Source organism: Malus sylvestris, chromosome 9 (assembly GCF_916048215.2).
Source record: "Malus sylvestris chromosome 9, drMalSylv7.2, whole genome shotgun sequence".
Taxonomy (NCBI): Eukaryota; Viridiplantae; Streptophyta; class Magnoliopsida; order Rosales; family Rosaceae; genus Malus; species Malus sylvestris.
The window spans coordinates 8,857,345-8,920,808 of record NC_062268.1 but is presented as its reverse complement, the minus strand read 5'-3'; the positions used below and the strand labels follow the sequence as shown (position 1 = coordinate 8,920,808).

General features: G+C 36.8%; 3 protein-coding genes and 1 pseudogene across 3 annotated transcripts; 1 reads left to right on the top strand and 3 right to left on the bottom strand.

Moving 5' to 3' along the window:
* Nucleotides 1–15,492: 15,492 nt before the first annotated feature.
* Nucleotides 15,493–20,477, bottom strand: LOC126583914 (late embryogenesis abundant protein M17-like; annotated as a pseudogene).
* A 6,747-nt stretch (nucleotides 20,478–27,224) lies between these two features.
* Nucleotides 27,225–28,225, bottom strand: LOC126581863 (glycine-rich protein-like). Its single transcript, XM_050245794.1, has 2 exons — nucleotides 28,111–28,225; nucleotides 27,225–27,834 (listed from the first exon to the last, which is right to left on the bottom strand). Exons 1-2 carry the CDS (start codon nucleotides 28,187–28,189, stop codon nucleotides 27,572–27,574), a joined length of 342 nt encoding a protein of 113 aa, XP_050101751.1. The 5' UTR covers nucleotides 28,190–28,225; the 3' UTR covers nucleotides 27,225–27,571.
* Nucleotides 28,226–30,075: 1,850 nt separating this feature from the next.
* On the top strand, nucleotides 30,076–30,858 carry LOC126581860 (uncharacterized). The gene has a single exon (XM_050245790.1). It carries the CDS (start codon nucleotides 30,239–30,241, stop codon nucleotides 30,665–30,667), a length of 429 nt encoding a protein of 142 aa, XP_050101747.1. The 5' UTR covers nucleotides 30,076–30,238; the 3' UTR covers nucleotides 30,668–30,858.
* A 7,630-nt stretch (nucleotides 30,859–38,488) lies between these two features.
* On the bottom strand, nucleotides 38,489–39,363 carry LOC126581866 (glycine-rich protein-like). Its single transcript, XM_050245798.1, has 2 exons — nucleotides 39,238–39,363; nucleotides 38,489–38,960 (listed from the first exon to the last, which is right to left on the bottom strand). The coding sequence occupies exons 1-2, from the start codon at nucleotides 39,314–39,316 to the stop codon at nucleotides 38,800–38,802; spliced, it is 240 nt and encodes a 79-aa protein (XP_050101755.1). The 5' UTR covers nucleotides 39,317–39,363; the 3' UTR covers nucleotides 38,489–38,799.
* Between the last annotated feature and the right edge of the window lie 24,101 nt (nucleotides 39,364–63,464).

The following is a 63,464-nucleotide window of genomic DNA, read 5'->3' as shown; positions in this document are numbered from 1 at the left end:
AGAGTGTAAAAAGAGACACGTGTATAGATTGAGCTCAGCAGAGAGGGTTTGTGTTGGCATGTGGCCTCCCGAGTTCACAGAGTTTTCGAGACTTAATTTGTGTTCAGTCGGTTAGTGCAGAAGACTAGGAATATTCAAGCAATTCAACAACTTGAGTAACTTATAATTATAATAGACTTAGCTGTATTTATTGAGTAATAGACTTAGCTGAACTTATAGGATTATAATTGTATTAGGATATAGAGAACCATTATCAGATACCCTAATCGTTTCGTAGACATTGTTGGAGGGTTGCAATAGTTTACTCGTCCAAGTTTGGCCCTTGCAGTTCATAATTTCCTAGTTGTTCAACAGATGTGAGATTTATAGTCACAACAAGCATTTTTACTTCGATGAATTTTCAAACTTAATACTTGAACAATACTTTGCAAATAGAAACGTGAGGTTATTGAGCTTCACAAACAGATCACTCACCGAAGCTGAATATCGGGCTTTACATAAAACATGTGAATTGCACTACTTTTGTCAGTTGTGTGTGTTGAGGAAAAAACTTAGAATACACAACTCTAACACAAGTGTTGGAGAGACAACACAAGTAAACAAATTACTTGTATTACACACACAAAATATTACAACACTCACAAGGACACAACTTTAGAAGCAATGACACTCACTCACTTTCTAGAGACACACTCTAGATCACTCACACTCCTACTAGACTATTCTTGCTTCTCACTCACTTGGTTGCCTACTACTACTACTTGATTTCTTGATTGGTTACTTACTTGCATTACAACACACATACATGCATATTTATAGGCATGTTTGCCGACTTACTAAGTCGGTTAACATTGCTCAAATTCACCCTAGACACAAACTTAGTTATTCTAGATTATTCCAGCCTAATAAGTCGGTGGACTTGCTTTTCCACCCAAACACTAATTGCTACACTTTGTTAGAGTTTTCTAGCATATTCTTAATATGCATGCACCTTTTATACATGCACCACTGACTAAACAACTTGCTAGAATTATCTAGCAATTTCCAGCATACATCGACCCTTCAATGTTACTTGCTAGAATCTTCTAGCACAATTCCTTGCATGTTTGGACTAGAATGATTGAGTTCCTTTATACCGACTGATCTTAATGGGCTGGTGTTGATCTTTAACACTCCCCCTCAACACCAACTTATTCTTTTCTTCTCGCTGAGTCGACACTTTATCTTGAACACCCATTTGCATGATATGGGTTTCACATCTCTTGGCCTTGCCACTGGATCCCAAGTTTGATATTTCTTTAACGCAACGTCCTCTTCTCCTAGCTTTACACTACTCAGAATTATGTAATGCTTCTTTATGCATCTCAGCTTCAATTGCTTCTTCTACTATGGTTGCGTTGGCGCATTTGGGATTTGACTTCAGTATTCCTGTTGACCTCCTTAGTTGTGATCGTGGAAATGATACTTCCACTTCACTAGGTTTAACTTCTTTAGTTTGCCAATGACTCTTAGGTACTTCTTGCTTGACATCGTCACCATCAAGCAATTCCTCGAGCTCATCTAGACTCATTTGGGTTTGGGCAGCTTGGTCTCCCATTTCCTCCTGCAACGTATCCTCAATCTCTCTTGAGTCAGGGAACACCTCATTTTCTGAGAACCACCAAGAAGATGCTTCAGCGTCCCATTCTTCCTCCACAGCTAGATATGCTACGGTGTCCCAGTCATCTTCACTTTTATTCTCTGAGTTGGCAACATTACTCTCTGCGGGCTTTTTGAACCAGCAATCCTTTGCCATGTGGCCATTCTTTCCACAATTGTAACATTTTCCCTCAAACCTTTTATTGTTCTGAGACTGACCACGGTTGCCGTGATACATTGGAGCTCCCCCTCGCTGAGAACTCCCTTCATTCTGGTGACCTTTCTCCTTATCACAATTTCTTGTAGACCCACCATCAGCATGCTGCTTAAAGCTGCCTTTACTTTTGGTGTAGAGCGCTTACTCCTCACCTCTTAATGAGACCCCTCGCATTTGCTTTGTCAAAGCTTCTTGATCTGCAAGCAAATTTTCAAACTCAACAAGTGATGGTTGTGTTGGCCATCCCTGTATAGTGGCAATGAACCCTCGATATTCGGGTCTCAAACCATGGATAATTATTCTCTTCATCCTGGTTTCCCCAATAGGAGCTGTTGGATCTAACTCTGAAATTTCGCAGCATATCGACTTCACCTTGTGAAAGTACTGGGCAATCGTCATGTCGCGTTGCGCCATCGATAGCAACTCCTTCTCGAGAAGTTGCAGTCTTATATCATTCTTTTTTTAAAAGAGTGTAACGAAAGTGTCCCATGCTTCCTTTGGCGTTTTGGCATCCAGGATGTGCTCCAACATTTCTTCTTCAATTGTGGTCTTTAAAGCAAACATTGCTTTGCCTGCTTTAATTTTCTACTTTCGCAAGATGCCATTGGCATCTTCTGCCGCCGGTTGTGTAACCTCACCACCACCGACAACCTCCCAAAGGTCCAGACCTTGTAAGTAGGACTCCATACATGTTGCCCACGTATTGTAGTTTTTGTTGTTGAGCTTCTTGATTCCTCCAACTACTTGAAGGTCACCCATCGTGCTGGCAAGACTTCGGCTATACCGATCAAGCTTGACTAACAAACTTGCAGAGTACCAAACTCCTCATGACTCAAGATAGCTCCACCAAGAACGATCCCTGACCGTCCCGCTCTGATACCAATTGTTGAGGAAAAAACTTAGAGTACACAATTCTAACATAAGTGTTGGAGAGACAACACAAGTAAACAAACTACTTGTATTACACACACAAAATATTACAACACTCACAAGGACACAACTTTAGAAGCAATGACACTCACTCACTTTCTAGAGACACACTCTAGAACACTCACACTCCTACAAGACTATTCTTGCTTCTCACTCTCACTTGGTTGCCTACTACTACTACTTGATTTCTTGATTGGTTACTTACTTGCATTACAACACACATACATACATATTTATAGGCATGTTTGCCGACTTACTAAGTCGGTTAACATTGCTCAAATTCATCCTAGACACAAACTTAGTTATTCTAGATTATTCCAGCCTAATAAGTCGGTGGACTTGTTTTTCCACCCAAACACTAATTACTACACTTTGTTAGAGTTTTCTAGCATATTCTTAATATGCATGCACCTTTTATACATGCACCACTGACTAAACAACTTGCTAGAATTATCTAGCAATTTCCAGCATACATCGGCCCTTCAATGTTACTTGCTAGAATCTTCTAGCACAATTCCATGCATGTTTGGACTAGAATGATTTAGTTGCTTTATACTGACTGATCTTAATGGGCTGGTGTTGATCTTTAACAGTGTGATCTACTTTTGTATCTTGACATGCCACCTATTTTGTAGTGTGATAACATCTCCACAATTTGACTTGCTCACAACCGTCTTTCATGGCAGGACCAAACACGCAGAGGTTGATCTCCATTTTAGGGTTTAAGTGTTGGACATGTGTGATAAATTATATATTGTCAGCTGTGGATACTTCATAATTAGTTAACTAATTGTAATTATTAGCTATTAGTGAGCTCATTTACTAGATTCCGTTCATTCATCTTGCGTCTGCTTCATTACCGAAACTTGGCCTTTTTCATTGCAACTAAAAAGAAGAGATGAGAAAACGTAAACTTTCTTTTTTCTTTTTTTCATATATTTTTTTCCAAACCAGGTTGTCAAAAGTTGAAGCGGCGACATCATTTTATGAAGCCTAAAAATTAAAGGTGATCCATTTATTTTGTGCATGCACTGGGTCGTCTACTTTTGTTATTAGTGTACTATTGTTTTTTCATTCTTCTTTTTCCCTTAAAATGTTAAAGAACTGCAGCAATTGTAATTTCATCGTTATTTTTTAAATTTATTTGTAATGCAGTCAAGTTTCACTGCATGAATCCCATTAAACACTGAACTGATATTTCCTTTCCATGACAAGGTGTATCGCCATGAAGCCTGAAGGTGGTGGCAATTTTGAACTAATTAAGAAAATTGAATGGAAGGTGAAATTGTTTTGTACGAATTAATTTATACTCGAAAGACGTTTAATTATCAGATTCCATCAGCATATAGCACATAGAAAAGCAAAAACATTAGAAAGAGTGCTATAATGTATGTAATGCTTCATTTAACATAGAGTGTGATTTGAATTTATCTAGGTTATACGATATGGAAATAGAGAGAGAATAGAGGGATGCAAAAAAAATGGAAAAGGAATGAAAGTTCTCTCTTCTCTGCAGAAGTTGCAGAGAGGAATATATTTCTCTCTATATCAAAATTGAGCAGACACGTGCATTTCATGACCATTTTACCTTAGCTGGATCCACACACATCACACTTGATCTCAGCCACACATTTAGCTAATTTATAGGATCACTACACATGGCTATTTTAGCCTTACATCTTTTAACCTCACACTTGGCAGATATGCTCAAGTGAATACACAAATAAACTCATCTTATTTCACTGATACTAATCAGCTATAGACTTATAATTCAACACTCCCCTTTAAGTCTTGAGTTGATTTCACTCCGAGCATATTCCTGAGATAGTTGAAACGATCCTTAGCCAAAGGTTTTGTGAAAATATTTGCTAGCTGCTTTTCAGTGGGACAATACACCAAATCAATGATTCCTTCCTACAGTGCATCCTTAATAAAATGATACCTTCTATCAATGTGCTTGGTCTTTTGATAGAACACATAATTCTTTGTGATAGCAATGGCAAAAGTGTTATCACAGTAAAGAAGAGTAGCTACAGTTTGTAATTCTCCAAAATCTTCCAAAACAAACCTCAGCCATATTACTTGAGCTGTGGCTTCTGATGCACTTATATATGCAGCCTCTGCAGTTGAGAGTGCAACACAGTTTTGCTTGACCGAAGCCTAAGAAAACACCACTGCCAAATGAGAATGCATATCCTGATGTGCTTTTGCTGTCTTCCAATGAGCCACCCCAATCACTATCACATAAGCCAATTAAACAAGTTTTTCTTCCCTTCACATACTCCAGGCCATAATCCAGAGTTCCCTTGATGTATCTGAGTACTCTCTTTGCAGTTCCATAATGTCTATTGGTAGGACAATGCATAAATCTTGCTAATAAGCTTGCTGCATACATTATATCCGGCCTTGTAGCAATGAGATATAGAAGGCTTCCCACAATGCTCTTATACATTTCATCACTTGCAGATCCACTTCCATCATATTTCGATAACTTCTCAATAGCTACAAGAGGAATTGTGACAGTCTTTGCTTCATTTAATCCAAACTTACTCAGTAAAGAGCTTGCATACTTCTTCTGATGGATGAAGATGTTGGAATCAGTTTGAATCACTCCCATCCCGAGGAAGTGATGAAGAAGTCCTAAATCTGTCATCTCATACTTCATTTTCATATCTTCCTTGAACTCTTCTAGCATTGATTTGCAACTGCCAGTGGAGACTATATCATCCACATAGATAGAAACAATCAAGATATCTTTTCCCCTTGCTTTTATATACAGAGTTGGTTCACTCAAGCTTTTCTTGAAATCACACTATGAGAAATAGCTGTCAATCTCTCCATACCAGGATCTTGGGGCTTGTTTTATACCATAGAGAGCCTTATGAAGCTTGTACACCTTTTCCTCATTGCCTTTGACTACAAAACCTTCAGGCTATTCAACATAGACCTCTTCTTGTAGAATTCCATTCAAGAAAGCTGATTTTACATCTAACTGATACAGTTTCCTGCTCTTTTGTGCAGCCAAAGCAATTAAGGTTCTAATGGTATCCAACCTAGCAACCAGTGCATAAGTTTCATTGTAGTCCAAACCAGGCTGTTGTGCATAGCCTTTGCAACCAGCCTTGCTTTATTCTTCAACACTGAGCCATCAAGATTTAACTTGGTTTTGTAAACCCATTTAACCCTTATAACAGGTTTTTCAGTTGGTCTGTCAACAAACTTCCATGTGTCATTCTTTTTAATCATAAACAGCTCATCCTCCATAGCTTTTAATCAAGACTCATCTTGTTTGGCGTCCTCATACTTCTCTGGTTCCATGATACATTGATTACATTGAGCTAACACTTCATTCAAATTCCTTCACTTCAGTGATGTATGGTCAAAAGCTTGATTATTCCATTTACTTAAGTTTGACATGCTTGCAGATTCACCAGAGATAAGTGACTTAGATTAAACTTCAGAGTCTTCAATACTAAGAACTTTCCTAGATGGAGATAATATATATGATGTAGGAGACAACACCATTCTGTCACTTATTCCTATACTTATGTCTCCATGAATAAAACTTTCAGTATTAAGGAATATTGATTCTGAGTTCTCTTCCCAATTCCAGGCAGCTTTTTCATCAAATACAATGTCTCTTGACAAGAATAGTTTCTTGGATAGTGGATCAAATACCCTATACCCTTTTTCACAAGTTGCATATCCCACAAATACTACTTTAAAGCTTTTAGGCTCAAGCTTATGTCTATGTTCAACTGGGACATGAACATAGCATAGTGAACCAAATACTTTCAGATGTGCTATTCCTGGTTTTCTTCCAGAATAAGCTTCAAAAGGTGTGATGTTGTTTAAAGCCTTTGTGGGACATCTGTTTAGAATATACACTGATGTATGCACTGCTTCTGCCCAGAGAAAGTATGGCATTCTCTCCTTATGCAACATGGATTTAGCCATCTCAATCACAGTTTTGTTCTTCCTCTACACTACTCAATTTTGTTGTGGAGTATATGCAAGAGTGAATTGTCCTTGTATTCTTTCCTTTTCACAGAATAGGTTGAATTCAGATGACTTGAACTCCCCTCCTCTATCACTTCTCAGACACTTAATCTTGAGCCCACTTTGTAACTCTGCCATAGCTTTGAATTTTTTAAAACAGTTAAATGCGTCAAACTTATATATCAAGAAATAAACCCAAGTCATTATGGTGAAATAATCTATCAACAGCATGAAATACTTATTTCCAGCAATTGAATCATTCTTCATAAGTCCACACAAATCAACATGAATTAGTTCAAGTGGTGCAGTTGCTCATTGCACTTGATCTCTTGGAAACTCTTCTATGTGTTGTTTTCCAAGCTGGCAACCTTCACAGACTCCATTGTAGTCATCAAGTTGAGGCAAACCATGCACCATTTCCTTGTCTCGCAATTGTTTAAGACCACCAAAGTGTAAGTGCCCAAGTCTTCTGTGCCAAGTTTTAGTAGAGTGAGTGACACTAGCTTTTAAAACCACTTGGTTTTTAGATAATAAAGCCAATGGATAACACCTATTCTTTTTCTTCTTCACTTTCATAACTAAGCATTCCAGTGATGGACCATCATACACACTGCACATTCCACCACCAAACACCAAAAAATATCCATGCTCATCCATTTGACCAACACTTAGCAAGTTTTCTTTTAAGCCAGGCATGTACATTACTTCTCTAACATATTTGCTGCCCTTATTTGTATCAATCACCAATGAACCCATTCCTGCTACATTCACAAGATCTCCAGTTGGCATTTGAACTTTGCCAACTATGTTGGTTCTCACATCAACAAGCAATTCTACATTTCCTATCATATGGTTGCTACAACTACTATCGATGTATCACTCTCCATTCATTCTTGGTTCTGTAACTGTGCTATTTGCATAAAATAGATTCCCTGTCATCTCCAATTGATTAGCATTGTTTGCCTTTTGCACTGGTTTGCCTGCAGTACACTCCCTAGCCCAATGCCCAAATTTATCACAATTGAAGCATTTTGGTTTTCCTTTGTATCTACACTCACCAAAATGATATTTAGAACACACCTTGCACTAAGGCTTTGCAACTTCCTGACCCATTGACTGAGATGCATTCACATTCTGATAAGTGTGCATAGGAGATTTTTGTTGAAATTTGGGTTTTGATTCCCATTTCTTGCCTGTAGAGTTCCAGTTTCTCTGAAATCTAGATGAACTAGAATGAGCACCATTCTTGTTTTGTTCCTTTGGATTTATAGAGAATGAAGAGAATGCTCTCTCAGTTGCATCAACCGTATGCAAATCAAACCGTTGTTCTTGGCTCTTCAAAATTGCAACTACCTCCTGCAATTCTACAGTCTCCAAACATTTTGTATTCTCAATGACTAAACATATGGGATCATATGGTTTACTAAGGCTAATCAGAACTTTCTGCACAAGTCTTTCATTAGACAAAATTTCACCAAACGTTTTCATCTGATTAATCAACTCATTTAGCCTAGTACGATACCTAGACAGAGTTTCATCATCACGCATTCTAGCATACTCAATTTCATGTCTCAGATTTTGCAATTTCACAGATCGTACCTGATCACCACCATGATACTCTCCATACAACAAATCCCATGCTATCTTCGCTGATTCAACATTGGCGATTCGAGGGAAAATTTGATCCGAGACTACATTCTGAATGATTCCCAGAGCCTTTGCGTCTTGCATCAACACAGCGGCCATTTCTTCATCTACATCATCCTCTAATGATCATTCAGTCTTATTCTTCTTCTTCGAATCAAATGTTTTAATTCCCTTCTCTACCAGATTGCACAACCCATGTGATTTGAAAATCGTCACCATCTTGATTCTCCAGAACTCGTAGTTCTCACCGGAGAAAATTGGAGTTCTCATTTCCGAGCCTCCAGATCCAGACATTTTTGATCTGAATAGGTTGATTTCTCTGCTCAGATGATAATGGGTCTCTAGCGACTTTCACCGAGCTTCAACTCAACTCAATGAGCTCACAGATTTACGCCCAAGCTCAAATGATCGAACCTGGCTTTGAGGCCATGTTAGTGTGATTTGAATTTATCTGGGTTATACGATATGGAAATAGAGAGAGAATAGAGGGATGCAAAAAAAATGGAAAAGGAATGAAAGTTCTCTCTTCTCTGCAGAAGTTGCAGAGAGGAATATATTTCTCTCTATATCAAAATTAAGCACACACATGCATTTCATGACCATTTTACCTTAGCTGGATCCACACACATCACACTTGATCTCAGCCACACATTTAGCTAATTTATAGGATCACTACACATGGCTATTTTAGCCTTACATCTTTTAACCTCACACTTGGCAGATATGCTCAAGTGAATAATCAAAATAAACTCATCTTATTTCACTGATACTAATCAGCTATAGACTTATAATTCAACAGGATCATGAGTACAAAGTGCAGAACATTACACACGTGCGCGATCCCATGCATGCATATACATTCATATGCATGAAGCTTATTCATATATTCCTACAACGTAGTATATCTAGGCATATGGCTTCAATTTCCTCCGCCACTGCCTCGACCGTAGCCGTCACTATATCCACCACCACGACGTCCCCCACCTCCCCGGCCTCCACTACCACGACGTCCCCCACCTCCCCAGCCACCTCCGCCACCACGTCCCTTCCTCCCCTCCTCCCCAGCCTCCGCTACCATGACCACCTCCTCCCCAACCTTCTCCACGGCCTCTATATCCTTCAGGCTGCTTTGTTTCAGAATTGTCCTCTACTGCTTTTGATTATTTCCCTTCATCGGTAACTACTACTTGAGACTCTTGCCAACGTCCATATCCATGCATGGTCATGTTCATGTCCATGTCCATGTCCATATCCGTGCCAGTATCCGTGTCCCCATCCAAAGGTTTTTGTATCATCTACAGTGTTACCTCCTTTTGCCTTATCAACTGCATACGTATAGAAGTTAATATATATATATATATATATATATATATATATATATATATATGTTAGCCCTTTAGTCGAACTTGGGGAGAGTATATCGAGTATACTGGAGCCAGTACGAATACAAAATCCTAGCTATATGTTATTGAATTACGAACTGCGACACTATGACGAACTTAGTGAAAACAAAAACCAAATTCTTGTACACTTATGACAAATTTAATAATTGGGTAGCTACATGTGATTTGGTCGATTGTGCATATGTAATGGGTGAATAGGTACATCAAACGTGCAAAAGTGTAAACATATTGATGATGTTCAATTGTTTAAAACTGAGGCACATTGAGTTTGAAGGAAAAAAAAGAAGACAATTTAGCGTAAACCAATATTAACTAGCTAGCATACATAATGTAAAGAAGACTGCATGCACTAATTAATAGTTAACCTTTCTTCTCATCTTTAGATGTCTCAGCTTCAACAACGAAGGAGACGAGAACAACAAAGCCAAACAGAAGGCCTAGAAAAATCAAAACCTTGAAATCTTTCATGATTCTCTAATTAACCTTATGCTACCCAAAAATCTCACAAGAAAGAAGACTAGAAGGATGTGAATGCTATGTTTTATCACCATTGTTTTATAGTACTGGAGGTGCTATTAAACGACAAAATAAGGGGGTTTAGCAGACGAGCAGTAGACATTATGGAAGTGGTGCACATTTACTAGCTAGCGAGGAAACAGATTTTAGTTAGCAGTATGGAAAGAGTAATAGTACGTACGGGTACGTACGTTTGACTTAACTAGGATAAACACAGGTGAGCTCATCATGCATGCGAATCTGGATACCTATTTAAGAATATAAAAAGTGATTGATTTTCAGTCGGTTGATTCAAATTGGTGCATAAAAGGTTTACGGAAAGGGGATTATTTTGTCATAATTTACATGGAATTAGACTTAATTAGTATGTAAACTGGTTTTTACTACTTATAATTTGATAAGGATGCTATTTTGGTGCTCTATGTGAGTTCTAATAAGAGAACCATATAGATTGTTTGTTTATATAAATAATGGTCACTGCTTACAGAAAAAACTGGCTTATTATTAAACTTAGACCTATTATGAGTAGAGCATATTGTTTATGCAAGAGATGAGAATTTTACTATTGAAGTCAGCTATGACTTCATCTTCTTCGTTGTTTTTAAAGGTATGTTTAGTCTTACAAGTTACAACAACACACTTACTTGATGAGAACTTATGGGGTCCAGCATCTGGACCATGTGTCAAAGCAGCCTCAGACACAATAAAGCCCACATACAGTCATACTCCATCCCTCCTCACATTGAGGCCTACCATTACTCCATGTAATGACCCCAGTCCCTCTCACTCCACCCTTAAGGCCCACCATGTTCCTGTTCTAGATGAAAAGATTTCTCCACATATACAGAGCGATTTTTATTTATTATTTTAAAAAATTTAAATTCAAAAGATATTTCTATCTTAATATACACTATGGTAGATGAAAATTTTGAATCGGAGACGTAGCGAGTTACTATAAATACAATCTATCACTTTTGTAAATACATCAATTAAATAATTAATATTTGTAGTAGAGTAATGCTAGGGAGACCAAAATTTTTAAACCAAATTTGTAAACTAAATCATGTGGTTGTAGATGATTGGATTATTAATTAAGTATCGATTAACGTGCTTATTTTTTATTGGTGACACATCATTTGGTTTAAAAATTTGGTCTCCCTAGCATTACTCTTTGTAGTAGGTATTGATGCTACTAATCAGCCCCAATCTCAATGTTGATCAGACTAATTTTTTGATACGCACTCGAGACATGGTCATCTATGTTGAGATTAGACCTGGTATTCGTATCGTGTTTTATGTGTTCGTGCCGTTTTTGTGACATACTCGATATCTTAACAGGTCTTGTTGTGTGCATGTAACACCCGTTAAAGTAAACGGGTAATATGATTTGATTCAAAATCGACCCATTAATATTATCAGATAATATGACCCGAATCATCACCCGTTAAAAAAAAAAATTTTAAATCAAGAAATAATGAAAATGAAAAATATAAATTGACAAAAAAATGGAAAACACAATACTAACTTAGTATATGCATATCACATTGTTACATAAATATTACTTCAAAACATATATATAATTAATTTTTTCAAGTATTACATACCCCAAAATAAGAGCCTAATGAAAAACATTAGTACATTACTATAAAACACCAAATGTTCAAGGATATACAAACAAAGAGAGTTGTGTTTCAAGGTTGAGGATGCAATCACAAGTGTTTATATCTGCTTTCACATTTTTCAGACTTGTAAATTAATGATTATGAATTTTATTTATTTTGAACTCCCTTAAATATACCATGAGGGTTTGTATGATTCTCAAAATTTAAATGGCGATGTACCCATCCTCAAAGTGTAAAGGATGCGATCATGAGCATTTGCCCATTTTTTCACATTTTTCGCACTTGTAAATTAATTATTATATATATTTTTTTAATGTGTTTGGTATTTTTAAATTACTTGATATTTTTATTTTAATGTGTTTTGTAATTTTTCAATCTCACTCTTTGCCTATAGTATACTATAAAAATAAATAAATAAAACTTAAATTTTTTAAATTTATATAGAATAATAATATAATAAGACATATTTCATATACAATATATACATATACACTATGGCTATTGTATTTTATAGTAAGTTTTTCTATTAGTTTAAAAAATTAAAATCATCAAAATAACATTTTTCTTAACGTGTCAAAACGGGTTACCCACGTGTCACCCTCATGTAAACCTATTAAGGACTTGTTATTAACGGGTTCTTATCATGTGACCCGATTAGTTATCGTGTCGACCTGAAACCCGTTGTTTTCGTGTCATTTACATGTCGTGTTAACGGACCGTGTAAAGTGTTAGTTAAGAGTATGAATCCCAGATTGAGAAAAAAGAGACCTTACATGTGCTTACAAGTAGTTGAACTACTCACCATGTCAATTGATTTTATGGTGGAACCTCAACTTTCTTCATGGTATCAGAATAAGTTATCCAAGTGTGTAGCTTAACGACCGCACATGCTCCGCGACATCCAACTTATGTTGTCTACATGTTAGGTTTGAAAATGCACCCACATGAGGGAGCGAGTTAAGAATGTATCCCATATTGATGAAAGAAGAGAATTTTTATGGGCTTATAAGTACGTTGAGCTACTACCCATATTGCTAACTGATTTTACGGTAAAAGCTCAACTTTTTTTATGGTATCAAAGCAAGTTGTTCCTCGTGTGAACATAGGTGCACCAAGTCACTCAATTTGTGTTGTCTACGTGTTTGGCTTGAAATTCGCCACATATGAGGGGGCATGTTGAGAGTATGAATCCAAAATTGAGGAAAGAATGGATTTTTCATGTGCTTATAAGTAGTTGGGCTACTCCTCTTATTGCCAATTGGTATTATGGTTGAACTTCAACTTTCTTCATGATATTAGAGCAGTTTATTCTATGTGTGTGAAAAATGTTGAGGTTTCACTATAAAAATCAATATGGGGAGTAGCCTAATTTACTTATAAGATATATGGTCATTCCTTTTCCCGATGTGAGACACTCTTAACACATCTCCTCACATAACACGTAGACAACACGAACGAGAGTTACTTGGAGCATGTGTGGCTGTGGAAATTCACGCGTGGGACAAACTGCTCTGATACTATGAATAAAGTTGAGGTTTCACCATAAAACTAATTTCCAATATGAAGAGTAGCCTAATTTACTTATAAGCACATACAAGGTTCCTCATTTCTCCGATGTGAAATTCATTCAATAGGGTGAAACCCAACAGTAACACGTACTTCACTTGTTGGTATTGTCCAATATGATTACTGTCTCATTCAAATCATACGTGAATTTATTTTTACTAATATATTTTGAAAAGAGAGTATATTAATAATGTCGTCTGTCTTCATTATATATAACATTTATAGGATTATACATTTCTACATTTGCATGGAATAAAAACTCAACGATTGATGTTTCTGATCTGATTATTTTCATCCTTACACTTCAAGAAAGAAGCATTCATATTTTTATGGTCATATCCATTCTCAACATGCCCCTTTATGTGTGGTGAATTTTCAAGCCTAACGCGTGGACAACACAACGAGGTGACATAGAGCACGTATGACCATTTGACTTCACGCGTGGGACAACCTGGTCTAATACGTAAAGAAAGTTGAGTTCACCATAAAACTAATTGACATTTATAACCTCATACAAGGTCTATTCCCATCAATGTGAGATTCATTCTCAACAAAAATACCTTCATTGCAAAATTTCCTCGTGCTTGATCTTAATGATCACAAACAACTAAAAACACAATATAACACTTACCTGAAGATTCTTATAAGCGTTGAATAGAATTGCAGCCACCATGCATGTACATCTTTCACCGTTAATTAAACCTCAAGAAAACATTTTACACACTACGCACCCTAGATGCAACGGCTCAATGGGGAGTAGAGAACTTTGGTGCTTCGATTAGGTGTGCTGAGATCACTTGTTTTTATATTGGCACAAGTCATAGAGTTTCGCCCATAGAAGAACTCTACAACTCACGTGAAGCGCCTATTACTTGATCCTCACGCCAACTTTAGAGTTCTAGACTCTTTGAACTCCTTTAGTCTCAAGTTATATAATTCATCAACACTAATAAGAAGATCCCGGTGCTATTTAATCTAATCCCTACAGATTAGTTAGGTCTTATTATTCCACAATGACTATGAGACCCAACCCCCTACGTAGAAACATGAATAAAGATGGGCTCCAACAGGTCTGTGATTGGCTTACTTGGTACGAAATAAAAGGTTGAAGATGAATAATGTTAGGTAGACTAAATTTATGAACTAAATTTGCAAATTAAATAATATGTTACCAATAAGAAATAAACACTAGGGGCGGCCCTGAGTATTGAGAGGCCCTGTGCAAAACTTAGATGGAGGTCTTTCATTTTTTTAAGGAAAACTAATGAAAAGAGTTTAAAAAATTTGAGTTTTAACGATAAGGACAAAATAGGACTTTTCGTTAAAGTTCCATTTTTTTTAATGTCATATTTCTTTATTATTATTATTTTTTAATGTTTTCATCTATAAAACTAAAATATTACAAGTTATTGCAACAAAAATAAGTTGTTTGACCAGCCAGATGTTTTTCCTTACCTTCAAAGGTCCTGAGTTCGATACACATTGGATGCCTTTTTGTTATCTCCTATTTACAAATTTGCAAAAGCTTAAAATATAACAAAACAATATCACTGGGATTTGAACCCAGCACATGGACTATAAGAAAGAAGAGCTAAACCACTTGCACTAGAACCACATATAAGATTGTCTTTTGCATCTAATTATTTTATATGCATCTGTATACATGTAATGAAAATTTAGGGGCCCTTCCGAATCGGGGGCCCTGTGCGGTGGCACCTATTACACACCCTTAGGGCCGGCACGTTAACTAATACTTAACTAATAATCCAAACACCAAATTTATGTCATTAGTTTATACAATTGAATACACACATTAGTTTCCTAGCAATATTACCGGGGTGAGAATACCTGGACCTTACTTTTCTGTATTTTGTTGGTTTTCGTTTTCCCCTCTTTGTTATCACTAGCAATTGAGGCCCGCGCGATGCTGCGGGTTTCAAAATGATCTTAAACGTGTAAAAAGTAGGACTTATATACATGAGAAAATATGTGCCAAAGAGTAGGGTTGTATACATATATTACATGACAAAAATTGGGATGGTCGTACACCATAGCCAGAGAGTTCTATTTACATTCATATATTACATGCAAAAAGTTGAGGATGACATACTAACATCCTCTTCAATTCTGAGATTTTTGCTTAAGAGACTCTTTTAGCCAAAAAAGTGCACCGCAATAAATGCACTTTAATTCTTGTCTCCCATATCCACATATTCCACAATATTGCCTATTTAATAAAAATACATGCGGGAAATGAAGAAAAAGAAGACAAAAATACAACTTATTAGTGACAGAGTAATAAATGCATAATCGACTCAAAATAAATTGTAAGTTCAATAGACAATTACCTTGTTTGTTTTTTTTGAAAATTGGCTTGCCCTTTACTAATTTGATTTGAATTATCAAATGTAACGACAGTGGCACTTGTTTGGACTGTGTTTATACTGTTGGAACACACATTGTCAACAATTTTTTGTCTTTTGTCCTGATGTTCAAAGCTTGGTTTTTCACAAACTTGTATGCCATTGGAAGAACCAACAATATGGCATTCTTGTATTATTTGATTGTGTTTGCTAGTTCTACACCCTCTTAACATGGCATAAAAAAATTCAAACTCCAAGCAATAGATAATTCACTGAGAAATCTAAAAAATAAAAAAATAAAAAAAAAGTCGTCAATTATTAAATACTTAACAACAAGTAAACTAAAATGAAGCAAAACACATAAATCACATTTGAAAACTAACACTGAATGCAGAAACGCTTGCAATAAAGTTCCTATTCAACTGTTGATGATGACTCATATTCTTTGTCTACTCAAGTTGTATGCCTATGTTTACCCTTCATTTTAATTATTCATCTCAGTATTCATTGCACCACATAGTACTACCAAACAAATAAACATTATACAGTCTAATTTTTTTTTTAGTCATTTTTCAGGTTCCAGAAGCTGCAAGCTTTAACTCAATTCACTTTGCTATCAAAGTAAAGGACCAGTGGACATATTTCTTAGTGTTCAAGAGGCCAACGGCCAATGAGACGTTAGCCATACAAATAGGACCCAAACAATTTGATTAATTGCTATTTTTATTCCTACTGAACAAACCAATTTGAATGGCTTCAAACTCAAAAATTGCAAAATTTTATAGAAAATTTTTGGTCATACCTTATTTCAAACATGTTGCTCTGTTCTTCCTGCGGCTGCGGAACAACTCCTCCACCAACACTGATTTACAGAATCTATTTGAAGCCTAAAGATTATGAGTCAACCTGGAGATGTGATAAAAGATCTCAGAAATTAAATGAATAATACCTTTTACTGGAGACTACAAATATGTACTTCCTGAGCAATATCTTTTATCAAATCTAAATTAACCTACACTTAATTAATATAGTAGGGAAGAATAAAAATGAAGAGCTATGGAAAAAAGTGATAAGAATGCCTATATATTTAGTGTCAAGAAAAAAATCCCATTTTTTCTTATACCTAATAGAAATGTCATTACTGGACTGCAATTTAGGTACAATTTGAAAGATCAAACTCAAATATTAAAATACTCAAGCACTCATCAATTCGGATACTACTTGAAACATTAAATTTAAACACTAAATCACTCAAACACTGAAATGCTATCACATTGAACTCTACATTCCTTTCATCCTTGCAGAACTAATCCAATTTGATTAGAAACTAATTAATTGATATTTTCTCATTAAACTAAGTTGTAAAATAGCACCACATAATGGGTGGAGGACCATTGCCCCGTCATGGAGATATATGAACTCTCTTTATCTCACACATTATCAACTGACATGATGAGCAATGAGATGATCCGTAAAGGAATGTATTCATACTGTAAATTAAAGATACAATTTCTAAATACTGTAAAATTTTGTAAAAGATTATTGAGCAAAGCAATTGAGGTGTCAAATCATCGATCATACCCTTACATACATGGTTACCAGACACTCACTTCTTCTTTTCTTTGTTAACAATAAGTAAACTAAAATGAAGCAAAACACATAACAGTCACATTCTAACACCGAATGCAGAAACCAATATCAATAACGATTCAAAGAACCTCAATTTACTATCTTTTACAATTGAAACTATATTATAGGATGTTAAATCTTTAGGCTATTTTTTTTTATGACAGATAATAAAATAATTTGAAGCTAAATTGATTTAAGTGTTAAATTTTTAGGCATTACCAATGTACCATATCAACAGTCATCACTTAAAGTAACCTTTACAATTATGCTTGCATAGAAAGTTCCTATTCAGCTGTTCACGATGAGCTATACTCTTCGTCTACTCAAGTTGTATAGTGTCATAATGCAACTGCAAAACACTAGAGAATGAAACTTCTAAGAGTTTGAACCCTACCAAAAGTTGGTTAGTAATTAGTTCCTGGGAAAATTACTAATCTTTAATTAATTGGTATTTTATTCCTACTTAACAAACCAATTTGAATGACTTAAAACTCAAAAATTGCGAAATTTTATAGAAAAGTTTTGGTCAGAGCTTATTTCAAACACATTGCTCTGTTCTTCTTGAGGCTGCGAAACAACTCCTCCAGCAACACTGATTTACAGAATCTATTTCAAGCCTAAAGAGTATGAGTCAATCTGGAGATTTGATATAAGATCTCAAAAAATAAATGAATAATATTCAGATAAAATAAAATCATATCAAAAGAACCCACAACTTTAAAAGAAAAATTGTCCTAACTGGAAATTTAAACGATGAATTCTAAAAAAAAAAAAAGTAAATCGATCTGATAAAGATGTGAGTAAATTAATTTCATAAATATGAAATCATAACCATGTCATTCCAAATACCACTTTTGGTATGACGACGAACATAAGGATGCCTAATACTACCTTTCCAAAGTGCAGAAAGAGAGAGAATACAATTGGGGTAAATTTCGAAAATCCTCGTCAAAACGGTAATGAATCGGGACATGCAACATGTGTTTCTTGTTCCTGCGATTAAAGGGAGATGATTGGCAAAACATAATTAACAAAACATCAAAAACTCCCACACAGATTCATTCATCAAACCCCCCAAAAAAATAAAAAACCACAAACGTAAAAGCAAAAACGCAGAAAAACTTCATCAAAACGACGACTAAAGACGCCCAAAAAAACCAAATCGGGAAATCAAAAGGGCAAGTATCAACAAAGAACTCACCCAAATGGAATCCAGTGGAGAGAATGAACCACCGGGAGATGAGGAAAACGGCAACGCAAGGAGAGGGGCGACGTGATTTTTGGGTGATGGGTGTCAGATTTCTCGCTGAAGGGAAGAGGGAAGGGAATTTAAGCCATATTTTGATGTTGGAAGAAAATGAAGCAGGAAGAAGAGGTATTTGTGAGTGCGATTCCAGCTGTCGATATGTATTTTGATGAATGGCAAACTTAAAGTAATACAAACTTACTGGGGGCAAAATAGGAAGCACACTGTGCTTATGAACAGTGATACAGTTGATTTTGAGTTTTAGTATAGATTGAATTTGACGAAAATACCTTGCTTAATTCCAAACTTTGGAAATAGTCCGGAGATTTTTATTTACTTAATTTCCATCAACCCTTTCTACTTTGGCGTAGTACATATATAGCTTCATATAACATTACCCTTCATGAGTACAAAGGCTACAAACTACACATTTAACACATGAAAGAGCTCCATGGACTATCATCAGTCCTTGGAGCTGGCTAGGGTCAAATTTATCGGTGGTGATATTTGACACGTATGCCATGCTCTCATGCTTGTGCATATATACTACATGATCCCATTCCTATATACATGTATGCACGGAGCTTATTCATATTTTTCTACAACTCTGTACATGTGCACATGTAGACTCTTATATATATTAAGTTGTTGGTCTAGCTTCGAGCCTATACCTAGGCATATGGCTTCAGTTTCCCCCGCCGCCACCGCCACCTCGTCCCCCTCCTCCCCTGCCCCCGCTTCCACCGCCACCGCGTCCCCCTCCTCCCCTCCCCCCGCCACCGCTGCCACCGCGTCCCCCTCCTCCCCAGCTGCCGCCGCCACCCCGTCCCCCTCCTCCCCAGCCGCCATATCCATCAGGCTGCTTTGTTTCAAAATTGTCCTCGGTAACTACTACTTCGGACTGCTCAGCAGGCCAACAACACTGTCCGCCGCAAGTGTAGCTGCCATAGCGATAGCAACACCGGCCACAATATCTGCCACCTCCACCTTGGTTAACTTCCTTTGGCTCATTCTCAACCGCTTCTGATTCTTCAGGCCAACAACACTGTCCGCCGCAAGTGTAACGGCCATAGTGATAGCAACACCGGCCACAATATCTGCCACCTCCACCTTGGTTAACTTCCTTTGGCTCATCCACTGCACCATATACAAACATATATATCTCTCTCTTAGCCCTTGGTAGACCTTAGCAAGTATCGAGTACATATATCGGAGCAGTATGAATACAAAAAACCCTAGCTATGAATGTGTAATTTCGAACTACGACACTATTATGAACTTACTGAAGACATATCAAATTCTTGTACACATTTTCTTTGTTCCATAATAATTGGGTGCATATATGTGCTTTGGATCGATCGTGCAAATGTAATGGGTGCATAGGTACGTGTATTGTGTAAAGTATAAACTAGCATACCGGAGGCCTTTCAAAATCTCAATCTTGAAAATTTTCATACAGAATATGTAAACCAATATTAACTAACATACAGAAGTCCATAAATTAACCTTTCTTCTCATCTTTTGTTGAAGCTTTCTCCTCATCTTTGGTTGTCTCAGCTTCAACAGCGGAGGAGACCAGAACAACAGAGCCAAACAGGAGGCCCAGCAGAATCAAAATCCTGAAAATTTTCATGATTCTCCAACTCTTATGCTACTCAAAAATCCCACAAGAAAGACTAGAAGGATGTGAATGCCAAGACTTCGACGATCACCATTGTCAATTTATAGTGCTGGGAGGTGCTACTACACGACAGTATACATTATGGAAGTGGTGCATATCTACGAGCGAGGACGCGGATTTTTGTTAGCTGTATGGACAGAGTAGTAGTACGTACGCATGTACGTACGTTTGACTTAACTAGGATAAACAATGCATCTTCGATTCTTTTCCGCTCAATATATGAAAAAGGATAATACTAAGGAGACCAAATTTTTTAAACTAAATTGCAAATCAAATAATGTGTCACCAATAAGAAATAAGTATGTTAATTGATACTTAATTAATAATTCAATCATCTACAACCACATCATTTGGTTTGCAAATTGAGTTTAAATTTTTTTATCTTCCTAACATTATCATTTGAAAAAAGAAACACACGTTGTTCAGGCGTTCATTCAAAGACACGTGTCCAGTTTGAGCTCTGCATGCATGCATGCGAATTGGACACGTACAGACTTACCCACGTAGACACACCAAATTTCGTTTTATTATTTTGGGAGCATTTTTGCTCACCACTATAAACTATGATGTATGCTTACCATACACCTAATCAATTGACACGTGTCATTTTACTTAACTTTAGTTAACTTTCACATTAAATGTTAGTTTTTCAATTTTGAAAAAAATTAATCAAAGATTAAGTGAAATAACACATGTCAATTGATTAGATGTATGGTGAGCATACATCATAGTTTATGATGGTAAGTAAAAATGCTCCCTATTATATTTAATACGAATATCAAAAGAAGAGCTGAACACTAAACGCAGTTGGTTGAGGATTAAATTCTTAACTATCAAGGTAATTTACCCTTTATGTAGACACATCAATTTAATAATTAAAATATTAACCAGAGTTGTATTATGTAATGAGCCTCAACTCGAATGTTGATCTAACAAAAAGTTTTTGCGGTGGACTCAAAATTAATACGGTCACGTAGTATTGTTGTTTTACTTAAATTATAATACACAATATATATATATATATATATATATGATAGACAGAAGACGGAAGCTGGACACATTGAATAAAAACTCAAGAATTGATGGTCTGATTTTTTTCAGACAGAAGTTGGACTCATTGAATAAAAATTCATTGAATAAGAACTCAAATTGATGGTCTGAATTTTTTCAGACAGAAGTTGGACACATTGAATAAAAACTCAAGAATTCGCGACCTTTAGAAACAAGAATATCCATGTTTTTCTGGTCCTATTCTAGATCAGAACGTCTAACCAAATTACCTTAATTAATACCTCGGTGCAGTGTAGCTGTTTGTTGGAGGTCAAGTTGGCTACCAGTTCTTTCAATCTTATCTCACTGATTAATATATATACTACTTGGTCAAATCCAATCCGATATATACTACTTTTTTTCTTGAAGAGAGTATTGTGTGAGAGATGAGACTGAGACCCATGCATGTTATATCTGTCAGCGATTTGGCCCCAGGAAGAGCAATGCCAAAGAACCAAGCTTTACTGTACCTCTCAAGTTAGAGTTGAAATTGGATGGCAAATGGAGCAACCCCATGGAAATCAAGAGCCCAAAAAGAAACATGGATATGCTACCAGCCCAACTCTTGTTTTTGGATGATAAGGGTTCTTTATGGACCCAACTCTTTTTTGGAATACTTGTTAGGGTGCGGATCGGAAGAAATATTTTACAAAGATGGATATCGCACACACGTTAATGACGTGTTATAATAATGTTGATTTGTTATGAATTTAAGATATTTTATCATTAAATCCTCACAAAATAAATAAAAAAATTGATGTTGTACCATAAATTAATTGACATTACGGAGAGTTAACCAATTTCTTAAGCTCTAAAATGGTTTGGTCCCTTAGGTACCGTTAGGTACGTGGAACGGGACGGAATGGAGTGGGACGAGATGTTTCGTCCCACGTTTGGTGCACCTAAAACGGGTGAAACGCGCTGTTCCATGGGACGAATTTTGGGTGAATTTTCGTTCCACCTCACCTCCTGGAACGGCTCGTTCCACATCCATGGAACACAAAATTATAACATCTCCGTCTCCTTCTTCTTCCTCCTTGTTTCCATCCGAGGACATCTTTGCTCACTCTCCGTTTCGTCCCGTCCTATCCTGTACCGTCCAGTCCCATTCTGTTCCACCCCTTCCTGTCTGCATACCAAACGATACTTGAGAGCTTTCAAGATTGCACAGTAGGTCAGGTTTCGATTGGTTCGACTCCATTAAACTCGTTTTTTGTTTTCGAAGATTTTGAAACGAAGAGAAAAAATGCTCACGATCTGAAGCTTCCGAGTACAATTTAACGTAGCGGAAAATAAGAGAACAGTCAGACCAGGTTGTAAAACTAAAAACACAAGAACCTAAAATCCACCCTATCTATAAAAGTCTCAAATTTGTATTGAATAAATTGAAATCTGAATATTACAACATAAAACTAGGCTATAAATGTTGAGAATGAGTCCCACCTTGATGGGACGAGGGACCTTACATGAGCTTATAAGTAGTTAGGCTACTCCTTATATTGCAAATTAATTTTATAGTGGAACCTCAATTTCTTCATAGTATCAGAGCAGGTTGTCCCACGTGTGAAGTCCAACGGCCACATACTCTTCACGTCACCCACGCTCCACGTCACTCCGTTGTGTGTTCGTGTATTAGGCTTGAAAATTCGCTGATGGGACATGTTGAGAATGAGTCCCACCTTAATGGGATGAGAGACTTTGCATGAGCTTATAAGGTCATTTCCAACCGAAGGTGGGCCAGAGGGCTAAAACACCCTCCAACAAATTAATATTTTAATAAACAATGCAGAGTCATATTTCTTACCATCTCCAACCAAGAGCCAAAGGGCCATAGGGCCAAACATATCTATGTGACAAAAAACCATTTCCAACTGATGAAGCGATATTATACTATATATTTTACCCTAATCTTAGTATTAATTTATTGGTTATTTTGGTAGAATTTTGATATTTTGGATTATATTTTCAATGTAGGACATTTGACTTCCTTTGGAGCAAAAAATGATCAAAGATTAATTTTGGAGTGATTCCAATTGGGGGATGTTCATGTGCCTTTCAAGATGATTGTGTCAAAATTCTAGATTTTTCTACCAAACCTTTTGACCGTGGCGATGAAATAAAGGCCCAGTGCACAACTTTCCCAGATTGACGTTTCTGGACATTTTTGGCATTTTGAAGGTCAAGACGGCATATTTTGAGGAAGATTCCTTCTGAGGATTTATAGGGGACGTCTTCAGATTTCAAAAGAGACCTTTTGGGTCCACATCGAAGTTGATTTGGCCGGTCAAAAGATGAATTTTCTGAAAAGTCCGAATTTTAGATTAAATTGGAAACCTTTTATTTTCTGTTTTATTATTTTATTATGTTTCTTAGTTTTATTTTAAGATCTTTTTTAGGGAGGATTTTATTTTGTAGTGGTATAAATAAGGCTTGTTAGCCATTAGGGTTCTTTACGCAACATTGGGGGGGGGGGGGTGGAACACACTACTTTTGACAATTCAAGTTTATTTTCAAGGTGTTTTCTATCCATGTTCTTAATAATATTTTGTTTTATGATTATTCGTAACTAGTTTTGTTTGCTAGGGCGAGGCCATGAGCCTTAGCAAGAATATGTAGTTTCTTTTCAATTTGCTTATGATATTATGCATGCAAGATTTGAATTATTAATCATTGTACTTCAAACTATCCAATTGTCTTGATGATTGGCCACCATTAGGATATTTAGAAAAGTAATTTGATGCAATTTTGGCAGAAGGCTGTTCCTGAAATTGGCGCTGGCTTCTTGTGGTTAATATGTGTAACTTCTTAGGATGGATGACATGTCTTAAGGGTTATATAGTTTTTCAGAAGGATTTCACAAGACTTAATGAGTCTTACATATTCACATTCAATGTGGACGCCACGGATGGGTTGCATGTTAGATATATGTTCTATGTTGGAGGTTCCAAGTAGGGCATACTTTAAGAAAACCTAAATTTAAAATATGCATGTGTAATTCATAAGTAATTGGAAGAACTACGTAGGATTGTTAAGGTAACGGCGGAACCCTAGTGCTCAAATTTATTTTCAAAACTATTTTCTTTTGTTTTCTTTACTTTCCCAATTTATTTAATTGTTTTTAATTAAATTCGTTTTTAATAATTTAGGTCATTAAATCACCTTTTTCTAAACTTTGTTTTCAAATAATTAATTAAGATTTGGTATTTACATAAATTATTCATTTAATCCCTGTGGAGAACAACCTTACTTGAGCTGCTATACTACGATAACCTTATACCCTTGCAAGTAGTTTTAAGGGTTTTTATCCCTATCAACCGAGGGTCAAAGGGTCATAGGGCCAAACGTAATTTATTATTTAAATTTAAAAACTACAACAACTTAAATATTTAAAATAAATTGTGAAAACACTTTCTTCGTTGTAGTAATTGGTGCCGCTTTCATGTCTATTTGCGGCTGCTAATAATGCTTGATGCCATTTATTCAAACTTGGATGAAGATGTTTCTTCCATCTTGAAGAACAATTCTCGTGGTTTCGGGTATTCGGTGGAGTGGTGCCTTTGTAGAACTCATAGTATTTTTTGGACACACAAGTCCAAACACCTTCACTTGTTTGAGAAGTCCCCCTTACACTATCTTCTGAGACCCATCTATAATCCCTGCAAAGAGCTTCATCTTCTTTTTGGTCCAAGCCCTACCTTTCATTGCAGATGAGGCCATTTGAAAATTATTGAAATAATTGAAGAAAAGATTATTGGAAGAGGTAAGAAAATAGAATGTGAAGAATTGAAATAGAATGAAGTGCGATAGTATGGAATGGTGAAAATTATGTGACAAATGGTGTAGGAATGACTTAGGTATTTATAAGAAAAAATGAGAATTTAAAAAAATTTGGCCAAAAAAAAAAAAATTCTAATCCAACGGTAACTGACGTCAGCTAGCCGTTGGTTTTGAAATTGTGGCCTGGCCCTGGGCCGGCTGGTTGGCTGGCTAGGTTGGGCTAGCCAGTTGGCCCTTTGGCCCTTTTTTGTCCTGTGGGGCCCACGAGCTCTTTGGCCTAGCCCTCGGTTGGAGACAGTTTTTGGGCTATTTTCGGCCTTCTGGCCTTTTGGACCCTTCGGTTGGAGTTAGCCTCTTCCCCATATTGCCAATTAATTTTATGGTGGAACCTCAACTTTCTTCAATATACATATAGCCATCAAAACTTAATCCTACTTGTAAACATAAAAGCTATGACCGAAATGAGAAGGAAAAGGAAATCCTAATTAAATATAAAACAAACAAATCAAATAGAAAAAAAAAAGTAAAGTAATTAATACCTATAGCTTGTAGGAAAATTCACACACACATTTATATATTTGGTTACAGTAAAAATTAGTTTTTATTTATTAATTTATTATATCTGTGAATCTAATGTATGCAGATTGTGTCCTATATATTTACAGTATGGTGATGGTGCGGAGCATGAGTCCGGTGATCTCCTCAGGGATATCTGAAATCCACGATGAACAGAGATCAAAATGTTCCTGTATGAGCTAATGAGAGCAGTGTTAGAAGGAGAATCCTCTAAGATTTCCATCTCCTCCTACAATTAGGATATAATTAAGGAAAAATTAGTATCCGGTCCTTAATTACTAATGTTCTTTGATTGAAACTTTATTAGTTTTCAGATTTTGATTAAGGTCCCTAGTATTAATACAATAATGAATTCACATGTCAGGTACATAATTTTTAAAATAAAAATTAATAATTGATTTAGGATTTTAATACTCACACTTTTATTAAACCCCTAAATAATTTTCAATTCAAAACATTTCCAAAAAAAAAAAATTAGAATAAGTTTGTACCCCTTAATTTTTTTATAAAAAGGTTTCCAATTTTTTAATCTTATATGTACCCATTCATGTAATTTTTAAATTTTTAATCTTAAAATATACCCATTCTTAAATATATCAATTTGTTGTAGTAAAATGTACCCTTTTTTTTATATAAAATCTATTCAATTTTTATCTAATTCATTTTTAAACTTATATGGGTACATTCTTTTTCTTGATTTGAGAATGTATCCATGTCAAATTTAATCAAAGAAATTTACTAATATTATTAAGCCTAATATCTATTTTTTTTTGTGTGGTTTTGAAGAATGTACCCATATTTTGGTACAATAAATTTTTTGTTAATTTTAATGAATGTACCCATGTTTATATACATACACACACACACAATATATTGGAGAGTATAATTTATATTTTAATAATTTTAATCCACAGATTATGGGTTTTTTTATTTAAAATCTCATTAATACAAACAACTATAAATTTCAATTTTTAATTTAAAAAATATAGTAACATGCATAGAAATACATTATCACATTAATTTCAGGGACTTCGATCAAAAATTGAAAACCAACAAGATTTCAGTCAAAGAATATTGATAGTTAGGGACTGTATCCAAAGTGTCCCTCTAATTAATTACTTGCCGGAGTTCTATTTGTATTGTTATAAACCAAGTTTTTTTTTTCTTTTTGAACAAATCTTATAAACCAAGTTACCGTGTATATCTTATTAAGCTCTAGGGCTTATGTAAATTGGGCTCTAAATTCGGTATTATTCTTCTAGGTCTTTGATGTGCTCTCTCTCTCAACACATAAACCGTCCCACCATAATTTCCCAGCCTATCCCTAAAAATAAAATAAAGTAGAACAAAAGAGACTGAGCAAATTGGATACAAAACGTTACTTGTATATGTCATTGATTTCGTATACCATCAATCGATGACATGCATTACACATGTACTTGAATTTGTTCACGAAATTAATTAAAGAGCACTCAAACCATGAGATTATAACTGAGTACAGATACAATATCCACCCAGCTCGCACTCGTGATTAACTTTATTTTTGCATGCCTCTCGCTAGTGAAGTTTTATTCGATTCATACATAGGAATACGATCGAGGGAAGTGCTTCAAGCATGTTAAGCACATGCATTAGAACATAATTATCTAATTATCTAATTAATTAAGCACACTGCATGCATGGGCATGCAGAAGCCTAATTAACTAATGAACTAGTTGTGAGGTTGTGCATCAACAGCCTGACCAGCATGATTGCAGCACCTTAGGCACTCTCTTCCATTGTAACTCCATCTGCAACAACCATAGTAGCAACGCCCTCCACGGCCTCCTCCTCCATTTCCGCCACGACCAGGGTTACCGCCATATCCCCCATGACTTGGGTTGCCACCATACCCACCTCGCCTAGGATCTCCTTGGTACCCGCCACCATACTTGGCGTCACCTACACCATTGGGATTTGTAGTAGTCTTCGCAGCTGAAAGTCATATAAGGAACATACGTTTAAATGAGGTGACAATATTTCATTTATTCAAATCATTGTGAATTTGGAACCTAATTTAATTTAAGTAGCATGTACTTGTACTATATCCATTTGGTGAATAAAGTAAAGTACACTAGTATTATGTTGTGGAAAGTACAACAAATTAAGCTCACAAATTGTATTTATATCTTTGCTTAGCAACTTTGGTGACACTAGGTAGCTAGCAATATATAATTTCTACAAAAATTAGAAGGGAAAAGTTAAGCTCACCATTTGCGGCCACTTCAGAGGAAATGAGAAGGACAATGGCAAGCAAAAGACCAAAGTAAATGAAAGTCTTGGAAACCATTTTTGTTCAACTGAAAGGAGAGTAGAATACTTGGGAATTAAGAAGCATTCTTGCTTCTATTTATAGAGAAAAATAGAGGGCAGTGTACAATAAATCTACAAGTTAACCCCATAGGCCACACCACCGTACACGTACAGTGTAGACTGTGTGGTTGGAGGTTGAGGAGTTGCCTTCCCAAGTTTATTAAATTTAAAACACGTATATCTTTTCTTAATTACTGATCAGTGTTCTCATTGCTTCTGATATTCAGTTTATTTTTCTGATTAATAACAGTGATGAGTACAAGCTGTCTTAACGTTACGAAGCAATTTTGCTAGCTATTAGAAAGATCGAGAAAGTGCGCCCGGATTAATTAGTCTAATTCATTAACTAATCGATTTGTTAAAATGTGAGCGTCCAATGCAAAACTAATCAACGGTGGATGGACATGCAATGATTTTTTAAACACTAGAAAATACCATATTTTATATGGGAACTTTTGAAATAATTTGTAGATTAGAATCAAGATAAATGATATGTAATTATAATCAAGATAAATGAATATCAGCATCGTGAATGGCGTAAATTGAATAAGATTGTAATTTTGACTCTGGCGGGCGGTTCCATGTTATATATACACATGCCTTGGACATATGTCAGTGAGAGTCAGAAAGATCATGACAAATTAAGTTGCATGGGGACTACTCTATAAAAATAGTCGTGGGCATACATGCATGTCTGCATGTCTATCTTCAATGAATAGATAGCATAGAGGGAGCCTGCAAATTGCAATTTAGACCACTCACTCATCTCATACAGCTTCGACCGACATATAAAAGGTCGTACCCAGTGCACAAGGCTCCCGCTTTACGCAGGGTCTGGAAGAGGTGAATGTCGGCTAGCCTTATCCCCATTTATGGAGAGGCTGCTCCCAAGTCTCGAACCCGAGACCTACCGCTCATGGGCGAAAGCACTTGTCATCGCACTAAGTGCGACCTCTTTGAAAGCCCCCCGCCATATAATTGGTAAAAATTGTCTTGAATATATTTTCTAGTTTCATTGAAAGCCCGTTTTGGTAATACTCTCTTGTTGTTTTACATACAGAAGATATTTAGAAATCTGAATTGAGAATTCGAATAAACAAGAGAGTAGTCTTAATCGACTGAACTAAAACGACGCATGAAAAACATTAACCTTTTTATTTTTCTTTCTTTTTCATTGCGAGTGATATTATGGTTCATATTTTGTTTTCGAGTGGAAGTGGGAGAAAGAATAACACAGCCACACACAGAGAAGTGCAAAATCAGTGTGTTTTCTCACCGAAAGGTTATTTTCTGCTCAGTTTGACAACGCGTCCTCTGTGGTCAATTTTTTCTGAATTTGACTTTTCAGACTTGTCTGGGGCCAATTGGATTTGAATGGTTCATTTTACTTTAACAAATATTAATATAATATGTTATATGACTTTCAAATGTCATCAAATTGAACCCAAGTTATTTGACTTAAAAGTAATATATTACTATGAAGGCATGCGAAGTGCAAAGAAGATACTTGGAACTTATTCTTTAAAAAAAACAAAAAAAATAAATAAATAAAAAATTAGATTTAAGAAAAATACCAAGCCATTCTTAGAGTCAAGTATACACTAGATTTTTCTAAATTACGGAATGAAGATTCAAACTTAATTGCAAAAAATATAGTAGACTGCTCTAGCCACTTTGGATAATCTCAAGTCTGCGAGCTAAGGAATTTAGCAATCAAAGTTGCAAGTAGTCGATTGATTTGAATTCAACTACAATATTAAAGATGAATCCAAAGCAATCGACCACTCGGTCGGTCTATTTTCATTTTCTTTCCCTTAGTTGGCTGGTAAAGTTGATTCACGTTTGTTTACAGAAACAAAGTCCATAAAACCTATGGGTTAGAGAAACAAGGGGCCAAAAAACAAAATAGTGCCCCATGCATGTGTTTATAAATAATTAACATTTCCATCGCTTGTTTAATTTGCAACCAAAATACAAATCAATCCTAATTTCCTTGTGATCAATTCCCAAGCTAGCATAAGAGAAGATGAGTGTAGAAGTGTTGGACGGTGCCACCATTGTCAACTTTGTGGAAGATGAAGAAGCATTCAGCCTCTCAATTCGCGACCGTTTTGCTCATCTCGACACCAACCACGATGGTCTGCTTTCTTATGCAGAAATGCTGAAGGAGCTTCAGTCTCTGAGGGTCTTTGAGACCCACTATGGCATTGATGTGAAGCCAGACCCCGAAGAGATTGCTCATGTCTACGACTCGCTGTTCCTGCAGTTCGATCATGACTCGAACGGGGCGGTTGATTTGGAGGAGTTCAAGGCTGAAACCAAGCGGATGATGCTTGCTATGGCCAATGGGATGGGGTTCTTGCCAGTTCAAATGGTGTTGGAAGAAGATAGCTACTTGAAGAAAGCAGTGGAAAAAGAGTACTCCAGTACCAAAGTTAAGCAGCTGATTAATTAAGCACTTTTAATAGATTGTACTTTTCTATTTAATTACGAAGAGCCTTCTGCATTGTTGATTTTTATGTTCAAGTTCCATCAGAAATAAATGAGGATGAAGAGATCGAAGATAGCTAAAGTAAATGTTCGTAAAATTCAATTAAAATTTTATCTAAGTTTCTACTGAATTTATACAAATATTTCATACCGAAATCTCTTGTTCTATTTTTTCTTTGTACTCCTAATCATGAGTAAGATTGCTACAAATGGTTAAAAAAATAAACACATCTCGGGAGCTGGAACGAAGGAGAGGATGTTTTCACCGAACAACGCAAACAATGAAACCAAGAGATGCCCCGAATTCAAGTCATCCTTCCAAACCTGAGTGAGGAGAGCCGATTTCTTTAGAGACCGACCAACAGGCTTGCCCATTCTGCTTGTGATGTGTGGAATGCTCTCATTTTTGCCTAAAACACTGTTCGTTAAACAGTGGTCTCCCAATTTTGTCCCTGCTTGGTTTTGGAAATTAAGGTCTGATTTCTCAAATCCTATGTTTCTTTGCTGTCTAAGATGATTTTGGGTTATATCACTCAGAAACAATTTTTTTTCACTAAGTGAAAATCCCTAGCTTTTAGATTTTCCAGTAATTTATCGGTACTAATAATTTTTTTTTTTGTAGCTTTGTACGTGTCTCTGTTTTCAAATATGATGATCTTAATTTACTATATTGTAGCTTTTGTAATAGAATGATCTCTTAATTTGCTTTTACATATCTTCTTTACTTCCTCTTCTAGCTCTATACATGATTCCATCTCCATATAATTATTTCACTAGCCTTCATGCACGCGCTCACGCGCATGCAGAAGACATTTTTGGAATCACGGCGTGTTACGCGTGGTTTACACGTTTTAATTGTATTTATATGCGTAAATTGACAAAATGAAAGTCAAATATTTAAAGTAAATGAATAATTTTAGATCGTGCTATAAGAAATCCCTCATAAACCAATTAAAGCAGCTGAATCCATATAATAAAATTGGTCTTTATAGAATTTACATTAAGAATAGAGAAAATAATATTTAATGAACAATTGATTGAATCACATTATTGCTAGCCCATTGTGAGGCTAAGGTCACCTCTTCCCCCTTAGTGTAGATAATATCTTTTGTTAAAAAAAATTATTTGCCAATTAATTTAATCACATTATTATCCGCATGCAAAAGACCTTTTTCATAACTGACATTACACACCTCTTGACACACCCCGATCCAGAGGATCCAGGCGTGCTGGCCGTCACGTGAGCGTGACGTAACCATAAGTGCGACACGGAAGCGAAACAACAGTATGCATAAGAAGGAATTCAAACCAACTCTAGTAGAACAACCTACTAGAATAACAGGACGAGTTAAGATAAACACATAAATTCAGAGCATAGGTTTAAGTGCAGTCAAGTAGGGCAAAAATAAAAGTACATCACCCTCAGGTGAGTCCTACATGTCAAGTGTCTGTCAGAATGCCGGAAAAAGACCTCGAGAGCCACAAACTGCTAACTAGAACCTGGAGGGGCACAAAACAAAATGAGTGGGTCAGTAAAACTAAATATTTTCCAAAACATTTCGTTAAAAACATTTCTAACCCCTCTCCGTAAAACCTGTATACTTTCCCAGAAAAATAGTATATAAACATATATATATCATCAAAAGCTCAAATCACAATCCATCATAATAACATCTCAGAAATGATATGCCATGCCCAAAATATAATCAGAATGCATCAATATCAATCAGGTGAAATAATAAATCAACCGGAGACCCTACAATGGTCCTGTACGGCTGATTCTAAAGCTCAATATCCCACTCAGCCGGAGTCACCACAGTGACCTATACGGCCCTGCCGGAGTCACCAACTGTGACCTGTACGGCACTACACTGCACATCACTCGGAACTACGTATAGTAGTCTGTACGATAATAGGTGTATAAATACGCTCTAGTGCTTCTCTCAACAATCATCAGCGCACATAACTAAGGTCACCCACTAGTCGGAATCACATCTAGTGATCTGTACGACTAGCATGTCGGAACCCTCACATGGTCTGTACGACATCCACCTACTTGGATCCAAGGCGAGCGTGCGGTGTGGTGAATAACAATATAAGCACTAACACCTAAGTGCAGGTTATGAGCTTCCAATGCAATTCATATAAAATAACTCATCTGAATGATAATAAAACTCACATGTGCGTCCACCGCGTCAATTCACATATATATGCATCAATTCTCAATTCAAATATCTCAACATTTGCATGCATGGCAATTTAAATCAAAATTTTCATATAAATGCATTTTCTGGGAAAAACAGTTGTATATAGGTAATACGAAATCAAAACTGCCCACTCACTGATAAGTCGATGGGTCGTAATCCTCGTGACGTCCCTGGATGCGCTCGTCCTCGGGATAGGTGTCACCTATATGCGAAACAACTAAAAAAAACGTTAATTTAAACACATAACCAATAATTCGAAATAACTTCTCATACGATGCTCAATTTGGGTATATGAATATACCACATCGACCTACTCGACGTCATGGACGTCGAGAAATTTTTAGAAAATTTTTTGGACGTCCCACGCGCCCCCACGCGCCGTGGGTGGCACGGGTCCACGCGCCCCCCACACGCACCTTCTTCCTCAGCCAGTCGTCGGACTGGTTTTTCCGGCGGCCGATTTCCGGCCAAACTTTGAACTCCTTGTTCTCCTTCGTTTCTCAACCATTTTCTTCGTATTTTATACCAAATTGAAGCCCCAAACACGTAGAATCACGATAGACTAGTTTAAGGCTCTAAAAATCAAGAAATCTCACCGGAAAAATCCCAAGAAAACCGGCCAAAGTTGAACCACGTGATCCCGACGTCCAAAACCTTCAAACGAAGCACTCCGAGCTTCCTTGGAACCTCACTAAGCTCACTACAAGCTTAGAATTCCCTGAAAATCAACATTTTACGTTTGCATGAACAGTGACAAAAAATGGAGGTTCGGGTTTCATGTGATTCCGAGGGTTTCACTTCCTAAAACTAGTACCAATCGACTTAAAATGACTCAAGGATGAAGATGCATACCTTGGTTGCCTCGATCCACCGAGATTTGGGAGGTTTTGGGTGTGTCCGTACGTATGGGTGTGTGTGAGAGAGAGGGAGTCGAGATGGAGGAGAGAGAGAGGCTACGGGAATGAGAGGGAGAGAGAGAGGGTTTGTGATATCCAAAAACAATCCCCACCATCCATTTCTTCCCTAATTCCCTAACCACACAACCAATCCAACATTTTAATATTTTTATCCACTTAATGATATATCCAATAGTTTAGGAAAAATATGAAATATCCAAAACATATCACACACACACCTTAGTAACGCCAAGGGTACTTCCGTCATTTAACACTCCCGATAGAAAATCTCGGAACGGGCTGTGACACCTCTTAAGATGTTTCAAACGTGTTTAAAAATGGAGAAATTGAGTCACATTATTACTAGCCTATTATGAGATACTAATTATAAAAATAAAAAATAAAAAACAAAAACTGTACCAAAAAATTAATTATTAAAAAAAACATTGTTAAAATTACAAAATTATCCTTGTATTATTGTATGCATTCTTTTTTGCTGCTTTTGATTTTTTTTTGGTTGAGGGGCATTTTGGCCATATTATTTTTTGTCGAAGCCATGACCCTAAAGTCGGGCTCTGGCTGTATATATAAGATATTTCCTATTTTTATAGGAAACAAATCATTGAATACACACGGAAAATTAAAAGAGTTTTAGTTTTTGGATTCATAATTGATGAAATGGTTTGAAATGGAGAACTTGGTTGATTGAGACAAAGAGAATCCGACAGCTCCAAACTCTGATCTGCTGATCTCAAAATGGAGAAGTTACCACTCGCTTTACTTTCACAACGTAAACTAGCTCCTCAGTTCAGTTCTTAAATATGAGGTTTTTCAACTACCACTTTTATGTAATGAAACATTTGAGCAGTACTCGCCAAGATATCCAATTAATTAGGTCAGTCTTTGTTTAATTAGGATTCTTAATTTCATACTAGGGATTTTCATTTGATTGGATTCTATATTTTTGAAACTCAAGTTAAAAATTGTGACATAGTTTCAAATACATAGGATTAGTTTCATAACTTTATGGGTTGCTTTGTTATTGTTTTTTGTTGCAGATTTAATCCCTTGAACTTGAATTGGATCACTATTTGGTCAAATGCTTATTAATATTAAGTCTTTGTTCAGTATATGGACCGTCATAGAAGAGTTTCTACCATCAAATTATAACTAAGACTGCGACAGCTGCTGCTTCACCATCATTTCTAAAAAATTTGGTAAAAATCTCTCTTCTCTGCAAATCTTTTTAACAATGGACCAATAAATGCACAAAAAAGTTTAGTACGATCTGATTTTTATGTCTTTCACTCATTATCTCATTGAACAAATCAATTCCGGAAGCCATTTTAAGTATGCTTAATAATTTAGATTTGACATTTTGTGTGTTGAATATCAAGATAGAGAAAATTTTCTCTAGAACACCATCTGTCCACTTATGCATTCGTTTTTCTAAGTCAACAATTCTGCAAAATGAGGGTTTATATTTCACTTTTTAAACACTTTAGACCAAATTTGTTTAAGCATAATTCAATTGATTGGTTTGATTACGAAGAATTTGTAAAACTTGGATTCATATAGTATTTAAGGTTTAAGGCCATAGCTCAAACCACGCATATGTTTTGTTATCTCATCGTTATCATACATAGTTCAAAACACACATAATATAAAATTTGACATAAACTTTACATGTTTGGTTAATAATGCCTAATGTTTTCGTCTATGCAGGACCTGGTGTGCCAATAGTTTTCAACTGCGTAAGTAATTTTTTTAACTTTCTGTAAGTCCTTTTATTGTTTTGATCTTTAGCAAAAGGATCCCTTAACAAAACCAACTGTCATTTGTTCACATTAACTTCAATTTTTCCAATTTCTAACAGATAAATGAAAACACATATATATCAGAAGAAATGAGGAACAAAGTGAAGAAACAAACCCATTAGATTAAAGAAGTTCAACACTACTCATTGTTTCTTATTCTAGATAGGGTTGTAATAAATAGATTTATATAAGCATTATGGCTTATCATTTATATTTTAAAACTTTCTACATGTTTTATACAATTTCGAAACCCTTAGCATCGCGCAGACACTCTTCCTAGTTCTTTTCCGAAGAGAAAAAATTTCTAACCAAAGCTGACATAAATTTTATGATCAAATAATCTAGGCTTTCAATTAAAAGGTCATCGTATACATTCACTAAAATATATCTAGATATACAACAATGATCAAACAAATAGACGAATGCACTACGTCAATAAACCAAAAAAATATATGAGATACTGATTGTTGAATGATATATTAAATTACTATTGGATTATAACATCAACATCAGTACCACACATCACACATAACAGAGTAAAGGAGAGGTTGTATATGTTATTATGAATTTTCTCTGTATAATTCTTATGCTATGTTTGGATGAAAAACTTTAAAACTTGAAAATTAGGCTAATTACTTTGGTGAAAATGCTCAAAAAAACATTCTTGCAGTCCAATACATATAAGAAAAACTTTCAAATGACATATTTTAGGTGTTATTTTGAAAATCTTTTGCTTAATATTAATATCTTTGAAGTACATTTGCGTCTAAGTAATAATTTTGTAATCCTTGAGTGGTTCATTGTTGATAGAGTACTTTTAACAGTTAAATCTAAGGAACTTTAACGAAAAGCACCCGGTACTGTTCACTTTAACGAAAAACCACATTTTTACACTAAAAAGTCAATCATGGTACTATTCACTTTACCCTTTATTTTGTCCTTATCATTAAAACTTAAAGTTTTCAAGCTCTTTTCATTAGTTTTCCTTTAAATATAAAGGAAACTAATGAAAAATGCTTGAAAATTTTGAGTTTTAACGATAAGGACAAAATAAAGGGTAAAGTGAATAATATCAAGATTGACTTTTTAGTATAAAAATGTGAGTTTTCGTTAAAATGAACAGTACCAGGAGTTTTTCGTTAAAGTTTCCTTAAATCTAAAGTACGTACCTTAAAATTGAAGGACTTTTATCCAAAAAGCAAGGACATAGAGTACAATATATAATGCTTCATACACGTCCGATCATGAGTACAGGGTGCAGATACTACGTACTACACATATATTAACACTTGAATGAGCTAATTGCCTGCACTCATCACTCATGTACTCATGCTCGTGAATGGAACATTAAATACGTACATGATTCCATGCGTACATATGCATGCATGGAGCTTATTCATATCTCCTAGCACGGAAAGAGTTCTATTTATATATGTGCATACTGCATACATATATAGTTCTCATAAAGTTGATCCTTGAGAGACTGATGAAGGCATCTGACTTTAGTTTCCTCCACCACCGCCTCCACCGCCTTTTCCTCAGCCACCGCCACCTTTCCCCCAATCACCACCGCCTTTACTGCCTCCTCCCCAGCCGCCAAGGGCGGAGCCACCAAGGGACTAGGATAGTCCCCGGCCCATCTTGACTTCACCCGAGGTGTGCATCTCATAGAAGAAGATGAAACAAACAACGTCGTTAAGCTGTTTTGATTTTAAATCTTTTTTGCTATCTAATGAAACGATAAGTTTGGCAAAGAAGTTTTAAAAGAGATGTGCAATTTTAAATGGAAAAAGCAACCCTACTTCTAGTTTGATTATCTCACATAACAGTAATATATGTTAGAGTAAATAGAGTATGGATGGTGGGGATTATGACACATGGTGCTAGTTAAACAATTGAGGTAGGTAGGATTGTGAGATTCGGATAAGAAGGAAATATTGTATCTTAATGAGTAAGATTTGTATAGATTAGAAAGATATTCATTCATATAAGAAGTGTATGTGTCAAGGTTCTAAAAAACGTTAGGCGCTAGTCGGGCGGCAAGCTAGCGCCTAGCGCCTAGCGCCTAGGCGGCTAGGCGGGATCTAGGCGGGCGCCTAGGCGGTCTAGACGGATTTAGGTAAATTTCTTGTATATCTTGTAAATAAATGCATATTGACACATTAAAAAAATTATACTTGCATAAAATTCATAAATAAAATAATAAAAGAATAATAAAATACAAAAAGAATATCTAACAAGTCTAAAATTTAGAAACACATTAAGCATATATGCCATATAACTTAAAACATTTTGAATGACTATATCTAATTTTTTTTAAATAAAAGTAAAAATCTCACGTATTGGGTTGAATGTTTCATAATAAAACTACTAAGAAGCCATGCCAAGCATCCCCTAACCAAACCATGCACATCTTTCATCAACGAAATCCTCTCTCCCACTTTGAACTTTGGAGCACCAAACCGGTCAGAAGAGCATCCTTCTCCATTTCAACCACCACGTCTGTGGTGTGACAACTCCCTCAACCCCTAGTTTCCATCACTCACATCAGCAGTAGACTCACAAACAAAGGAGACCATTTTTATTCTTTTTTATTCTTTCCTTTGAATATAAAAATTTAAACAATCAAATAGCAACTTGATTCTGGGCATTGACAGCCCATTTTTCTTTTATGGAAATGTAAACTTAATGTTAGCTGTCCAACTGTGATTGGACAAAATAAAAAAAAAAATTAAATGGGAAAGTTTGAGGGTGGTCACGTGAGAATGGGCTGATGTGCTTTCTCTCTAAACACAAAAACCGTCCCACCTTAATTTCCCAGCCTATCCCTAAAAATAAAATAAAGTAGAACAAAAGAGACTGAACATACAAAACGTTACTTGTATATGTCATTGATTTCATATATCATCAATCGATGACATGCATTACACAAGTACTTGAATTTGTTCACGAAATTAATTAAATAGCACTCAAGCCATAAGATTATAACCGAGTACAGATACAATATCCACCCAGCTAGCACTCTTAATTAACTTTATTTTTGCATACCTCTCTCGCTAGTGAAGTTTTATTCGATTCACATATAGGAATACGATCAAGTATGATTGCAGTATGATTGCAGCACCTTTGGCAATCTCTGTTGTAACTCCATCTGCAACAACCATAGTAGCAAGGCCCTCAACGGCCTACTCCATTATAGCCACCTCGCCCATCTGTTTGCTTGCGATTATTCCCACCATCTGCTTGCTTGCGATTATACCCACCTCGCCCATCTTCTTGGTACCCGCCACCATACTTGGCGTCACCTACACCACTGGGATTTGTAGTAGTCTCCGCAGCTGAATGTCATATAAGGAACGTACGTTTAAATGAGGTGACAATATTTCATTTATTCAAATCATTGTGAATTTGGAACCTAATTTAATTTTAAGTAGCATATACATGTACTATATCTATTTGGTGAATAAAGTTAAGTACTCTAGTATTATGTTGTGGAAAGTACAACAAATTAAGCTCACAAATTGTATGTATAACTTTGCTTAGCAACTTTGGTGACACTAGGTAGCTAGCAATATATAATTTTTACAAAAAATAGAAGGGAAAAGTTAAGCTCACCATTTGCGGCCACTTCAAAGGAAATGAGAAGGACAATGGCAAGCAAAAGACCAAAGTAAATGGAAGTCTTGGAAACCATTTTTGTTCAATTGAAAAGAGAGTAGAGTACTTGGAAATTAAGATGCATTCTTGCCTCTATTTATAGAGAAAAATAGTGGGCAGTGTACAATAAATCTATAAGTTAACCCCACAGGCCACACCACCGTGACTTTTTAAACAAAATAAAAGCCTAACTAGGATTATCACATCATGACCAAAGACCTAGCCTACTTAGGCTTCTTATCTCATCATCATAATTCCATCACCTTTAAACCCATCCATGCATGCATCCTGATCCCCGTCCAAATAAATTTCAAATTCATTTTTTACTAATTATCACCATATTTTTAATGGATAATAATCAGTTTAAAATCCAACCCCATTAGCAGCTTCCAAGTGACGTCTGCAAATAAACAACATTACAATATTAACTTAATATCATTTTGCAACATACCACTTGAATCCATCAGCCAAACCAAACTGATCCAGTCCACACGACCATACACCAGACATCCCAAATCAATTTGAACTGTACTGTTTGCTTGGGGATATAATTTGAATCCCATTTATCCCATATAAGAAAATGTCAAGATGAATCATATTAAAATATCATTATTATGATAAAAATCCCAATATTTTAGGGAACTTTAACGAAAAGCTCCCGATACTGTTCACTTTAACGAAAAACCACATTTTTATACTAAAAAGTCAATCATGGTACTATTCACTTTACCCTTTATTTTGTTCTTATTATTAAAACTCAAAGTTTTCAGGTCATTCTCATTAGTTTTCCTAATATTTTATCCTTCAATAATAACAAAATTATCTTCACTTTTTCATCCGACTGTTAGAATCTGTACTCACTCAACGACCTTGATTACACGGACCGATGATGCAATTTTGGGTCCAAACAGTTTCATATATTGTCTCGAGTGGAAGTGGGAGAAAGAATAACACATAGTGTGTTTCTCACCGAGAGGTTATTTTCTGCTCAGGTAATCTACTACGTACTATGAAGGCATCCGAAGTGGAAGATACTTGGCACTTATTCTTTAAAAAACAAAAAAACAAAAAAAAATTGATTTAAGAAAAATACCAAGCCATTCATAGAGTCAAATATATATTAGATTTTTCTAAATTACAGAAATAAGGATTCAAACTTAAGTGCAAAAAATAAAATAGACTGCTTTAGCTACTTTGAATAATTTTAAGTTTGCAAGCTAAGCAATTTAGCAATCAACGTTGTAAATGATCGATTAATTTGAATTCAACTGCAATATTAAAAAAAGAATCCAAAGCAATCAGCGTTGCAAGCGGGTTTTCTCACAGAAAGGTTATTTTCTGCTCAGTTTGACAATGCTTCCTCTCCTCTGTGGTCAATTTATTCTGAAGTTGACTTTTCAGATTTGACTAGGGCCAATTGGATTTGAATGGTCCACTTTACTTTAACAAATATTAATATAATTATCTAGAATTAAATATAGCAATAAGTCATGACTTCAAATGTCATCAAATTTAACCTAACTTATCTGACTTAAAAGTAATATACAACTATGAAGGCATCCGAGGTGGAAGATTCTTGGCACTTATTCTTTCAAAAAAATAAAAAAGAAAGATTAAAGAAAATACCAAGCCATTAGCTAAATTATGGGAATGAAGATTCAAATTTGAATGCAAAAAATAGAGTAAAATGCTCTAGCTACTTTGGATAATCTCAAGTCTACGAGTCAAGCAATTTAGCAATTAGCTTTGCAAGTGGTTGATTGATTTAGATTTAACTGCAATATTAAAAAAGAATTCAAAGCAATCGATCACTTACGACGTCGGTTGGTATATTTTCATTTTCTTCCCTTTAGTTGGCTTGTAAAGTTGATTAACGTTTGTTTACATTTTCTTCCGTTTAGTTGGCTTGTAAAGTTGATTAACGTTTGTTTACATGGCTTGTAAAGTTGATTAACGTTTGTTTACAGTGATATATTTTCATTTTCTTCCCTTTAGTTGTCTTGTAAAGTTGATTAACGTTTGTTTACAGAAACAAACTCCATAAAACTTATGGATTCGAGAAGCAAGGGCGAAAAAACAATAGAAAATGTGAGCTCCATGTTAGATATGGGAACTTTCAATGCAAAACTAATCAGCAGTGGATGGACATGCACTGATTTTTCAAACACTGGAAACGACCATATTAGATATGGGAACTTTCGAAATAATTTATAGATTAAAATTGAGATAAATGATATGTAATTAGGATAAAGATAGATGAATACCAGCGTTATGAGTGACGTAAATTGAATAAGATTGTAATTTTAACTCTGGCGGGGGGCTTCATGTTAAAGCATATCCAGGATGATCACATTATGACCAAAGGCATAGCCTACCTAGGTTTCTTATCTCATCATCATAATTCCATCACCTTTAAACCCATCCATGCATGCATCCTAATCCCCGTCTAGATGAATTTCAAATTCTTTTTTTACTAATTATCATCATATTTTTAATGGATAATAATCAGTTCAAAATCCAACCCCATTAGCAGCTTCCAAGTGACGTTTGCAAATAAACAACATTCCAATATCAACTTAATATCATTTTGCAGCATACCACTTGAATCCGTCAGCCAAACCAAACTGATCAAATCCACACGTCAATACACCAGACATCTCAAATCAATTTGAACTGTACTGCTTGCTTAGGGATATAATTTGAATCTCATTTATCCTGTATAAGAAAATGTCGAGATGAATCATATTAAAAGATAATTATTATGATAAAAACCATAATATTATCCTTCAATAATAACAAAATTATCTTCACTTTTTCATCCGACGGTTGGGAGCTGTGCTCACTCAACAGCATTGATTGCACGGACCGATGGTGCAATTTTAGATCCAAACACAGCCACCCAATTTCCTTAAGTTTCGGCCCTTAAACCGAATAGTTGAGGAAATTTACATTTGAACGTTCGTAGCTGCCTAATTCCGCCAAATACATATTGATTTGATTCGGCGAAAAGCATACAAAATCTTGAACCAATGCCGACAACAATGGCCTTGTGAAAATCGAGGCCAGAAAATATTGGCCTAGTTCTTTTCCACCGAATGACCTCTATTCGGCCGAGTGCAAAGATGATATTATATATATATATATGTATAGGGAATTGTTATTAGCACTTCAAACTTTCTATATTTAAAAAGAAAAATACATTTTTGAGAAGTAACAAATGAGATTTTTAAAATGCCAATAATAGTTCCATATATATATATATATATATATACACACAAATGGGCCACTACATTATTTTTAAATGGCCAACCAATCAATTGCTAAAGAGCTATTGGCTTTTTCATTGCTGAGCGTTACTTCGACCGAACCTCTCCGGTGATGGCCTCTTGTCGCTCGGCCTTGATTGTAAGACAGCATTCGAGTTTAAGATCCTTGACAAACTCTAACTAACTGCTTTACCAAAGAAGGATATTCCACGTGAAAGCCTACCACTTGAAATAGGTGGCCGTTCATTTATATCATGAACCTGCCCTTATCTCCTTTCAAACTGAAATCATATAATCTTTTGCATGCCATCTTTTTTGGCCATAAAAAAATATGATTCCACCGAATTTTCTTTTCCTGACATATGCCATCGAGTGGACCAAATGCTGATGAAAAGATCCTCGGCCGAAAGACAACATCTGCCGAGACTCTTACCTCAAAAACTTGTGAAATTGATGGGTACCACTTCACCATTGAACACCACTCTTTGAATGAATGCCACTGATCGAATCTTGCCATCAAATGCTTTATAAACCACTAAATCACAGACTGTTGCATGAGAAACTGGCCTAGAGACAATAGCTGGCCGAATATACACCTCTTGCGCGCACTTGATTAATCCAAATGGCCATACATTGTCTCACTGAATGGGTCGTCCCAGAACTTTACTAGTTCACGGCTTATCATCTTTATCAAGAAAAAGTACGGGACTCCGCAGGAGACGCCCAAATAATCGAAGACTACTAAAGTTCAACAACACCAAGTGGTTGTTTTATTACTGATAGCAACTTTGTCTCCCCTTGTTGGGCTTCGATCAAGCATGACCAAACCACTGCCGAGTCTGTGTACGCAGTAAGCAGGAACATCCAACATCTTCCTAAGTGGTCGTCAAGAGCTATCCCTGAACTCAATAACTGTGTAAACTGTAGCTCGGTAGTGCACCTCGGCAAGTATAAATCATGTCCCAATTGATGGTAAATACTTCCCGACAGAAGAAAATAATGTCGGCACCAATCAAATTCGACCATATATGCACCTAAGACATTGGAGAAACTTCTCCACTCATCTATCATAGCCAATATAAATCATGATTCTTGGACCCATATGGCCATTTGAAATTCCACCGACTGTAAAAATTTGAAGTCCATCGAGATAAACTTTGGTCCACCGTCGAAGTCCACCGAGATTTTCAATGCATTGCTCGGCAAAGAATTAGCCACCAAGCTCAACGAGTACCAAACTTCAAGATCTTTGACCATAAAAAGCTCTCCTTTTTTATGTGTGCATGCCACCGAATGGACTAAAGAAATTGGACTATCATCAAAGCAGCCTTAATGGGCAAAAAGACTTGCAGTGAGCTCTCTTAAGACTTGAGAAATTTCATACTTCTCGGCAAAACTAATAAAATTTTCTTTTACAGGTCAAGCTTAGTGACACTCCCCGATCCCGATGTCTGAGGGACATCTGGATAACCACGTTCTGGCCGACATTCGAAGGTGACACAATCTATTTAATGAATGCATATGCTGAGAACCTGTAAATCACATATATCAATTTTGCTCAAATTACTAATATAATATAATAAAATAATATTCAACTGCTAATAATGAAAACACATTGATAATGCATGACATGTTCAGAGTATACATCTAATTCAAAGTACGAGCGGAAGATAAAATAGAGAGGTGTTATTACAATATAAGTCAAGGCCAAGATGATGATGCAGTATCACTGATAGGGGAATGCCTCCTATCTCGGATCATATTCCTCATTCCTATGTCCTGAAGGGGCGCAAAACAAACATGAGTGGACCAAATTGATATATATAATACTGAAACAGTTATCAGCATACTAACCCCCAAAGTTTTATGAAAACTAATAGCATATTATATAATAGGTTTCTCCGAAAACTTAACATGCCATAAAACCTTTCATAAAACATATCTCGTATATAGTGTGCTAACTAGTGGTACGAGTATTACCTATATGCACAGAACAGTGCCCTACACACGCATGCCCGAAGGCAATATAAGTATCAAGTGGTATCAGTATCGCCCTTATGCACATAACAGTGCCCTACACACGCCTGCCCGAAGGCAATATAAGTATCATCGCCCGTAGGTAGAACAGTGACCACTAGATACTCACAAAACATTGAATATACTCTTTACAAACATAAGTACATATATCTCAAAATCATCTTCATAGCATATAGTCATCCATCATACATACTATGAAGAAGTACAAAGAAAACATGTTCATAAATAGTATATAGTCATCCATCATATATACTACAAAGAACATAAATTCGATAAAATATGGTGTTCCAAAATAGTCGCAATAAAGCATGATATATCATTAGTGTAAATTCAATTTACTTATAAAACGTTTCATAAAATGTAACCATTAAATCATGTTTTTCATGTATGCATTTCTACTATTAAAACATGCATTTTATAAGAGGTCCACTCACAGATACTCTATCGTCGAAGAGCCGTACGAAATAGGAATGACGGAATCGCCGCTAATATTCGCACCTAAGCACATAAAAGGTACACTTAACAAAACTATACTCAAACAATTGAATTTCAAAAAATGGACATCATAAGCGGGTTCAGGACGTCGAAAAACATAAAAAATGACATCATGTACGGTCACGTGTCGCAGCAAGGTGGCGGCTCTAGCGACCATTCCCTGTCGTGGGTTGCCGGAGAATTCGTCAGCACCACCGTGGACGGTGGCGCGTGTGCTCCATGCATCGGCCACACACAGCTGGGCTACTGGGTTGGATTGGGTTTTGGTCTTGGTTCTAAGGCCCAAGGGCTTGGGGTCCAAGGGTTTTGGGTTAAAGGGCTTGGGCTTAAAAGCTCGGCCCAAAGGTTATAGGATTTCAGAAAGTAAATAAAAATAAATAAATAATTAAATGGGTTTGGGTTTAGGTTTAACGGGCCTAAAGCCCGAGTCCTATACGGCCCAAAGGCCTAACTAACAAGGGTTTTGGTTTTGGGCTTTTGAAAGGTTTGGGCTCCAAGGGTTGGGTCGAGCCGGTCTGCTTCTCGCTAGGGAAGAAGGCCAGAGCCTCCCGAGCTTCGGTAGCCATCGTTTGACCCATAAACCCTACAATCTAACCACAAAAAAGAAGGTTAAGACGAGGGGAAAGGATTTCGTACCTTGATAACGTCGAATGGTGGCCAGATCTTTGCTCGAAGGTCTCGGGTTTCGTCGGAGTTTCTTTGTGCTTCGCCATGTTTCACAGAGACTAGGGAGGGTGAGAGAGAGTCAACGGGAAGGGGTTGGTGGCAGTGGTGAAATCGTTGATGGGTATGGGTGTGTGAATGGATGCGTGAGTGTAGATCGGGGGGAGAGAGATAGTGAGAGTGAAAGAGAAAGAGAGTTGAGCTAAGAGAGTGAGAACCCAGGGAGAAGAAAGAGAGATAGGGGTGAGTTAGTGGGTTGCCATGTGGCAGCTAAGGAGAGGGAGGGAATCTAGAAAGAGGATCCGGATTGGGTATAAAGTGAGGGGCTAAATTGTAAATTTAATAAACCTTTTAGGGAAATTGTGAAATTTATAATAATTTGAGGGTGGGGTTTAACACTTAGTATATAAGGGACCACCATCTCAAGAATTGGCCAAAGCCTACCAAATGTCGTGGCCTTGATTCAAGACAACATATGATTTCTGCTCAATTTGGTCAGGTGATTTTTGCTCATCTTGGAAACACAACATGGAGGCTTAGCAATTCGCGATGCAGAAACAAACAGTGGACACATCATTAAGAAGCATGCAGCAATTCACTGAGTCTTTGGTGAAGAAGAAGCTCTTGATGAATCTTGATAAAGCAGAATGTGAAGACCATGGCGAAGTGAACAACATATTGAGATAGGATTTAGAAAGTTTTCAACGACTTAAGCTTCAAATCGTCGATTTTCATGACAAAGTTGTTCAAATCGCCGAGCTCAAATCACCGTTGCTAAACTAAAAAAAAACGTCATTGCCACCCAGCATGAGATTCAAGTCGAAAAATGGAGTTCGTCGAAACAACAAGGTGTCGGTAGTTGTGAGATTCAGCCAAATGCAATCTATCTAAATGCTCAGTGACCACCAATAATCAAGGACTGAAATAATAAGACTTAGTCGTATGTGAGATTTGGTCGAGCTATATGGCCGAGGATAGTAAAATCGAAAAATCACTGCAGATATTAACCACCAAATGCCCTATTTGTCCCACCGAATGCCCATCTCACAGGGTGAATAGGCTAGGCCACGCGGAGACCTACTACAACACGGGTGGCCTTTCTTGTTGCACGCAACATATCAGCAAATAATATTTCTCAGCGAGACTAAAAAAAACTTAACCGCTGATTATACCACATGCTGCCCTTTATTTTCTTACGGATCGGCATGAAAGGCCGAATGGTTAAGAAAATAATTTATTCCTTTTTTTTAGCAAAAGAAAAAGAAAGTGGCCGACCTATAAAGCAGAGGGGCCCAACGATGTTTTATTCCGAGCCGAGATCGTTTAATACCAACAATTCCAATTAGACTTTGCACCGAGCCGAATAAAAACCATCTCCAAATATATTTGACTTGGTGAAATAGTTTTCTCTTTCTACCAAAAAATGCATTGAAAAATTAAGCTCATCGAGCATAATTATTTCGTCAATTTTGGCTTTTAACTCGAATAATGCAACCAAACGAGATTTCTCCATATCATCTTTATCGCCAATAGTCATATCGATTGGCGTATTTTCAGCGTCTAAGACCATGTCTCCAATTACCATATCAATTGATGTGGTTTTATGGTCTGAAGCCATGTATCGGTCTTGTTGGTCATTTGAACACTTATTTGATGAATCATTTTTTGTGTCATTTTTTTACTTAGAAACTTGAACTTTTTCTTTTAGGCCTAGGTTTTTCTTCGGTCGTCTTGACAATTTTCTTAGTCCGAAGTTTGACTGCGACCAGAGTGAAAAATTGCTCACAGCCCTCTTGCCTTTCTTTTTCAAGAATTCTACTCACATTAACAAAAATTTCTATAGCATTTCTCAAGGAGTTTTTCTTGCTTCTCGAAGTTTTTCTTTAATAGGCGACAAATCTAGTCCAATGGAGCCTGATTGAGATCTTGATATACCATGTGAACTTCGTAGTTTTAGCACTAGGTCCTACTAGGCGTGCCAAAATGTTGACCCTAAAAACTACCAAGCCTACGTGGCGCGCATGCTGAGTAATTAATAAGCTAACTACGTCATTCAGTTGTGTGCGGGGCGTGCCAACTCGTCGGCCGAGTTCGGCCAGGGAGTAAAATGTGTTGATGTGGCGTTGGGCGCACTACTGACTTCTTGATCTTGGGACTGCAGCCGAAGAAGGAACACATCTCGGCCTTCGGGTTCTAGAGCCTGAAGACAACGCTACTAGTTCTGCGAAGTTCATAAATCGTCGGCACCGGGTTCAGTCTCAGTAATTATATTCGTGAGAGTATAAATAGCTGAACAGGTACCAAACTGTACTAACACAAATACTCGAAAGAGATAAATGTCTTGATGGTTAATGTGGTTCGGCCGTCAGAATGCCGAACTCTAAAATGTACTTGTGAATATCCAATCGTAAACAAAACTTGACTTTCAATACGTCGAGTCTAGTAACTTGGTAACACCTCATTTCGCCGAGATTGCTGATGAAATGACCTCTACCAACAAAGACTCAGAAATCCTTGTTGACCGAGACTTAGATAAATAACCAGTCGATCTTGAAGCAATGCTATTTATCCAAACTAAAGGCACCTATCGGTCGGCTGATTCTATGACTCAAGTGCTGCTTATCCAAATTGAAGATGTCACCGGTTTTCTTCACAATGTTGTCCATCCAAAACTGAAGATGTGTTGGTGGGAAGAAAAGGGGAGAAGATCAAAATCTCAAGGTTGTTAAGAAATTTTGCGCAGGGCAATTTGTGTGTTGATTTGAAAGGGCCTGTTTTTGTCGCAGAGCATCTTGAATTTATAACATTCATACTTTTTGCTTGGCAAGGCCTGATAATTTTAGGGATGACAATTCTAACCATTAAACCCGATAACCGTGGATAACCGTCCGAATGGATTGGATTTGGGTATGAAAATTCGGGTATATTTTGGGTATGGGGAAAAACCATGATTATTATTCGATTATGATTTTGGATATGGTTATAGGGGGAATTTTATTTGAACTCGTATAACCTCTTTTTACACCCAACTTATTCTCCACACCTATATTATTTTTAATTAAACTATTAATATCTTTTTAAACCCAATTTTATAACCTAAACTACCCTCATAAACCCAATTCAATATGCAAATTTATCTTTACACCCACACTACTAACTTGAGTTGAATTTGTCTTCTTTCTTGTGAATTTGTGATAACTTTTTCTCTTACAAAATAATTAAATCAATATGATTTAGATTCTAATTTATGCATTCCCTATTTTTGGTTTTTACTGAGTTTAATTTCGAGACTTAAAGGTCAGAGGCTACTTGCAATTTTTCTTTAATCTTGTTATATTTTGCATTTGTTAGAAAAATATCAGTTGCAATTTTGTTTGACAGGTTTATATATACATGTTTAGGTATGGGGTTGATGTCTGCCTCAGCACCCTTTGCGGTCATATTGCTGCCAATTCCATCAGCAATTTTACTGTCACACCCTCGACCCGGGGTCGGTAATAAAAACTCGAACCCCAATCCAAAACGTGAGTTAAAAACTAAATAAATAAAAGGAAATTGACACGGGTTGGAAAAATAAACTCCTCTTATTAATAACTCCAAAATCCTTACAAGGTGTACAAAAATAATAAACTAAAATCATTAAATTTCTCCTCAATCACCACCTCAGCTCTTCTAACACCTGTCTTGCAAAATAGCTCATCTGTAAAATAATACGTGAGGGGTGAGCAACAACCACCGTCGCTCAGTCAATGAGTAGAATATATAATATGCCAGTCAAGCGATGCCTTTTTACACATTCTAGAAAATACAATAATAATATCAGATCATCATACAGGCAGTGCCATATCACATCATCCCTTTATGTGTTCATTATATCCTTCATAAATTGTAACTCACCACGTGACCCCTAATGTCCATCTGCCTTAATGTCCTCGTGTGCAGTTTACATTTATCCCTCAGATTAATGCAACACCAAAGTTCTCATGCTCCATGAACATTTCCAAATAATTCACATATCACAATATATAATAACTCTGAAACATTTCAACAAATCCAACATCCTTAACTTGAAATAGATAGAGATTTATAAATAGATAAAAACCCATAATAGTTTGTGGTTTTCATTTATCGAAAATAAGAATATTTTAAAACACATTACATAAACCACTCACCTCGATAATCCAAGTTTTGGCAAGACAACCCAACTAACAATCTCCACACAACAAACCCTAAACCCTATTTCTTTCTCTCTTTACCCTCACTCCCTTTCTCTGCGTTGAACCTTCGATGCATGCTCTGCATGTTTCCTTATTTCCAAAACAAATGGGGCAAAGCTCCTATTTATACTACGAGAAGACGGCAAAGATTAAGCCATTTAATTGGTAGGAAGTGCAACGCATGACAGCTAGCCCTACGTTTTTCTTAAAAATTCGACACCATCAAGCAATAGAGTGGTGACTCACCTTAGTATCTAACAGCTCTTGCTTAAAATTCATGAGTCACAGAGACATGTCATTTGGTCATCACGTGTTGATCAACATACAACTCTAGTTGACACACACACACACACACACACATACATACATACATACATACACACACATATATATATATATATATATATATATATATATATATATATAAGATAACTTATAATATAATTATGGAATACGAGTTCTCACATTTACTCTCTTCATTGTGTCCTTTTTGGTGATTACAGCTTTTATACTGACATTCGGCTTCAAATCTTTGTTACAATATTCAGAAACAACTTGGCCGGTGATTTTCACTCTCAATTGAATCTCTTACACTCCTCCCTTTAAGTAAAAAACACTTAAAGATGATTGTCAAAATTGCTATTCAAAAGTTTCTATTTTTTTTTACTTTAACTTTTGACCACCTTTTAGCAATAACCCATAATTTTTCTATAGGTGCCTATGCTCTTTGCCATTTGAATTTAGTTTTATGAATATTTACATTTACATAAATATCATCAATCTGGTTTGTGCTTGACCAATTTTAACTAGTACATAATCACCATCTTCCGTCTCCTTTGCCTTGACGTTGGAGTGATTGCCTCAATTTTCTATAGAATGGACTGGGAAAGTGGTATGCCTTCGTGGACTTGTGATTTTTATGTGCCCCACGTTCAGTCACCAATCTTATTTCTTCGTCACTTTCTAAGTTTCGTACATGAAAAATTAGATTGGTGATAGTAAGGGATTGATTATTGGATGTGGGTTTATTGATAAAATTTAGTTTTATTGTTAATTACATCTTGTACTTTATAGTAATTATGTAATATGTAAAAAATGACACGTCATAATTAAAATTTAAGTTGGGTGTAGAAAGAATTTACATGGGTTAAAATAAAATTTCTCGTTATAGGGGTCCCTAATCTATATCCATCCCCAAATCCGAACCGAATAATATATATTATATATAATTGTTGACACTAAAAACTACCAAGCCTACGTGGCACGCAAGCCGAGTAACTAATGAGCTAACTATGTCCTTCCGTTGTGTGCGGGGCGTGCCAACTCGTCGGTCGAGCTCGGTTGGGGAGTAAAATGTGTTGATGTCGCGTTGAGCGCACTGCTGACTTCTTGATCTTGCGACTGCGGTTGAGGAAGGAACACGTCTCGGCCTTCAGGTTCTAAAGCCTGAAGACAAGGCTGCTAGTTCTGCGAAGTTCACAAATCATCTGCGCCGGGTTCGGTCACAGTGATTATATTTGTAAGAGTGTAAGCACGCCGAACAGGTACCAGACTATACGGACACTAGATGTATGTCTTGATGGTAAATGTGGTTCGTCCGTCAGAATGCCGAACTCTAAAAATTACTTGTGAATATCTAATCATAAACAACTAGAAGTTCAATGTGCCGAGCCTAGTATTCTGTAAAGCCTCACTTCGTTGAGAAGTCTAATGAGATGACCTCTGCCAATAAGGATTCGGAAATCTTTCTCGACTGAGACTTGGATAGATAATCAGTCGGTCTCGATGCAGTGTTGTTTATCCAAACTGAAGGTGCTTCGCGGTCGGCTGATTCTACGGTAACAGTGTTGTTTATTCCAACTGAAGATGTCACCGGTTGCCTTCACAGTGCTGTTTATCTAAACTGAAGATGTGTTGGCGAGAAAGGGGGAAAATGAGAGATTTCTCAAGGTTGTTGAGAGGTTTCGCGTATAGCGAGTTTGCGCAAGGCAATTTGTGAGTTGAATTGGAGGGGCTTTGAATGATGCACTCCCCTATATATATATAGCAGTGAACTCACTCCTAGCCGAACCAGAAATGTATCTGGACTAGAACTCCGAAATTGAATCTGACTAGGATTCAGCCAATCCTAGTTTCAAAAGGTTTTTGAACCAATCTCCATAATGAATTAGATTAACTCCTGAGTTCTCAGCGCCTTCAACTCTAAAACCTCCTCGTTGTACCAGGACTTGACTTTTTTGCTCTTATCCAAGTCACTCCTCCATGCAATGGGACTCGGTCAACCTACTTGGGCAGCTTATGATAGCTAAATGGCCCGTAAAGTTTCTAGAAGAACATTGGGCCGAGCACAATCCTAAGCGCGGCCCAATAATGTTATTTTGGGCCTAAACAATAATATTAAATTATATATATATATATATATATTCACCGAATCCATTACCTTGAGAATACAAAAATTGCGTTGTGTGAGTTGCATTTTGTGGAAAAGTTCAATAGTTTTAATATGAATAAAAATCTATAAGAATTCAATGGTACTTATGGGAGATATCAAAAATCAAACCAACATTATCAACGTTTAGCTTTAATTTTTATGCTTCACAAGATTCATTCATTAAATAATTTTATAAAACAAATATTTAATGACAAAATTATTATTTACTAAATTATCATGCGTCAATTGAATGAATATATATTTTTTTATTGACGAAAATGGATATAATCGTTAACCGATAGAGAATCCGTTACCCGGTAGGTATGGTTATGGATAATACCCGATAGTTAATTTGCGGTTATGGATATGGTTAGTTGTCATGGTTATAGGGATGAATATAGCATTTCCGTCCCCAAACCGAACCATTGCCATCTCTATTCCTCTGTGGTCAATTTATCCTGAAGTTGACCTTTCAGACTTGTCTAGGGCCAATTGGATTTGAATGGTCCACTTTACTTTAACAAATATTAATATAATTATCTAGAATTAAATATAGCAATAAGTTATGACTGTTATAAATAGGCATAAGTAGAGAAATAACCTTTGCTAAGAGCGAGGACAAAATGGTGCAAAATATCACACTGACAAAAGTATTGCAGATATTAGAAAAAGAAGGATACCGAGAGTATTATATTTCTTCATTTTCTCTTCTTGATGTTCTCGTTTATTGAACAACTGAAGTGCTCTATTTATAGAGCCACCTAAATGATAACTTACAAAACTTACTGTTCACATGTGATATTTTAATATACAATTACTATTCACATGTGGGCAATCCACTATGTGCAACACTCCCCCTTGGATGTCCACATATCAGTATCAGTATCAGTTGCCTCATTAAAACCTTGCTTGGAAAAACCCAGTGGGAAAAAACTATAGCGAAGGAAAAAGAGTACAACTTTACCTGGATGGTGTTGAGCATGCTTATGTTGCCTCGTTAAAACCTTGATAGGAAAAAACTCAGTGGGAAAAATCCTAATCGAAGGAAAAAGAGTACAACATACATGTATCATGGATGCTCCCCCTGAATTGTATCTCCCATGATTCCGCATTCTTCAAATTTGTAAGTCGACGTAATCCGATTTCCTGCACCAACTTCTGAAATGTGCACTTTGGTAGAGATTTGGTGAACAAGTCTTTGATGAATCCTTCTTTCATCTGGATGACACAGGCTGCATTATCTTCATGGATGACAGTTGGAGTGTCTGTCTTTGAAGGTAGACCACATGAATTCCGGATGTGATAGATCATTGATCTTAACCAATAACATTCACGACTTGCTTCATGTAAAGCAATTATTTCTGAGTGATTGGAAGATGTAGCAACTAGTGCTTGCTTCGTTGATCGCCATGAAATTGCAGTATCTCTATAAGTGAACACATATCCATTTTATGAGCGGGCTTTATGCGGATCGGAAAGAAAACCAGCATCTGTGTATCCAACAAGGATCTAATCATTTATGGGCTTGTCTGAGTAGAAGAGACCCATATCTGTTGTCCCACAAAGGTATCATGGAACATCTTTGACTCCCTTCCAATGACGAATTGTTGGAGCAGAGCTGTACCTGGCTAACAAGTTAACTGAAAAAACTATATCTGGTCTAGTACATTGTGTTAAATACAATAAAGCACCTATTGCGCTCAAATATGGTACTTCTGGACCAAGTACCAGTTCATCATCTTCTTTTGGATGGAATGGATCTTTCTGAATGTCCAAAGAACGAACAACCATTGAGGTGCTAAGTGGATAAGCCTTGTCCATGCCAAATTGCTTCAGTATCTTTTCAATGTAAGCTGATTGATGGACCAAAATTCCATTAGCACAATGCTCGATCTGCAGGCCGGGACAATATTTTGTTTTCCCAAGGTCTTTCATTTCAAATTCGCTTTTCAGATATTCAGCAGTTTTATTGAGCTCTTCAGGGGTTCCAACTAGGTTCATATCATCGACGTATACTGCCACTATAGCAAATCCAATATTTGATTTCTTAATGAACACACAAGGGCAAATGACATTGTTGGCATATCCTTCTTTAATCAAATACTCACTGAGACGATTATACCACATTCGCCCAGATTGTTTCAACCCATATAGTGATCGCCTTAATTTGATTGAGAACATACCTCGTGGTTTGTTAGTTGCTTCAGGCAACTTAAGTCCTTCTAGGACTTTCATATATATGTCAGTATCTAATTCTCCATATAGATATGCGGTGATGACATCCATGAGTCGCATGTCAAGTTTTTCTGAAATCACCAAACTTATTAAGTAACGGAACGTAATTGCATCCATTACAGGAGAGTTGTCTCTTCATAATCAATTCCAAGTCTTTGTGAAAAACCTTGTGCAACGAGTCGTGCTTTATATCTTGCAATCTCATTTTTCTCGTTGCGTTTCCTTGTGAATACCCATTTGTAACCTACGGGGTTCACACCAGGCGGGGTTTGGACTATTGGTCCAAAAAAACTTCGTATTTCCAAGGAATTTAATTCTGCCTGGATTGCATCTTTCCACTTAGACCAATCTTGTCTCTGTCTGCATTCATCAACAGAGCGGGGCTCAATATCATCACTTAAGATAATTTCAGTGGCTATTGCAAATGCAAACATGTCATCGATGATTATTTCATTTCGATCCCACAATTCATTAGTACATGCATAATTTATGGATATTTCTTTGCTTTCATGTACTTCTGTCTCTTCAGGGACAGATGTCTCATCAAAGACATTTTCTTTTTCTGGAAGTATAGAATCATGAATTGTGGATTTATCATTCAGTTTCTTTTCTTGAATGATATCATTGGAGTTTAACTGTGCCCTCATCTTTCTCTTTCGAGGGGCTAAATCTTTTGAACCTGGGGGTCTACCATGCTTCAGGCGTGCACTGGATGAATCATTCGCTGCCACTTTATTTTGTCTAACAGGGACATCAATTCTTGCAGGTGCGTTTGCAGCTGGTATATGTGACTTTGTCACTTTTGAAGCATCATTAAATGCATCTGGCATTTGATTTGCGATACCTTGAAGATGAATGATCCTTTTCACTTCATTTTCACATTGAGTGCTTCATGGATCAAAATGAGATAAGGTGGGAACAACCCATGTCAGTTCTTACCGTTCTTCTGGAACGGTCTTTTCTCCCTCTAACGACAGGAAAACTGTCTCATCAAAATGACAATCAGCAAAACGAGCTGTAAACATATCACCAGTCAAAGGTTCCAAATATCTAATGATAGATGGTGAATCAAAACCCATATAAATTCTCAGTCTGCGCTGAGGTCCCATTTTAGTTCATTGTGGCGGTGCAATAGGCACATAAACAGCACAACCAAAAACTCGTAAATGTGAAATGTTTGGCTGATGTCCAAACACGAGTTGTATTGATGAATATTGGTGGTTGGCTATGGGTCTCAATCTAATCAATGATGCAGCATGTAATATGGCATGTCCTCATGCAGAGATTGGCAATTTCATTTTCATGAGCAAAGTGCGAGCTATTAATTGAAGCCGCTTGATAAATGCCTCTGCTAAACCATTTTGAGTATGGACATGAGGAACAGGGTGTTCAACATCAATGCCCAGTGCCATACAGTAATCATTAAAGGTTTGAGATGTAAATTCACCAGCGTTATCAAGTCGGACTAATGGGATGATCTGGGAACTGTGCTCGCAACTTAATTATCTGAGCAAGAAGTCTCGCAAAAGCTACATTTCGAGTAGACAATAGGCAAATATGTGACCATCGGGTAGATGCATCAACCAAAACCATAAAATATCGAAATGGTCCACAAGGTGGTTGAATAGGTCCACAAATATCCCTTGAATTCTTTGCAAAAATGATGGGGATTCATCTTCAACCTTTAGTTGTGATGGTCTTATTACCAACTTCCCTTGGGAACAAGCCTTGCAAGGGTTATCATTTGAGACATCAATGTGTTTGCTCAATAATGGATGTCCATTAGAGTTGGTAATGATTCTACGCATCATAGTAGATCCTGGATGACCTAGACAGTCATGCTAAAGCATGTAAACCTTTGAATCAATGAACTTCTGGTTCATGACAGTATATGCTTCAATTGTCTTTATGTATGTATAATATAATCCACTCGATAAACCATGCAACTTCTCCAATATACGCTTCTGAGTATCATTGGAGGTAATGCATAAATATTCCACATTTTCTACACTTTTCGTTTCAATGTGGTATCCATTTAAACGTATGTCTTTAAAACTCAACAAATTTCAAATGGATCGAGTAACATATAATATATTCTTGATAGACAATATTGTTCCATTTGGTAACATAATTTGGCCTTTTCCTGAGCCTTCAATTACATCTGATTGCCCTGATATTGTTGTTACCTTTACTTTTGCAAGTACCAAATTTGAAAAATACTTTCGATCTCGAAGTATTGAATGCGTGGTTGCGCTGTCTGCAAGACAAAAGTCTCCGCCATTGTTCTTGTTTTGAGAATAACCATAAATTTTATCCATGATCTCTGAGTAAAGAAAAGCAGTTTATTCATACTGGAATACTACTTTTATTGAATTGAAAATGCGAGCATTAAACCACAAGTACAAATAACAAGAGTACATTATAAATAATTCAATCGGACCCATAAACTTCATTCCCTCTTTCATTAATAAAGTTTGTAGCATCCAGGTGGGTTGTGTTTAACTGTCCTGATAAATTGGTCACTGGATCAGGTGTTTTAGTTGAGTCTGGTCGAAGAAATTGATCTCGACACCCTTCTCCTTGAAGGAGGCTTGATACAGCTCCACCAGATGCTTTGGGGTGCGACAAGTACGCGCCCAATGTCCATTGCCACCACACCTATGGCAAACTCCTTCAAGATTTCTAGGAGTGTTCATATGAGCTTTTCCTTTCTGGCGATTTGCATTTTTAAAGCTCGGGCCTGAATTATGCCTTGGAACTTGGTTATGAAACTGGTTGTGAAACTGGACACCATGGTTCTTGCCTTTCCCTTTCCACTGGCCTTGCTTGTGGCCACGTCCTCGTTTGTAATTATTGCCATGGGAGGATATGGTATTTCTTTCAAGGGAAGCAGCATTCACTTTTGGGAACGGTGCTGATCCAGTAGGTCAAGAATTATGGTTTTTCATCAGGAGCTCATTGTTCTGTTCAGCTACCAGGAGCACAGATATCAGCTGGTTGTATTCAGTGAAGCCTCGCGCTCTATACTGCTATTGCAGGACCATGTTAGAGGCGTAGAATGTGCTAAAAGTCTTTTCCAATAACATCTCCTCAGTAATAGTATCCCCACAGAGCTTCATCTGAGAGGTAATTCTGAACAACACCGAATTGTAGTAAGCCACTGACTTGAAATCTTGGATCCTCAGGTGAGTCCAGTCATATCGAGCTCTTGGAAGAATCACCATTGTCTGGTGATTGTATCTGCTTCTCAAGGCATTCCAGATGGCTAACGGATCTTCAACCGTTAAGTACTCGCTCTTTAGTGCCTCATCAAGATGGCGACGAATAAAAATCATGGCCTTTGCCCGATCTTGAGAGGATGAGCTGCTCTCTTCCTTGATGGTATCTCCAAGATTCGCTGCTTCCAGATGAATCTTGGTATCCAGTACCCAGGTAAGGTAATTATTTCCAATAATGTCCAAGGCAGCGAAATCAAGCTTTGCCAAGTTTGCCATTTTCTTTTCTGAAAGAAAAATTAGGTGTGTAAGAACTTACAATAATATGTGTTCTGGAGGAATATATTGTTAGAACTTCTGGTTCTTACAAATTTTTGATCTTCAGGCCAAAATGTTAAGTACTTGAAATTTCAGGCTTGAAATTTTTCATGATTAATGAGAAGGGCGATTTTTCCGCACCACTTTAAACAACAAGAAAACTTAAATATGTAGAGCAAGGTGGATGATTATACCGCACCACCTAAAATTGCGATAAAATTTAAATATGCAAAGCAGGGTGGATGATTATTCTACACCACCTAAAATTGCGATAAAATTTAAATAGCAGGTAAATTTAAATATGCAGGATAAATAGATTTGCAGTCCAAGATAGGTGATAGAACCGCACAATCTTGGATTGCATAAATAATCAGTGGGTTACTAGTCAATATCTACACCAAACAAGAAATCAAAGATATAAATGACTGTTAGTTGGAGAACTAAAAGTAAACATGGTGCAAACAGTTCTTCGAGAGGTTATACCTAGCAATTCAGGCAGAGGAAGAAGAAGAACAGTAAAAACTTTAGAGGAAACATTTTTTTTTTCTTTGGGCGAAGAGAAAATAAGAAATGGTTAGAGAGTCGTGCTGATAACGTGTTATAAATAAGCAAAAGTAGAGAAATAACCTTTGCTAAGAGCGAGGACAAAGTGGTGCAAAATATCACACTGACAAAAGTATTGTAGATATTAGAAAAAGAGGAATACCGAGAGTATTATATTTCTTCATTTTCTCTTCTTGATGTTCTCGTTTATTGAACAACTGAAGTGCTCTATTTATAGAGCCACCTCAAACTTACAAAACTTACTGTTCACATGTGATATTTTAATATATAATTACTATTCACATGTGGGCAATCCACTATTTACAACAATGACTTCAAATGTCATCAAATTGAACCCAAGTTATCTGACTTAAAAGTGATCTACTACTATGAAGGCATCCGAAGTGGAAGATTCTTGGCACTTATTCTTTCACAAAAAAAAAAAACAAAAACAAAAACAAAAAACAAAAAAGATTTAAGAAAATACCAAGTCATTCTTAGAGTCAAGTATACATTAGATTTTTCTAAATTATAGGAATCAGAATTCAAACTTGAGTGCAAAAAATAAAGTAGAATGCTCTAGCTACTTTTAATAATTTCAAGTCTGCGAGCTAAGCAATTTAGCAATTAGCTTTGCAAGTGATCAATTGATTTAGATTAATTAACTGCAATATTAGAAAAGAATCCAAAGCAATCGACCACTTACGACATCAGTTGGTATATTTTCATTTTCTTTCCTTTAGTTGGCTGGTAAAGTTGATTAACGTTTGTTTACAGAAACAAACTCCATAAAACCTATGGATTAGGGAAGCAAGGGGCGAAAAAACAAAATAGTGCCTCATGCATGTGTTTATAAATAATTAACATTTCCATCGCTTGTTTAATTTGCAACCAAAATACAAATCAATCCTAATTTCCCTGTGATCAATTCCTAAGCTAGCATAAGAGAAGATGAGTGTAGAAGTGTTGGATGGTGCCACCATTATCAACTTTGTGGAAGATGAAGAAGCATTCAGCCTCTCAATACGCGACCGTTTTGCTCATCTCGACACCAACCACGATGGTCTGCTTTCTTACGCAGAGATGCTGAAGGAGCTTCAGTCTCTGAGGGTCTTTGAGACCCACTATGGCATTGATGTGAAGCCAGACCCCGAAGAGATTGCTCATGTCTACGACTCGCTGTTCGTGCAGTTCGATCATGACTCGAACGGGATGGTTCGATCATCAGTGCTTCTGGTGCAAGTTGGAGTAGTCTTCTACTTCCAATACCTCTTTATGAATACTACTAGTGAAATAAGTTTGTAGTTTTATGTGATTCAAACGGTATGGAAGCAGGGACTGCTTCTTGGTTATATATTTAGGGTTTCAACAGATTCCACCATATTAACGAAAAGGATATCCACCCTATTATTCTCTAATCAATCAGAGTCCCATCATGACTCTTATACCTTGTATTCTCTTAATAAAAGGCTATGAATTGATTGCAAATAATTAGGACTCCAATATATTTATTCCTTTAAGGTTCCGAGAATCATGAAAGATTTCATTAACTTGATTGTCAAGTCAACTACTCTCTCAAAGATCCTCAATATAATTCATTGTCATTAACAAATGGTTTTACAGTTCTCATTGTAGGAGTTTTGAGACTCCTATTGTCCCACATCGGGAAACATTGAATTGTCAATGGCCTTTATATAGGTCTAGTCCTTTATACTAATAGTTAGGATTTGGACCATTTGGAAATGGATTGAAGGCTTGGACCTTATGGTTGTGGGATTAGGTTTGTATAATATAACCTAATACAATTAATATTAATTAATCAAGACAAGAGCCTTGGAAGTTAAAATTAATTATCTTTTCTTCCTCTTTTTCTTCCGTAAAAAATTCCCAGAGAGTAAGCACACAAAACAATTCGCTAGAATTCTATAATCCAGTGCGGGTTGTAGAATTAGGTAGTTGTATCCTGGTCGAGCAGACGTTGTAGAATCACAAGCACAAGAGTGAGACGGAAATATTGTTCGAATGACATAACTTTTGTGTTAACCTCTACCTTTGATTCATTCAAGTTAGTATCATTTTAATTTTCTATATTTATTGTGTAATTTCATTTTGTATTGCAAGTATTTTTGAGTAATAAAGTATAAGTATTTCAATTTCTGTATTTCTGTTATTTTTTTTTATAAATTGTTCTCCAACACTCATAAAGTTGATCCTTTAAGAGACTGATGAAGGCATCTGACTTTAGTTTCCTCCACCACCGCCTTCGCCGCCTTTTCCCCAGCCACCGCCACCTTTCCCCTAATCACCGCCACCTTTCCCCCAACCACCGCCGCCTTTACCGCCTCCTCCCCAGCCATCACCACCATGATGACCACCTCCTCCCCAACCTCTGCCTCCATGGTGACCACCTCCTCCCCAGCCTCCGCATCCATGATGACCACTTCCTCCGCCTCCCCAACCACCATAGCCGCCACCTCCATCTCCATATATCCATATCCATCAGGCTTTGTTTCAGTGCTATCTTCTATCGCTTTTGGCCCTGTTGTTGCGTTATATAATAATATAATCAAGCTAAATCAATCTAAGATTTCCATACAACAACAACAACAACAACAACAACAACAAAGCCTTTTCCCACTAAGTGGGGTCGGCTATATGAATCCTAGAACGCCATTGCGCTCGGTTTTGTGTCATGTCCTCCGTTAGATCCAAGTACTTTAAGTCTTTTCTTAGAGTCTCTTCCAAAGTTGTCCTAGGTCTTCCTCTACCCCTTCGGCCCTGAACCTCTGTCCCGTAGTCACATCTTCGAACCGGAGCGTCAGTCGGCCTTCTTTGCACATGTTCAAAATCACCGGAGCCGATTTTCTCTCATATTTCCTACAATTTCGGCTACTCCTACTTTACCTCGGATATCCTCATTCCCAATCTTATCCTTTCTCGTGTGCCCACACATCCCACGAAGCATCCTCATCTCCGCTACACCCATTTTGTGTACGTGTTGATGCTTCACCACCCACATTCTGTGCCATACAACATCGCTAGCCTTATTGCCGTCCTATAAAATTTTCCCTTGAGCTTCAGTGGCCTACGACGGTCACACAACACGCCGGATGCACTCTTTCCATCCAGCTCGTATTCTATGGTTGAGATCTCCATCTAATTCTCCGTTCTCTTGCAAGATAGATCCTAGGTAGCGAAAACGATCGCTTTTTGTGATCTTCGCTAGATTGCTCCGGTCATTAGTGTGGATAAGTATATAAATGGATAGAGATAGGAAAGCAAACACAAGATGTACGTGGTTCACCCAGATTGGCTACGTCCACGGAATAGAAGAGTTCTCATTAATTGTGAAGGGTTTACACAAGTACATAGGTTCAAGCTCTCATTTAGTGAGTACAAGTGAATGATTTAGTACAAATGACATTAGGAAATATTGTGGGAGAATGATCTCGTAATCACGAAACTTCTAAGTATCGGAGTGTGGTGTTGTCTTGACTTGCCTTATCTGTCTCATAGGTAGATGTGGCATCTTCTCTGGAAGTACTCTTCCTCCATCCAGGGGTGGTATCTTTAACTGGTGGAGATGCACAAGGTAATGTATCAATTTCACTTGAAGCTTACTTGTAGTTTCAGGCTTGGTCAAGCGCGATACAAACCATGTAGTAGGAGTCCCCCAAGTCGCCGAGCTAGGGGGTCTGCTGAAAGAGGTGACAGACAAGGTAAGCAATCAGAGCTCCGACTGATTGTTCACCTTCTCCCCATCTTGCAGCAGCATGAAGGATAAAGAGAAGAAAAATGAGAAGAGATGATATGAGATACTTTTGCTTTTGAAGAAGTAACTTTCCACAGGCTTATTCTTGAACTGAGCTGGAGGGTTTTCTGGTTTCCTCCAGAGTATAAGGCCGACTGAAGAATTTGAGGGTCAAAACAAGTCCATCAAATCTAGAGTACGTTCCACCCTGCTGATATGGGATACTTTTGCTTTTGACAGAGTAATGAATGTATCGGCACGTGTGCTGTTACGCTTGTCTCCACATGCTTCCTTATATCCTTCGCACTTGCCCTATCTGTTCCTCAAGCAGATGCGGAATCTTCCCTGGAAACATAAGATGTTGAAGATGAGTACTCGAGAGCAATGCCAGGTAAGTAATCAGGTAAGGGGTTCCAGGCAGTCAGTTCCTGGCTGGAAGCTTGATTCCAAGTGCTGACTGATTGCTCTCTTTCTCCTTGTCTTGCAGGTAAAAACAAGGCCAAAAGAAAAGACAGGGAAAAAGCATGATATGGGATACTCTTGCTTTTAACCCTGATGATATGGGATATTCTTGCTCTAGTATAGCTTGTTTGCAGAGGTATTATCGGGGGGAAAGAAAGCTGAATATTTCGAAAGGCTTCGTTGGGAGTGCCCTCTCAGATATGATGAAGGGTTGAGCATTTTTGCAGGTCTGCCTGTCCGTTGGGGATGGAGGTCGACATATATAGGAGTCTCCCTAACAACAAGTAGTAATGCTATTCCTTTACCCTGCTTGGTCATAGCACGGTAGTGGGAGCTGCCAGTTTCACATGTTTTAACTCTGTCAGAGCACTTTGAAAAAGTGGTCTGTGGTATCTGGCTCTCGAGATTCGGAGAACGATGCCTCTTCGATTTTTGAGAAAGCAATCATGCTGGGGGTATGACTCTCGAGATTCGGAGAGCAGTGTCTCTTCGATTTTTGAGGAAGTAATCATGTTGGGAGTCTGGCTCTCGAGATTCGGAGGGCGGTGCCTC

Excerpts from the sequence above, each read along its gene's own strand:
- LOC126581863 (XM_050245794.1), bottom strand. The coding sequence starts at position 28,189 with ATGGTTTCCAAGACTTTCATTTACTTTGGTCTTTTGCTTGCCATTGTC. Across the intron at positions 27,835-28,110 it reads CTCTGAAGTGGCCGCAAATG|CTGCGAAGACTACTACAAAT; the intron begins GTGAGCTTAACT and ends TATGACTTTCAG.
- LOC126581860 (XM_050245790.1), top strand. The coding sequence starts at position 30,239 with ATGAGTGTAGAAGTGTTGGACGGTGCCACCATTGTCAACTTTGTGGAA.
- LOC126581866 (XM_050245798.1), bottom strand. The coding sequence starts at position 39,316 with ATGGTTTCCAAGACTTCCATTTACTTTGGTCTTTTGCTTGCCATTGTC. Across the intron at positions 38,961-39,237 it reads CTTTGAAGTGGCCGCAAATG|CTGCGGAGACTACTACAAAT; the intron begins GTGAGCTTAACT and ends TATGACATTCAG.